Source organism: Pseudophryne corroboree, chromosome 4 (assembly GCF_028390025.1).
Source record: "Pseudophryne corroboree isolate aPseCor3 chromosome 4, aPseCor3.hap2, whole genome shotgun sequence".
Lineage (NCBI taxonomy): Eukaryota > Metazoa > Chordata > Amphibia > Anura > Myobatrachidae > Pseudophryne > Pseudophryne corroboree.
In genome coordinates, this window is record NC_086447.1 from 129,678,923 (window position 1) to 129,751,011 (window position 72,089).

At 48.3% G+C, this 72,089-nt stretch overlaps 1 protein-coding gene across 1 annotated transcript; it reads right to left on the reverse strand.

Moving 5' to 3' along the window:
* Positions 1-6,533: 6,533 nt before the first annotated feature.
* On the reverse strand, positions 6,534-53,820 carry LOC134911167 (homeobox protein Hox-A3-like). Its single transcript, XM_063919501.1, has 4 exons — positions 53,669-53,820; positions 47,684-47,830; positions 10,023-10,301; positions 6,534-6,997 (listed from the first exon to the last, which is right to left on the reverse strand). The coding sequence occupies exons 1-4, from the start codon at positions 53,749-53,751 to the stop codon at positions 6,919-6,921; spliced, it is 588 nt and encodes a 195-aa protein (XP_063775571.1). The 5' UTR covers positions 53,752-53,820; the 3' UTR covers positions 6,534-6,918.
* Positions 53,821-72,089: the final 18,269 nt, after the last annotated feature.

Sequence of the window (72,089 nt, forward strand, 5' to 3'; positions counted from 1 at the left end):
GGGGCCTATTCTTGCATCCTTTCAAAATTCGACTTTTTAAAATTCGACATTTGACAAATTCGACTTTTCTGCAATGGTACAAATGCGGCAATTCAACAAAAGTATATTCAATTGAAGTTTGTAAATTCGACAACAGTGCTTTTAAACAGTAAATTCGTCATTTTCAATCCGCCACACTTTGCAGGCGGAATCTAATAAAAAAAATTTAAAACATGTTTTTTTTGGGGTAATAGCATATCTATTTATATTAGAAGGGATTAGGTACTTGGTTTGTCTTTTTTGGAGGCACAAGTATTATTTATATATTTTTTAAAAGATTATTATTATTATTATTTTTTTTTAAATGGAATGTGAAAAACCCGGAAAAGAAAAATTGCGTGGGGTCCCCCCTCCAAAGCATAACCAGCCTCGGGCTCTTCGAGCCGGTCCTGGTTCTAAAAATCCGGGGGAAAAACGGACAGGGGATCCCCCGTATTTTTTAAACCAGCTCCGGGCTCTGCGCCTGGTGCTGGTGCAAAAAATACGGGGGACAAAAAGAGTAGGGTCCCCCATTATTTTTACACCAGCATCGGGCTCCACTAGCTGGACAGATAATGCCACAGCCGGGGGTCACTTTTATACAGTGCCCTGTGGCCGTGGCATTAAATATCCAACTAGTCACCCCTGGCCGGGGTACCCTGGGGGAGTGGGGACCCCTTCAATCAAGGGGTCCCCCCCCCAGCCACCCAAGGGCCAGGGGTGAAGCCCGAGGCTGTCCCCCCCATCCAAGGGCTGCGGATGGGAGGCTGATAGCCTTGAGAAAATTGAAAGAATATTGTTTTTTCCAGTAGTACTACAAGTCCCAGCAAGCCTCCCCCTCAATCTGGTACTTTGAGAACCACAAGTACCAGCATGCGGGAGAAAAACGGGCCCGCTGGTACCTGTAGTTCTACTGGGGAAAAAATACCCAAATAAAAACAGGACACAGACACCGTGAAAGTATAACTTTATTTAACACCTGCCGACACACACATACTTACCTATGTTGACACGAAGCAGTCGGTCCTCTTCTCCAAGTAGAATCCACGGGTACCTGAAAATAAAAGATAATTATACTCACCTGATCCAGGTTCCAGATTAAATCCACGTACTTGGCAAAACAACAAACCGAACACCCGGACCAGACGGACTGAAAGGGGTCCCATGTTTACACATGGGACCCCTTTCCACGAATGCAGACATCCGAATCTCGCGGGAATCCGACAGCGGGATGATGACGTTCGGGCGCGCTCGGGTTAGCCGAGCAAGGCGGGAAGGTTCGAACCTGCCTCGGACCCATGTAAAATGGGTGAAGTTCGGGGGGTCCGGATTCCGACGAACCGAACCCACTCATCACTAGTATGTACGTGTGTGTCAGGTGCCGTGCGCGTACGTACGTACGTACGTACGTACGTACGTACGTACGTGTGTGTCAGGTGTCGTGCGTGTACGTGTACGTGTGTGTGTGTCAGGTGGCGCGTACCTACATGTGTGTATGTCAGGTGCTGTGCATGTGTGTACGTACACGCGTGTATGTGTCAGGTGCCGCGCGTGTACGTACGTGTGTGTGTGTGTGTGTGTGCCAGGAGCCACGCGTGTACATGCGTGAGGGTGTCAGGAGCCGCGCGTATACGTACATACGTGTAGGTTTCAGGTGCCGCGCGTATACATACGTGTGTGTGTCAGGAGCCGAGCGTGTACGTACATGTGTGTGTGTCAGGAGCAACGCGCGTGTGTGTCAGGAGCCACACGTGTGCATACGTGTGTGTGTCAGGTGCCACACATGTACGTACGTACGTGTGTGTGTGTGTGTGTCAGGTGCCGCGCGTGTACGTGTGTGTGTCAAGTGCCGCGTGTGTACGTACGTATGTGTGTGCCTGGAGCCGCGCGTGTACATACATGTGTGTGTGTGTGTCTCAGGTGCTGTACGTGTATGTGTGTGTCTCAGGTGCTGCACGTGTATATGTGTGTATTTCAGGTGCTGCATTTGTATGCGTCAGCTGCCACGTGGGTGTCAGGTGTTGAGCGTGTATGTGTTTGTGTCAGCTGTCGCATCTGTATGTGTGTGACTGTCAGGTGCTGCGCGTGTATGTGTGTGTCAGGTGCTGTTCATGTATGTGGGAGTGGCAGGTGCTGCATGTGTATATATGTGTGAGTGGCAGGTGCTGCGTGTGTATACAAGTGTGTGTGAGGTGCTGCGAGTGTATGTGTGTGTTAGGTGCTCTGAGTGTATATGATTGTGTGTCAGGTGCTGTGCGTGTGTGCGTTAAATGCCACATGTATATATGTGTGTCAGGTGCTGCGTGTGTGTGTGTGTGTGTGTGTGTCAGGTGCTGCATGTTTGTATGTGTGTGTGTGTGTGTGTGTGTCAGGTGCTGCATGTCTGTATGTGTGTGTGTGTCAGGCGCTGCATGTCTGTGTGTGTGTGTCAGGTGCTGCATGTCTGTATATGTGTGTGGGTGTGTCAGGTGATGCATGTCTGTGTGTGTGGGTGTGTCAGGTGATGCATGTGTGTGTGTGTGTGTGTGGGTGTGTCAGGTGCTGCATGTCTGTGTGTGTGTGTGTGTCTGTCAGGTGCTGCATGTGTGTGTCAGGTGCTGCATGTCTGCGTGTGTGTGTGTGTGTCAGGCGCTGTATGTCTGCGTGTGTGTGTCAGGCGCTGCATATCTGTGTCAGGTGCTGTGTGTGTGTGTGTGTGTGTGTGTGTGTGTGTGTGTGTGTGTGTGCGTGTCTGTCAGGTGCTGCGTGTCTGCGTGTGTGTCAGGTGCTGCGTGTCTGCGTGTGTCAGGCGCTGCGTGTCTGCGTGTGTGTCAGGCGCTGCGTGTCTGCGTGTGTGTCAGGCGCTGCGTGTCTGCGTGTGTGTCAGGCGCTGCGTGTCTGCGTGTGTGTCAGGCGCTGCGTGTCTGCGTGTGTGTCAGGCGCTGCGTGTCTGCGTGTGTGTCAGGCGCTGCGTGTCTGCGTGTGTGTCAGGCGCTGCGTGTCTGCGTGTGTGTCAGGCGCTGCGTGTCTGCGTGTGTGTCAGGCGCTGCGTGTCTGTCAGGCGCTGCGTGTCTGCGTGTGTCAGGCGCTGCGTGTGTGTCAGGCGCTGTGTGTGTGTCAGGCGCTGCGTGTCTGCGTGTGTCAGGCGCTGCGAGTCTGCGTGTGTGTCAGCCGCGGCGTGTGCGGCGCGTCAGGCGCCGCGTGTGAGTCAGGCGCCGCGTGTGCGTCAGGCGCCGCATGTCTATGTGCGTCAGGCGCCGCGTGTGAGTGTGTGCGTGTGTGTCAGGTCCGTGTGAGTGTCAGGTGCTGCGTCTGTGTGTGCGTGTGTCAGGTGCTGCGTGTGTGTCAGGTGCTGCGTGTGAGTGTGTGTGCGCGTGTGTCAGGTCCGTGTGAGTGTCAGGTGCTGTGTGTGTGTGTGTCAGGTGCTGTGTGTGTGTGTCAGGTGCTGTGTGTGTGTGTGTGTGTCAGGTGCTGTGTGTGTGCGTGTGTGTCAGGCGCTGCATATGTCAGGCGTTGCATGTCTGTGTGTCTCAGGCGCTGCGTGTCTGGGGGGGGTGGCCGGACACACAGCAGAGAGGGGGGGGGGTGGCTGGACACACAGCAGAGAGGGGAGGGTGACCGGACACACGGCAGGGAGGGGAGGGGGTAGGGGGTGGCCGAACACAGCGGGAAGAGGGGGGAGTTGCCGAACACACAGCAGGGGAGGGGATGGTGGCCAGACAAACAGCAGGGGAGGGGAGGGGAGGCCGGACACACAGCAGGTGAGGGGGGGGGGGGTGGCTGGACACACAGCAGGTGAGGGGGGGGGGGCTGGACACACAGCAGGGAGGGGGGGTAGGCAGGACACACAGCAGGGGAGGGGAGGGTGGCCGGACAAACAGCAGGGAGGGGGGGGGGGGGGTAGGCCGGACACACAGCAGGGGAGGGGGGGGTGGCTGGACACACAGCAGGTGAGGGGGGGGGGCTGGACACACAGTAGGTGAGGGGGGGGGCTGGACACACAGCAGGTGAGGGGGGGGGCTGGACACACAGCAGGTGAGGGGGGGGGCTGGACACACAGCAGGTGAGGGGGGGGGGCTGGACACACAGCAGGTGAGGGGGGGGGGCTGGACACACAGCAGGTGAGGGGGGGGCTGGACACACAGCAGGTGAGGGGGGGGGGCTGGACACACAGCAGGTGAGGGGGGGGGGCTGGACACGCAGCAGGTGAGGGGGGGGGCTGGACACGCAGCAGGGGAGGGGGGGGGTAGGCCGGACAAACAGCAGGGAGGGGGGGGGGGGTAGGCCGGACACACAGCAGGGAGGGGCTGGACACACAGCAGGGGGGGGTAGGCCGGACACACAGCAGGTGAGGGGGGGGGTGGCTGGACACACAGCAGGGAGGGGGGGGGGTAGGCCGGACACACAGCAGGTGAGGGGGGGGGGCTGGACACACAGCAGGTGAGGGGGGGGGCGGCTGGACACACAGCAGGTGAGGGGGGGGGGTAGGCCGGACACACAGCAGGTGAGGGGGGGGGTGGCTGGACACACAGCAGGGAGGGAAGGGGGTAGGGGGGTGGCCTTATTATAATAACCGTGTGGGGGAGGAGTCTGCGGCGGTGGGTGAATGAGATGTGGGGGCAGGCTGCTAAGGGTGCAGGGGAGGAGGGGAAGGGAGCCGGATGGATCTGAATGTGAGCCGCACGTAAGGGACCATACTGATCCTCCCCACCTCAGCCCGCTGGTGCTGCTGCTGCTGCTGCCTGACTTCTTCCATGCAGCACAGCTGTCTTCTCCGGCTGCCGCTCCCGCACCCGCTTCAGGTGTGGGGGTACCACACCGCTCAGTAGGCAAGCGCTGTCAGTCAGGAGTCAGCGCTGCACCGGATGTCTCTTCTGGATGTCCTCTGACTTTCTCCTGCGGCGCAACTCCAGCTATTCCTCCCGCTGCGGCTCCCACTTCGGGTAAGGGGACCATATTGCTCAGTAGTGAGCACTTTCGGTAAGCCTGCGGCTGCTATGCCGCTACCCCTCTCCTCCACAGTCCTAATGGGTCGCTGCAGTCTGTAAGGGACCGCAGGTGCACACACCCAGGAACCGCTGGCTCTCCTCCCGCCGCCAGCAGCTACTTTTATAACCTCAGCCTGCACGAGACCCCTTCCCTCACTCACTCTCGCTCGCTCTCCTGGCGGCCACTGCGCAGCCGCAACAAATTGAAAAGCCCTATCTCTATAATGGGGCATATTTCTCTTAATTAAAAAAACCCTATAACTTTCTGAAAAACCACAACCCCAAAAGGCACTACACTGGGGCATACTCTATCTAGTAAAACAAACCCCAAGTCTTAATTCGTCCTCTATCCGGAGTTATGCCTTCCCAAAAAATATCTAATTCACTCTATAGGAAAACGGTGTCAAAAAGCCACAAAGGAAGTCACAGAAAAAAACTGACAGTTGGAACTTTAGGTTACTCCCAATTCCTCATTTTTTATTATTTTGCCCTGAAATTTGGCATGCAGCACCGGGTGACGATTCTACACGCCCATGCCAAATTTCAGCTCAGTACGTCCAATCAGTTTTCAGTTTTGAGGTGTAGCCCCTCAAACACCATGCCCCCATCTCAGAAGTTCCCTATGGGAGAATTCCGTTTGTTCGATTCAGCCTTAATATAAGGGCACGACCGTGCCCTTATAATATATATATATATATATAAATATATATTATTGTGTCTTTCATGCATAGGACTTTCATAAGACCACCTAGATTTCTTCACTCAACTGACTCACCCAGGGTTCAGATTCCAGATCACAGGTTCCAGCAATTATGACATATATTGTAGTAATGGGTTGTGTATGGGTTACCGGCGGCCAGTATCCTGGTCATCAGCATCCCGACGCCGTGATCCCGGCTGCCGAATGCCGGTGAGGGGTGGGAGGGGTGGGCTCCCTGCTCTCGCCACGCTGCGGGCTCGCTGGCGAGCTGCACTTGCCACAGGTTCTATTAAGGTTCTATTCCCAATCTATGGGTGTCGTGGACATTTGTCTTATAAATCTATACATCATTTTCAGATTTTTTATGGACTAGTGCGGAGTCACACCCAATTCACCTACTTCTGCTGGGGGAACATGTGTATCTTTCACTGTTGAGGCATATTTGTTATCTGGCAACGAGGGGGCATATGTGTTATCTGGCACCGTGGGGGCATATGTGTTATCTGGCACTGTGGGAGCAATTATGTGTATCTGGAACTGACGGTGGTGATATATGAGGGGGAATAACAGCTCCTGGCACACACTGAAATATGGTATTATTATTATATAGGGGAGAAGGGACCACACAGTTATATATGAGGGGGAATAACAGCTCCTGGCACACACTGATATATGGTAGTGTTATTATTATTATTATATAGGGGAGAGGGGACCGCACAGTTATATATGAGGGGGAATAACAGCAACAGAATAATAAATGATAACATGTGGGGAACACATAGCAAACACATTAATATAAAACACCCCAAACCCAACCCCCCCCCCCCCCCCCCCCCCCCCCCGCCCACAAACATGAAAATTGGGACCTTATAACAGCCCAAAACTATCAAAGTTAAATACACAGTCCAGGGCAAAGACTGCCTATGGCAATTGCCTATATACTTTGTAATCAGGAGATGATGGATTAGGGGGTCATAGTAGGGACCTCTGGGGTAACTGTGCTCGGGGACAGGAGGGACCTGGATAGCTGGGTACATATGGGTACCCTGAATTTGGGGCAAGATGCGTTCCAGGAACTGAAATTGCCGGTCTTGCTAGTCGCACAAGATGCGTTCTTGGTGTTCCTTTGTCTGCATTATGAAGGATTGCTGCAGCTCTCTTTCTGCCTCTATAAAATGGAGTTGGCGGGTATCCTTCTGTTGCTGCATGTTGTTGTCCATGTCGCGTAGTTCTTCAACCAGCACCTTGGTCATTGCCCGTGCAGCAAGCTCCACTTTGGTGACTTTGCGTTTCCTGTTGGGAACTGTATATACTGCAAGGGGAGTAAAAGACAGAAAAAAGGGCATATAAGACAAATCAGTGGTGTGATTGTACGTGTTTGTGGCCTCCTCCCACCTGCACTAGATAGTTACACTCTGCGACAGTAAACTTTATGGCAGGCGGTTATGGTGGCGTATTGCAGGGGTTAAAAAGTGCTGCAGGGGTCTGTTGTGCCACAGAGCTTACAAGTACCTGCCTCCACGCTGTGTGATGCCTCTGCACGGCTCTGAAAAATCACAACACCAGGAAGCTGCCCTGCATAGCCAATCAGCATCAGCAGAGGCAACCCGGGAATGCAGGACATGTCCCTGCACCATTCACACTGTCCAGGATCCCAGGAAGATCCCGGGAACAACCCTGGTATATAGCAGGGTTGAAATGTCGGGGCATGGTTCCCGGGATTTTACCCTGGGCCCCTTTCATACCAGCGCTACACCCAGGTTGTTCCCTGAGTCAACCCGGGAAAATAGGCTGGTGTGAAAGGAGTATTATATATGAGGGGGAATAACAGCTCCTGGCACAAACTGATATATGGTATTATTATTATTATACAGGGGAGAGGGGACCGCACAGTTATATATGAGGGGGAATAACAGCTCCTGGCACACACTGATACAGGCCCGGCGCTACCAGCTCAGCGAAGGGATGCAGTGCAGGGAGGCGCTGGGACGGATAGGCGCTTCCCCTACTCTGCATCCCTTCCCTGCTGCGCCGTCCTGTCCCCCCTGCTGCTGCTGCCACTGCTGTGTCTGTCACTGTATGACAGGCACTGGCAGCGGGCACCTGCAGCATGATACGCCTCCTCCCCTCATCTCATCTGTGTGCGCCGCCGCCGAGTACGGGATAGAAGGGGGCGGAGCTACACGGGACGATAGGGGGCGTGGCTAAACGGGCCTAAGGGGGTGGAGCTACACGGACCTGGCTGCTGTACAGAGGGAGACTGGATTAGGTAAGTGGAGGGTGAGAGAGAAGTGTGTGTGTGTGTGTGTGTATATATGTGTGAATTGTGTGTATGGTGGGTGTGTATGTGTGTGTATATATGTGAAGTGTGTTTGTGTGGAATTGTAAGTGTCTGCTTCACAGCAAAAGTTGGATGGAGACCCAGCGAGGCTGCTTCAGCTTCCTGGGATTCCCAAACGCCACTACTGGGGGGGCATTACGTATAAGGACGCTACTACTACAGGGGGGCATTACGTGTAACAACACTACTACTGGGGGGGCCATTACGTGTAAGGACGCTACTACTACTGGGGCTGGGGGCATTACGTATAAGGACGATACTACTACTGGGGTGCACTACGTATAAGAACGCTACTACTACTGGGGGGCAGAGGCGTCACTAGGGTTGGTGTCACCCGGTATGGTAACTGATGGTGTCACCCCCCCATGGACCATACCGCGCGTGCTCACAAAGTAAGATGCAATCGCATCCAACATATGCAAACGACTCTGCCTGATTTGACAGGTAGGGGAGTTCAGGGGGTGGCGATAAGGCGTTGTGGGGTTATCGAATCCGCATTGCGGGGGAATGGCATCATAAATGGAGATGGGTTTGGGGCGGCCGTGTGATGTCACACGCAGATGCTGCGATTGGAAACATGGCGGCGTGTTACCCTAAATCAGTGATGCAAACACAATTGTATTCTTGACAAGTATATCACTGGCCGCCAATAGCATGCTGGGAGGCTTTGCCCTGTGCTGGGCGTCCTCAAGAATGCAAGAGATAGCAGTTGTAGTTTTGTTATTTTGGCAAAACTGCAACTGAAGCTTAATAAGGCAACTAAGTCAGTATACAAATACACACGGAGAAACATCGGGAGCAAGAAACTCTGATGCTTCTTTGATATATTTTTTGGGGGGCTATCCAATTAGGTGACCTGAAGTACAAAAAGTAAATTTTCTCCCAAAAACACACAGGTTCAGTGAAAACTGTGTGTTTTCAACAGCCCTGTTTTCGGACAATAACTGGGCTGTTTTCCGGGATTTTGCTTCGCCTGCCTTAGGGACATGCTTAAGTGTAGTGTACCACACCATATACCCCTTATACACATTATGCACCACAATAGTAGGACCCCTATACTATCTAGTACTGGTGCTCCTTACACATTATGTCACATGGCATGAGCCAAAATTCACATGGAATGAGACACAATTCACATTATGCCATACAGCAGGGATGGGGAACCTTTAGCCCTCCAGCTGTTGCTGAACTACACATACCAGCATGCCTTTAGCATTTGGAATTTGGCCATGCTAAAACTGTTGCAGGGTATGCTGGGATGTGTAGTTCAACAACAGCTGGAGGGCCAAAGGTTCCCCATCCCTGCCATACAGTATGAGATTAAATTCAAATTTTTACACACGGAATGAACCAAAATTCACACGGAATGAACCAATTCACATTATGCCACACGGAATGAGCCACAATTCATTGACAGGGAGAGTGAAAGCAGGGACATAGGGACAGGGAGAATGACAGAAGGGACATAGGGACAGGGAGAGTGACATCAGAGACATAGGGACAGGGAGAGTGACATCAGAGACATAGGGACAGGGAGAGTGACATCAGAGACATAGGGACAGGGAGAGTGACATCAGAGACATTGGGACAGGGAGAGTGACATCAGAGACATTGGGACAGGGAGAGAGACATCAGAGACATTGGGACAGGGAGAGAGACAGTGACAGGGAGAGTGAAAGCAGGGACATAGGGACAGTGACAGGGAGAGTGAAAGCAGGGACATAGGGACAGGGAGAGTGACAGCAGGGACAGGGAGAATGACAGCAGGGACATAGGGACAGGGAGAATGACAGCAGGGACATAGGGACAGGGAGAATGACAGCAGGGACATAGGGACAGGGAGAATGACAGCAGGGACATAGGGACAGGGAGAATGACAGCAGGGACATAGGGACAGGGAGAATGACAGCAGGGACATAGGGACAGGGAGAGTGACAGAGAGAGGGTCAGCAAGGGCATACAGAAGGGAGAGAGAAAGGCAGCAGTGTAAAATTACCCAATCAGCAGCGGTGGTGTGGAGGATGTGGTGATTGGAGGCGTGGAGGATGAGGAGGTTGTGGTCAGCAGTGGTGCAGAGTTGGCTGTGGTCGGCGGCGGATGAGGAGGCTGTGGCTGTCGGTGCGGAGGCTGTGGGCGACGGTGCGGAGGAGGCTGTGCTGTGGGGGGCGGCAGTGCGGAGCAGGAGGCAGTGGGCGTGGGTGCGAAGAAGACAGCGGGCGGCAGTGGTGGCCTTTGGCGTGTCTCTGGTCCGCCTATGACCGCTACTATATCAAATCTGCAAACATATTTTATTAACTTAGTCAAAAAAAATAACACTGTAATAGTAAACTGTAAATACTAACATTAGATCACAAACACACTTTCTGGCAGCTGAAACAGCTCACAGCCAGCCAGGGAAGTAGAGACAATGAGGTCCGCACAGTCACTTCACTCACTGTAGTATAGCTAGGTCCTCCCTCTCTGGTAACGCTGCACACTGCACAGCACTCGACTCGAGCTCCTCCCAGAATTGCCTGCGGTGCCGACGTATGCGATGACGTCATCGGGAGTGACGTATAGCACCCGGCATCCATAGAGATTGCAGCAGTACAGACCCCGTGGCGTTGTACATAGGCAGGTCAGGCAACTGTCTGATTTACTTTGAACCAGTCTTTTGAAATCGGCGAGGGTGCGGGGCCTTGATGCCGGGAGTGAATGTGGGTGCCGCTGCGGATGTGGATGGGATGGGGGTGCGGGGGTGCAGCTCTTTTTGGTGCATACTTGCCTGCTTTTGAAAAATAGTTTCAGGGAGATTGTGTTAGCAGAATGCGCCGCGTGCCGTTGACGGGTCATGTCATGTGTCACTCCACCTTTACATACTGTATAAACACACTGATGATATAAGTCCAGAGCAATAAAGCTGTCAGAAAACATTGTATAGCAGCCCATACAACGATTTCACATATAGGTATATCCGTCGTATTGTCTGTTAATATGTTGCAGAAAATATAAACTCCTAAGTATCAGAATATTTTTACTACATGAATACGCAAGAGGTGCCATTCATATAAAGCGGCAAGTATCAATCCCGCATTCACATATCGGTGCCCTAATAATTGCTGTTCATACAAATAAGTGTGCGGTATGATGAGATTCAGAGAGGATGCAAAATAAAAATTCTGCTACCCAGAAGGATAACAAGGGTCAATGGTGCCAAGGGCAAATAAAAAACATTTTGCCCCTTAAAAAGGTTTCCTGTGTTGTGTCCCCTCTTGTATTTTCTGTATAACACCCCCATGCCTGCATTTTCTGTATAGTGACCACCTCTGTTCGCATATTCCCTGTAGTGACCCCCTTGTCCCCATGTTCCCTGTAGTGACCCCCTTATCTGCATATTCCGTAGTGACCCCCTTGTCCGCATATTCCCCGTAGTGACCCCTTGTCTGCATATTCCCCGCAGTGACCCCTTTTCTGCACAATCCCCGCAGTGACCCCTTGCCTGCATATTCCCCGCAGTGACCCCTTGCCTGCATATTCCCCGCAGTGACCCCTTGTCTGCATAATCCCCATAGTGACCCCTTTTCTGCATATTCCCCGCAGTGACCCCTTGTCTGCATATTCCCCGTAGTGACCCCTTGTCTGCATAATCCCCGTAGTGACCCCTTTTCTGCATATTCCCCGCAGTGACCCTTTGTCTGCATATTCCCCGTAGTGACCACTTGTCTGCATAATCCCTGCAGTGACCCCTTTTCTGTATACTCCCCGTAGTGACCCCTTGCCTGCATATTCCCCGCAGTGACCCCTTGTCTGCATAATCCCCGTAGTGACCCCTTTTCTGCATAATCCCCGCAGTGACCCCTTTTCTGCATATTCCCCGCAGTGACCCCTTGTCTGCATAATCCCCGTAGTGACCCCTTTTCTGCATATTCCCCGCAGTGACCCTTTGTCTGCAGATTCCCCGTAGTGACCACTTGTCTGCATAATCCCTGCAGTGACCCCTTTTCTGTATACTCCCCGTAGTGACCCCTTGCCTGCATATTCCCCGCAGTGACCCCTTGCCTGCATATTCCCCGCAGTGACCCCTTGCCTGCATATTCCCCGCAGTGACCCCTTGTCTGCATAATCCCCGTAGTGACCCCTTTTCTGCATAATCCCCGCAGTGACCCCTTTTCTGCATATTCCCCGCAGTGACCCTTTGTCTGCATAATCCCCGTAGTGACCCCTTTTCTGCATATTCCCCGCAGTGACCCTTTGTCTGCAGATTCCCCGTAGTGACCACTTGTCTGCATAATCCCTGCAGTGACCCCTTTTCTGTATACTCCCCGTAGTGACCCCTTGCCTGCATATTCCCCGCAGTGACCCCTTGCCTGCATATTCCCCGCAGTGACCCCTTGCCTGCATATTCCCCGCAGTGACCCCTTGTCTGCATAATCCCCGTAGTGGCCCCTTTTCTGCATAATCCCCGCAGTGACCCCTTTTCTGTATACTCCCCACAGTGACCTTTTCTGCATAATCCCCGTAGTGACCCCTAGTCTGCATAATCCCCGTAGTGACCCCTTGTCTGCATAATCCCTGTAGTGACCCCTTGTCTGCATATTCCCCGCAGTGACCCTTTGTCTGCATATTCCCCGCAGTGACCCTTTGTCTGCATAATCCCCGTAGCGACTCCTTGTCTGCATATTCCCCGTTGTGACCCCTTGTCTGCATAATCCCTGTAGTGACCCCTTTTCTGCATATTCCCCCAGTGATCCCTTTTCTGCATATTCCCCGCAGTGACCCCTTTTCTGCATATTCCCCGTAGTGACCTCCCATGTGTAAATATTCCACATAGTGACCAATTCTCGGCATACTCCCTGCAATGACCCCCCCTTGTTTGCACACAGTATGCCCTCTGACTCCCCCTTGTTTGCACACAGTATGCCCTCTGACTCCCCCTTGTTTGCACACAGTATGCCCTCTGACTCCCCCTTGTTTGCACACAGTATGCCCTCTAACTCCCCCTTGTCTGCACACAGTATGCCCTGTAGTGACGGTTGGTTCTAAATCGGAGTGGGAGAAGGGACCTTCTGACGTCACTAGGGGAGGAGACACGTCACCAGGGAGAGGGGCTACGGCCAAACAGGGTACCAGATAAGTACCCTCACGGGCTTGCTTCGCTCGCCACGCTTCGGGCTCGGTGGCCCGCTCCGCTCGCCACCTGATTACTGAAGGTAATAGTTGGTGGCGTGGATAGTTGAGGACCTATCCCGCTGGCCTAGCTCCTCCCCCTTGTGTCGTGCCTCCTACCCCTGACGTAAAAGGTCCCTTAGGCCACTTGAATCTAGCATCAACCCTGTAGTGACACCCCTAGTGTGTACACAGTATGCCCTGTAGTGACCTCCTCTGTCCGCATATTCCCTAAAGTTACCCCCTTATCTGTGTGTTGCCTATAGTTTCCGCCCTTGCTTACATTTTTCCTATAGTGACCCCCTCGTCTTTATTATGTTTACAGAGAACCCCCAACAAACCCCCAGCCCCCCCCCCCTCCCCTCCCTTATGTTTCTTACTGGGCTCCTGATCCCCTATCCAGAACTTCCTGCTAGTGCTCCCAGCTCCCCCAGTAATTACTTACGATAGCAGAAGAGCCTCCTTCCTTCCCTCCGCACAGTCCTGGCTCCTCTCTGACATGCAGCATGATGACTCACCAGCACTTCCTGATGCTGCTGGGGGATGAGTCATCGCTGTAGCTGGGGACGATTCTCTCTGCCTTCCTCCTTGTGTGCCTCCCGAGTCCCGCAGTCTGCAGCGTAAATACAAAGAGCGGCTGCGGGTGGCCCTGAAGCCCAGGCCGCCAGTACAACGAATGCACGGCAGGTCCTGGACGGCCACCGCAGGACACGCCCCCGGCATCTCCGGACCTTTTCAGTGGAGGGCAGAAACGCAGGAGAGGAAAAAAAAGGTTTGCGGGGCAGCGGGAGGCCTGTTCTGGTGACACCCCATTTAAGGGTGACAGGTGGGTGCGGGCCGCACCCCCCGCACCCCCCTCATGACGCCACTGCTGGGGGGGCATTATGTACAAGGACGCTACTATTACCGGAAGGGCATTACGTATAAGGACGCTACTACTACTGGGGGGTATTACGTATAAGGACGCGTCTACTACTGGGGGTGCACTACGTATAAGGACGCTACTACTACTGTGGGTGCATTATGTATAAGAATGCTACTACTACTCGGGGGGCATTATGTATAAGGATGCTACTACTACTGGGGGGGTCATTATGTATAAGGATGCTACTACTACTGGGGTGCATTACATATAAGGACGCTACTACTACGGGTGGGGCATTACGTATAAGGACGCTACTACTACGGGTGGGGCATTACGTATAAGATTAATAAGATTGTGCTACATTGTGGCGTAATTTTAAATGGGGGTACTACTGTGTGGCCATGCCCCTTACTTATGAGACCACACCCCTTTTCCCGGCACGCGCCAAAGGAATATGGGAGGGCGCAAATTTATAGTTTGCAGGGGGGCGCCGAACACCCTAGCACCGGCCCTGCACTGATATATGGTATTATTATTACATAGGGGAGAGGGGACCGCACAGTTATATATGAGGGGGAATAACAGCCCCTGGCACACACTGATATATGGTATTATTATTATATAGGGGAGAGGAGACTGGACAGTTATATATGAGGGGGAATAACAGCTCCTGGCACACACTGATATATGGTATTATTATTATACAGGGGAGAGGGGACTGCACAGTTATATATGAGGGGGAATAACAGCTCCTGGCACACAATGAAATATGGTAGTATTATTATTATATAGGGGAGAGGGGACTGCACAGTTATATATGAGTGGAAATAACAGCCCCTGGCACACACTGATATGTGGTAGTATTATTATTATATAGGGGAGAGGGGACCGCACAGTTATATATGAGGGGGAATAACAGCCCCTGGCACACACTGATATGTGGTAGTATTATTATTATATAGGGGAGAGGAGACCGCACAGTTATATATGAGGGGGAATAACAGCTCCTGGCACACAATGAAATATGGTAGTATTATTATTATATAGGGGAGAGGGGACTGCACAGTTATATATGAGTGGGAATAACAGCCCCTGGCACACACTGATATGTGGTAGTATTATTATTATATAGGGGAGAGGGGACCGCACAGTTATATATGAGGGGGAATTACAGCTCCTGGCACACACTGATATATGGTATTATTATTATATAGGGGAGAGGGGACCGCACAGTTATATATGAGTGGGAATAACAGCCCCTGGCACACACTGATATGTGGTAGACTTAGTATGATTATTATATAGGGGAGAGGGGACCGCACAGTTATATATGAGGGGGAATAACAGCCCCTGGCACACACTGATATGTGGTATTATTATTATATAGGGGAGAGGGGACCGCACAGTTATATATGAGTGGGAATAACAGCTCCTGGCACACACTGAAATATGGTATTATTTTGATATTATTATTATTATTATATAGGGGAGAGGAGACCGCACAGTTATATATGAGGGGGAATAACAGCCCCTGGCACACACTGATATATGGTTTTATTATTATATAGGGGAGAGGGGACTGCACAGTTATATATGAGGGGGAATAACAGCTCCTGGCACAAACTGATATATGGTATTATTATTATTATTATTATATAGGGGAGAGGGGACTGCACAGTTATATATGAGGGGGAATAACAGCCCCTGGCACACACTGATATATGGTATTATTATTATATAGGGGAGAGGAGACTGGACAGTTATATATGAGGGGGAATAACAGCTCCTGGCACACACTGATATATGGTATTATTATGGTATTATTATTATTATTATTATATAGAGGAGAGGGGACTGCACAGTTATATATGAGGGGGAATAACAGCCCCTGGCACACACTGATATATGGTAGTAGTATTATTATTATTATTATTATTATTATTATTATTATATAGGGGAGAGGGGAACACACAGTTATATATGAGGGGGAATAAAACAGCTGTCAGCTCACACTAATATGTGGTATTGTTGTTGTTGTTATTATTATTATATAGAGGAGAGGCACCCTCACTATGTGCCCGTCTGCCCTTGAAGAGCAGGAGGAAAATTGCATAAGACTCTGTTTTTTTTCTTGTGGTCCACACAAGACTAAAGGTCCATACACACGGAGCGATATAACTGAGCGATTTTGACTATATAGTCAAAATCGCTCAGAAAGTTAGTGCATATGTCTCCATGTGTACACAGCCAGCAATAGCGATGCGCGTCCCTGCCAGGTCGCTATCGCTGCTGGAAAAGAAAAAGCATCCCCTTGCTTAAATGAGTTAGCTAAAATCGCCCATAGCCAAAATCGCTGGAAAAGTTAGTCAAAATCTCTGGTAAAGTTAGTCAAAATCTCCTACTGCCAGTTCAAGGGAAATCGCTCAGTCAAAATCTCTCCGTGTGTATGCACCTTTAGACCTTGATTATTCGGCCCAGTTGGGATTTTGAGTTTGACATGCCTGCTCTAGGGTACCATGACTCAAAAACAGTTTGTGAACCACTGGTGTATGATATTGTAATAGTTTTATGCTGTATATTGCGTATGGTATAGTAATCGTTTTTTAGTTATGTGGCCCAATTCTCAATCCTGACCTGGGTCTTATTTTGTCTAAAACTGACTTTGGTCCCATTGGCTTATCTATCTGCCATGGGATCCGGAAACAGCAAGTCCAGAGACAGATAACGTCCATTAATAAAACACCTACAAAAATATTATTAGTGCGGTAAAGGTATATATGTTTTTTTTTTTCAAATAAATGTTATTAGTTTTAGGAACATAAGCAAAAATGAAATACATACGATGCAGGTATAAAGGAATACAACAACTGTACACACTGCCTGCGAACAAAACCGTACAATATCAATATAGACATAACACTGTGTAAATTATTATCCAGCTAGAGGATTAAGCAACAGAAATCAGATCTTAGAGAACAGTAACAAAGAATTAGCATAAAAATGAATATATCAAGGATCAAGTGAATAACACTCAACGGATATTGGCCCTCATTCCGAGTTGTTCGCTCGCAAGCTGCTTTTAGCAGCTTTGCACACGCTAAGCCGCCGCCTACTGGGAGTGAATTTTAGCATAGTAGATTTGCGAACGAAAGATTAGCAGATTTGCGAATAGACAGTTCTTAGCAGTTTCTGAGTAGCTCGAGACTTACTCTGCCACTGCGATCAGTTCAGTCAGTTTCGTTCCTGGTTTGACGTCACAAACACACCCAGCGTTCACCCAGACACTCCCCCGTTTCTTCAGACACTCCCGCGTTTTTCCCAGAAACGGCAGCGTTTTTTCACACACACCCATAAAACGGCCAGTTTCCGCCCAGAAACACCCACTTCCTGTCAATCACACTACGATCACCAGAACGAAGAAAAAACCTTGTAATGCCGTGAGTAATATACCTAACTTAATAGCAAATTTACTTGGCGCAGTCGCACTGCGGACATTGCACATGCGTATTAGCGACTAATCGCTCCGTTGCAAAAAAAAAATAACGAGCAATCAACTTGGAATGACCACCATTAATATACAAAAAAGTCATAGGAAGGGAGACGGAAAATAGGGTGGGGAGGGGATGGGTGTAGCCGGCCAGTCCCTAACCGCCTAGAGTATCCAGGAGATAATATAATGTAGAATGGATACAAGCGTACATTCTTACAGTTATACAGTAGCTAACGGGGGTTCAGCCCCAAAGTGTACTGTCCAGGGAGTCCAGGTTTTGATAAAATGAACTGGGGTGTCTTGTAATATCGCCGTGATGCGTTCCAGCCTGTAGGTATGCCAAATAGCATTTATAGTGGCAGTCAGAGTAGGAGGTGATATCGATTTTCAGCTAGCCACTACTTGCCATTTAGCCGTATTCAGAATGTGTTCGACTAACTTCTGTTGCTCACGAGAGTCCCGAGGGATAGGACGGGAACGTAGAGTATAAAATGTAGAGATGAGCGGGTTCGGATTTACTCGGTTCTTTACGCCAGAATTATCGCCATTTCTTATTTTCTGGATTTTTCTTATTGACTAGCCAAAACACGTTACGTCCAATAGCCAATTAATAGATTTGGGTAAATCCGAGTAAAACCGATCCCGCTCATCTCTAATAAATAGGCGAGTTCGGGATACAGACACCAAGAATATCTAAAATGAGTTTATGAATTTTAAGCCAGTAACGTTGAATATGTGGACAAGACCACCAAATATGCAACAGGGTTCCACGCTGACCACATAGCCTCCAACACCTATCTGAGCAGGAGAGGTAGAATGAGTGGAGTGCATAGGTACTAAGTACCAGCGATAGTATATCTTGTCGGAATTTTCTTTGATCCGAACTGAGATGGAGCTTTTAGAAATTTCAGTCCTAATAACAGACCATTCCTCAGTAGTCACAGTCTCACCCACTTCACTTTTCCATGCAATTTCATGAGGTTCTTTTTGAGGCGTATTATGAGTGAGTAAGATTTGATATATGGTGGATAGCAGGCCTTTAGTCGAGTGGTGAAATTTACATACAGTAGCGATTCAAAACTTGATTTATCTCTCATAGGGGTATGTTTGACAAGAGAGTTATAAAAGTGACGCAACTGCAAGAATTGATAAAATACAGAGTGAGGAAGAGCAAAGCGGGATTGTAAATCAGCAAATTTCGGGAACGAGTGGAAGGGAGCAATATCCAGTGGAAAAAGGATGTTTTTTGCTAGTCCAAGAGTTAAATGTGTGTTGGGTTGTTCCTGGTGGGAAGATAGGGTTATTCCATAAGGGGATGAGAAGGGGATGGAAAGATCGAAGCTGGTATAGCCGAGAATAGAGGTCCCATATAGACAGAGTGAAACGTAGAGTAGGTAATAAAGAGGTGGCAGGTGGACGGTGTCTCGGCGGGCACCATAGAAGACTGTATGAGGAATACAACTGAAGAGTTGCTACTTCCAGATGTGTCCAGACCCTATGGCCAGGAGGAGCATGCCAGAGAACACATGTTGTTAGATGGGTAGTCCTATAATATCTAAGAAAATCATGGACCCCCAGACCTCCCGCAAATCGGTGCTTTTGTAGAAGTCGCATTTTAACCCTGGGTTTCCTTCCTGCCCAAATAAAATTAGAGATGTCAGTTTGGAGATTTTTAAGAATTTTAATGGGGATGTGTATTGGGAGGGTCTGCCATAGGTACAACAGATGGGGTAGCAAGGTCAACTTAACCGCAGTCATGCGGCCGAACCAAGACAGAACATATTTATTCCAATTAGTGAGATCTGCCTTTAGAGAGGAGAACAATCTTGGAAAATTGGCTGCGTATTAGCCCGAGTAAGATTTAGTTAAGTAGATACCCAGATACTTAAGTTTATCAGTTTGCCATTTAAATGGGAAGGAAGACTGCAAGAGTCATAGTTCTGAGGGTGAGACATGGAGAGGCAAAATTTCAGTTTTGTCTGAATTAATTTTATAATTCGAAAGGTGGCTGTAGGTAGTAATTTCCTCTAACAGATCCGGGAGGGAAACACAGGGATCAGTTAGGTTCAGAATAACGTCATCAGCGTAGAGTGCAATTTTGTGATTTTGATTACCCACAGTAATACCCAATATGTTTCGGTTCAGATGGATTTTGGCCGCTAGCGGCTCCATGAGTAGGGCAAAAAGTAGGGGGGAGAGGGGGCATCCCTGTCGGGTGCCATTTCTAATGGGAAAGAAGTCGGAAGATAAGCCGTTGACAAGGACAGAGGCTGAAGGACTCCGACAGAGTGAAGTGACACCCCTATAAAAAGCTCCATGTATTCCCATATTAAGAAAGGTTTGTTGCATAAAAGGCCACACCACTCTATCGAAGGCCTTCTCTGCGTCTAGGGCCACCACCAAGGCCGATAAGGATTTGTCATGCATAAGGTGAATAAGGTCAATAAGTCGCCGGGTATTATCCACGGCCTGTCTATTCGGGACAAAGCCAACTTGATCTGGATGAATTAAGGAAGGTAAGAGAAGAGCGAGTCTATTAGCTAAAATTTTTGCAAAAGGTTTCAGGTCCACATTTAAAAGCAAAATGGGTCTATAATTTTTCATCTCTAGAGAATCTCTATCAGGCTTGGGAATAATGATAATGTTGGCCCTGGTGGTGACCCCATCGAGTGAACCTCCTTCCAGTAATGAATTAAACAGAGAATGAAGCATTGGAAGCAGCGATGTAGTAAATCTCTTGTAATATAAAGCAGTGAAGCCATCAGGGCCTGGAGCCATTGAACGACACAATTGTTTAATGGGTGCATTAAGAGTAGACATGTCTGACTCAGAGAGCTGTGGGAGACAAGTAGCTAGATATTGCTGTATGTTGAAAATGTGTTGAGGATCAGCATTCTCAGCAGACTGAAGATTATATAGAGACAGATAATAGTCCCGAAACTGAGTGGCCATAACCTTCGGATCATATGTAAGGGAGCCATCAGCGCACCTCAGTGTAATGTATATATGGTTTTGAGTGCATTTTGCTTGGAGTTTCCGAGCCAGTAAGGTGTCGGCCTTGTCCGATTTTTAATAAAATCTCTGATACACCCACAACTGCGCCTTGACCACTTTTTTTCGTTAGAACCTGGGTCAGTTGGCCCTTAATTGCTAAGATTTTCGAAAAAAAATTATTTTTAGGGCAGCGCTGGTATAGGCGAGTCAGAGTGGCAAGTTTGGCTTCCTATTTGCTAATACGCTGTGCCTCTATTTTTTTCTGGGCTGAGGAAAGGCTAATAATAAAGCCACGAACAGTGGCCTTATGTGCTTCACAGTGTAAAGATGGGGAGATGTCTGGAGTAGCATTATCAGTGTAATAATTTGTCAGGCGCGCTAGTGATATCAGCAATATTTGTTTTTTTGAGGAGGAGGGATTCGTTTAGACGCCAGGAGCGGGTGGGAGGAGTTGAATATGGCGCAGACAATTCAAACATTACAGCTAAGTGGTCTGACCAAGAAATGGGGAGTGTCTGAGCACTGAGGAGTTTTTGGGTCATATCCCGGTCAATGAAGAAATAATCAATACGAGTATAAAGATCAAACGGCGGGGAGTAATGGGTAAATCCTCTTGCTGACGGGTATAGGGTTCTCCAGCCATCATATAAATTGTGAGGTGATAAATGTGACTGTAAGAGTTTGGCTAATTTAGTTTGGGAGGATAAAGCATTGCCCGGACGAGATCTGTCCATTAAGGGATCCATAGTAATATTACAGTCGCCACCTACAATAGTCATCCCAGTAGGAATTCGGGAGTGGCGATCAAAGAAGGTAGTAAGGAAGGACCCCTGCTGCATATGAGGTGCATATATTGAGGCTAGGATAAGAGGGTTTGATTATATGAACACTAAAGAATTACATAACGGCCTTGATCATCTGCTAGAGAATCATGAACGGATATAGGAAGATCGCGGCATATCATCATGGCCGTGCCTCTACATTTGGCGGGCATAGTGGAGTAGTAAACGTGGATATTGTTTACAGGATAGTGAGGGATGAGGGGATTTAAAATGGGTTTCCTGAAGCAGAATGATGTCAGACTTCTGATGGTTAAAGAATTGAATGGCCATAGCACACTTAGTGGGAGAGTTGAGGCTGTTAGCATTAATCGACAAGACTTTCAGAGTCATGGCGGGAATATATGTGGGTAATGTACAATAAAGGTCAGCAAGGAACCGGATCGCCTAGGGAGGGGAAAACCGGGAGCAAAAGAGACAAGATTAGAGAAGGGAGGGGTAACTGTAGAAACATACAGAAAGAAGCGATCCTTTCCTAAAACAGGGCTGGGTCTCAAGTGGAAAGGATAAGCACCGTCCAGGCGCACCCTTCGATGGGGAACGTGGCATTGGTGAAGAGGGATACAAATTAAAAGGAGAGTCTTGAAAAAATTAAATATGATAGAAAAAGGAAAGAAGAAGTGCGACCAAGTGACAGGGGGAATAAGGAGACTGGAGATTAAATACAGCACAGAAATTGGAAACTATATCAGTCTAAGTAGAAGTATACAACAGAGATGTGAGTGACATCATAAACAAGCAAATATAAACAGGATCGTAACTACAATAAACAAAGAGGAATACAGTAGGACTATCACATGAGTGCCTATAAATGGCACCCAATAAAACGAGGTAAGCCCTTTACTAGGGCGCCAATGAACATGTGTATAGGGAAACATATGGAACAAAACAGATCATAATGGTGCTAATGTAGGGTTCCTTAGAGAAGTCTGTAATGTCTGAAAAATACAATTAACTATGATCAGAGAAAAAACAAAAAAACAAAACTTATCAACAGCGGCAGTCAGATGGCACAGCTGCATCAGAAAAGTGATCAAGGTGTGTCGCTGAGTACGGAGGTCTGACTAATAAACAAGATCATACAATACTGAAAAATGGAATTGAAAATCAGTGAGAGTCAAACGATGCAGAATAATAAACTGAAACGATATAACATTATAGTTTAGTGGACGATGTCACAAATCACAATGGGAGTCTCTTAGGAGGTAGACCATTCTGGATCTGGGGCGGTAAGACCGCATGTAGAGGGTGACAATTGGTTCCAGACCATTTCTGGGAGGTCATCAATTATTACAAAAGTCTTGAGCATATCGTAACCTTGAGCGAGGGTTTTGATGGTATACATAGTTCCATGTTTAGAAACCTGTAGTTGAAAGGGGAAGCCCCATTTGTATTTGGAGTGATTGCGGAGAGCCTTAGTAATATTGTTGAGATCTCAACATTTTTTGAGCGTAGAAGGTGCAAGATCTTTAAAAATCTGTAGCTGGGAGCCAGAATAAAATATCGAAGGAGTCCCTCTAACAGTAGACATAATTTGTTCTTTAGTTTTGTAATAATGAAAACGTAAGATGTTGTCACGGGGCGGTTGATTTGGAGGTGGCTTAGGTCGTAGAGCTCTATGAGCATGATGCAGGTGTAGCAGGGCCTCTGAAGTACCAGGAATCAATTGCAGAAAAAGGTTCTCAAGGTAGTCAGGGAGAGACTCGGAGAATATTATTTCTGCAATTGTGGTTATCAATATCCTCTAGGTGGTCCTTATATGACTCTAGATCCGCCCAAATGTCGGAAAGTTCCTGTTCAACTACAGTTTGGAAATGACAGACCTCGTCAACTTTATGTTCCAAAGAATCAGTACTCAAGCCCAGATCAGCCAGTTCAAATCTAAATTCTGTTAACATCGCCCTCACTTCAGATTGTATAGTGTTTGTTACAATAGCCACTATATCACGAGAATTGAGAGGAGCGTCCAAAGAAGAGGTTTCCTCAATATCAGATGTGTGGTCTGCTGATGGGGAGTTCTGAGTCGTAGAACCGGCTTTTTCCCAGGCACGCAAGATGCCCAGGTTTAGGTGCCGGGAGGTTTTTGCGATTTCTTTGCGACATTGTAAAAACAAAAAGAAAAAAAGAAAAATGTAAAAATAAAGTAAAAATCCCAGGTAATAGAGATAAGTGAAGGGAACCAATATAAAGTCACAGGGTAGCACCAAACGGTTACATAGGAGCTGGCGTTGAGCCCCTGGTCACTTTGCGGTCGCTATATTTAGAGATCCAAAAACATCACGTGCTTCACTGAGCGTCTAAGGAAGCGTAAAAGTGGGGAAGGGATAATTCCCAGTGAACTGGTGGGAATAAGGGTAGCAGAGATTTGTAACAGAGGACAATATCCACGGTCAGAGAGGAAAGTTATGCAAGTCTCCAGTGTACTCAACTGTAGATCCAGAGAATAACATGCAGGACGCCCACAGTAAGAATAAAAATGGCGTCAGCAGGCTGAGTAATGGCTCAATACCTCAGTATAGAAAAAGCAGCAAGCAGTAGGAGAGCTCCACAGAGTGAGAAGGAGTGGGCAGGTGCCAGGGTCCAGGTACTGTGCTGCAGCTCCCGGAGTAGACTCCAGCTATGTGGGTTAGGCAAGGCTAATCCCCCTGCAGAGGAGGAAACAGCACTGCCCACGGCCGTGATTTGTGCCCTGAGGGCCGAGTGAGGAGATGGCCAGCTCGCTCCAGGGACTTCCGGACGGCGATACAGCGGGGCTCAAGTTAACAGCGGGGGTCCTGGCGTTCTGTACAGCAGGCTGCGTCGCGGTGAGTGGCAGTCAGGAGGAGCCGCAAGTGCCCACACCCTCACCTCTGGAGGATCAGGTAAGCTGAGCAGGATGGGTCCAGGCGGTCAGAGCTGGGGGAGGCCGTAACCTGCAGACCGACCTAACGTCGCTCCTGGCTCAGCGATCTCCACCACCCACGGTCACAACAATTCCAGAGTCAAGGGACAGAGCCTGGAGCACTCGGAGCTGTGAACAGGCAGGGGAAAAGGGGGTAAATCAGTATTACAGCGAGGAGCTCCTGAGTTCCGTGTCCTCCTGTGATTGCCGCCAAGTCACGCCCTAAAGGTATATATGTTAATGAGACAATGTAAAAGCAAACTAGGGCAGAGGTCTATGCTCTATAGTTTATATGTGATCACTTATGAAGAGATCAAATAATGGAATATCTAAAAACAAAAACAAAAATCCTCCTGGAGATTATGCAAGAACAAAAAAATTACAGAGTTTATTGACTGGAAAAAGACAAAAACAGAGAATACAAAATGTTTTTCCATAGTGTTGCAATCGAAGTGACATTTTTAGCTATGCAAATAAATCAAACCTTTTTTAGAATTGTAATTACAGTGTGAGGGCAGCGCACACCAGTTGCTTCATCCCTGCTCTGTATTGATGGTAGTATTACTGAATGTTGCAAGAGGCGATTGAGGTGGACTTTGACAGTCGGCCAAGCATAAAGCTTAGTCATTTGAATCAACTCCCAGCCTTAATATTGAAGTACACTGAGCTGATGCCAGATGGCTTAACTAATTGAAACACTGCTACTTGTGAGAGTATCCTAGTGGTGCTCCAGGAAATGCTTTTTTTTGCAAAGTAAGATACCCAATTTATTTATTTATTTATTTATTTATTACCAGTTATTTATATAGCGCACACATATTCCGCAGCGCTTTACAGAGAATATTTGGCCATTCACATCAGTCCCTGCCCCACTGGAGCTTACAATCTATATTCCCTACCACATGTACCCGCACACACATTCATACGAGGGTTAATTTTTTTGTTGGGATCCAATTGACCTACTAGTATATTTTTGGATTGTGGGAGGAAACCGGAGTACCCGGAGGAAACCCACGCAAGTACGGGGAGAATATACAAACTCCACACAGTTAGGGCCATGGTGGGAATTGAACCCATGACCTCAGTGCTGTGAGGCAGTAATGCTAACCATTACACCATCCGTACTGCCCAATTTAATTGGATACGGGCTGCAAACGCCCCATGAAACCTTTGTGGCTTAATTGTAAAAACACGTTAATGAATTACTCTCATTAACCAGCAACCTGCTCACAAACACTTCGTACCTCCTGTATATTGGGGAGAAAGTGACAATCACCAGGCGGTGGGACAATTTCCTCAAATCGGGACCGTCTTCCAGAAATACAGACGGGTGGGAGGTATGCGATGCGCACAAGAACACACATATTCTTTCTTACAGATCACATACATACTTTCAGGGACTGCACATCAGGACTGTCACGATCCGGGTACTGAGACATTGGGGCAGATGTATTAACCTGGAGAAGGCATAAGGAAGTGATAAACCAGTGATATGTGCAAGGTGATAAACCCACCAGCCAATCAGATCCTAACTGTTAATTTACATATTGGAGCTGATTGGCTAGTGTGTTTATCACCTTGCACATATCACTGGTTTATCACTTCCTTATGCCTTCTCCATGTTAATAGAGATGAGCGGGTTCGGTTCCTCGGAATCCGAACCCCCCCGAACTTCAGCCTTTTTACACGGGTCCGAGGCAGACTCGGATCTTCCCGCCTTGCTCGGCTAACCCGAGCGCGCCCGAACGTCATCATCCCGCTGTCGGATTCTCGCGAGGCTCGTATTCTATCGCGAGACTCGGATTCTATATAAGGAGCCGCGCGTCGCCGCCATTTTCACACGTGCATTGAGATTGATAGGGAGAGGACGTGGCTGGCGTCCTCTCCGTTAGAATAGATAGAGACACTTGAGTTGATTACTTAGTAATTTTGGGGAGCATTAGGAGTACTCAGAGTGCAGAGTTTTGCTGATAGTTACTAGTGACTGACCACCACCAGTTTTATTTATTATTTAATATAATCCGTTCTCTGCCTGAAAAAAAACGATACACAGTCACATACCATATCTGTGCTCAGCCTCAGTGTGCTGCATGATAATATCATCTATATGTATATCTGACTGTGCTGAGTGCTCACTGCTCACACAACTGAATTGTGGGGGAGACTGGGGTGCAGTTATAGCAGGAGTACAGTGCACACTTTTGCTGCCAGTGTGACTGACCAGTGACCACCAGTATATTGTCTGCCTGAAAAAGTTAAACACTCCTGTGGTGTTTTTTTTTTTTATTCTATAAACGCATTCTGCTGACAGTGTCCAGCAGGTCCGTCATTCATTATATTATATAAATATTTACCTGCAGTAGTGTTATATTTTTTTTGTTCATCTCTATCATCTTTATCATCTCTATATTAGCAGACGCAGTACGGTAGTCCACGGCTGTGGCTACCTCTGTATCGTCAGTGCTCGTCCATAATTGTATACCTGTGGTGGGGTTTTTTTTTCTATCTTCTTCATACTAGTAGTTTAGGAGTCTGCTGACAGTGTCCAGCAGGTCCGTCATTATATTATATATACCTGCAGTAGTGATATATATTTTTTATATCATTATCATCTCTATACTAGCAGACGCAGTACGGTAGTCCACGGCTGTAGCTACCTCTGTGTCGTCAGTGCTCGTCCATAATTGTATACCTACCTGTGGTGGGGTTTTTTTTTCTATCTTCTTCATACTAGTAGTTTAGGAGTCTGCTGACAGTGTCCAGCAGGTCCGTCATTATATTATATATACCTGCAGTAGTGATATATATATATTTTTTATATCATTATCATCTCTATACTAGCAGACGCAGTACGGTAGTCCACGGCTGTAGCTACCTCTGTGTCGTCAGTGCTCGTCCATAATTGTATACCTACCTGTGGTGGTTTTTTTTTTTTTCTATCTTCTTCATACTAGTAGTTTAGGAGTCTGCTGACAGTGTCCAGCAGGTCCGTCATTATATTATAAATACCTGCAGTAGTGATATATATATATTTTTTATATCATTATCATCTCTATACTAGCAGACGCAGTACGGTAGTCCACGGCTGTAGCTACCTCTGTGTCGTCAGTGCTCGTCCATAATTGTATACCTACCTGTGGTGGGGTTTTTTTTTCTATCTTCTTCATACTAGTAGTTTAGGAGTCTGCTGACAGTGTCCAGCAGGTCCGTCATTATATTATATATACCTGCAGTAGTGATATATATATATTTTTTATATCATTATCATCTCTATACTAGCAGACGCAGTACGGTAGTCCACGGCTGTAGCTACCTCTGTGTCGTCAGTCACTCGTCATCCATAAGTATACTAGTATCCATCCATCTCCATTGTTTACCTGAGGTGCCTTTTAGTTGTGCCTATTAAAATATGGAGAACAAAAATGTTGAGGTTCCAAAAATAGGGAAAGATCAAGATCCACTTCCACCTCGTGTTGAAGCTGCTGCCACTAGTCATGGCCGAGACGATGAAATTCCATCAACGTCGTCTGCCAAGGCCGATGCCCAATGTCATAGTACAGAGCATGTAAAATCCAAAACACAAAATATCAGTAAAAAAAGGACTCAAAAATCTAAAATAAAATCGTCGGAGGAGAAGCGTAAACTTGCCAATATGCCATTTACCACACGGAGTGGCAAGGAACGGCTGAGGCCCTGGCCTATGTTCATGGCTAGTGGTTCAGCTTCACATGAGGATGGAAGCACTCAGCCTCTCGCTAGAAAAATGAAAAGACTTAAGCTGGCAAAAGCACAGCAAAGAACTGTGCGTTCTTCGAAATCACAAATCCACAAGGAGAGTCCAATTGTGTCGGTTGCGATGCCTGACCTTCCCAACACTGGACGTGAAGAGCATGCGCCTTCCACCATTTGCACGCCCCCTGCAAGTGCTGGAAGGAGCACCCGCAGTCCAGTTCCTGATAGTCAGATTGAAGATGTCAGTGTTGAAGTACACCAGGATGAGGAGGATATGGGTGTTGCTGGCGCTGGTGAGAAAATTGTCAAGTCAAGCGGAACGCGACCTGTCAACATCTCCTCCTTCACATTCTCCCGCAACTGGGGGTGCGAGGAAAAGGCTCAGAATTCCGAGCCCACCCGCTGGCGGTGATGCAGGGCAGTCTGGAGCGACTACTGATGCTGACATCTGGTCCGGACTGAAGGACCTGCCAACGATTACGGACATGTCGTCTACTGTCACTGCATATGATTCTCTCACCATTGAAAGAATGGTGGAGGATTATATGAGTGACCGCATCCAAGTAGGCACGTCAGACAGTCCGTACGTATACTGGCAGGAAAAAGAGGCAATTTGGAGGCCCTTGCACAAACTGGCTTTATTCTACCTAAGTTGCCCTCCCACAAGTGTGTACTCCGAAAGAGTGTTTAGTGCCGCCGCTCACCTTGTCAGCAATCGGCGTACGAGGTTACTTCCAGAAAATGTGGAGAAGATGATGTTCATTAAAATGAATTATAATCAATTCCTCCATGGAGACATTCACCAGCAGCAATTGCCTCCACAAAGTACACAGGGAGCTGTGATGGTGGATTCCAGTGGGGACGAATTGATAATCTGTGAGGAGGGGGATGTACACGGTGATGAATCGGAGGATGATGATGAGGTGGACATCTTGCCTCTGTAGAGCCAGTTTGTGCAAGGAGAGATTAATTGCTTCTTTTTTGGTGGGGGTCCAAACCAACCCGTCATTTCAGTCACAGTCGTGTGGCAGACCCTGTCACTGAAATGATGGGTTGGTTAAAGTGTGCATGTCCTGTTTATACAACATAAGGGTGGGTGGGAGGGCCCAAGGACAGTTCCATCTTGACCTCTTTTTTCTTTCATTTTTCTTTGCGTCATGTGCTGTTTGGGGAGTGTTTTTTGGAAGGGCCATCCTGCGTGACACTGCAGTGCCACTCCTAGATGGGCCAGGTGTTTGTGTCGGCCACTAGGGTCGCTTATCTTAGTCACACAGCTACCTCATTGCGCCTCTTTTTTTTCTTCTTTGCGTCATGTGCTGTTTGGGGAGTATTTTTTGGAAGGGCCATCCTGCGTGACACTGCAGTGCCACTCCTAGATGGGCCAGGTGTTTGTGTCGGCCACTAGGGTCACTTATCTTAGTCACACAGCTACCTCATTGCGCCTCTTTTTTTTCTTCTTTGCGTCATGTGCTGTTTGGGGAGTATTTTTTGGAAGGGCCATCCTGCGTGACACTGCAGTGCCACTCCTAGATGGGCCAGGTGTTTGTGTCGGCCACTAGGGTCACTTATCTTAGTCACACAGCTACCTCATTGCGCCTCTTTTTTTTCTTCTTTGCGTCATGTGCTGTTTGGGGAGTATTTTTTGGAAGGGCCATCCGGCCTGACACTGCAGTGCCACTCCTAGATGGGCCAGGTGTTTGTGTCGGCCACTAGGGTCGCTTAGCTTACTCACACAGCTACCTCATTGCGCCTCTTTTTTTCTTTGCGTCATGTGCTGTTTGGGGAGTGTTTTTTGGAAGGGCCATCCTGCGTGACACTGCAGTGCCACTCCTAGATAGGCCAGGTGTTTGTGTCGGCCACTTGGGTCGCTGAGCTTAGTCATCCAGCGACCTCGGTGCAAATTTTAGGACTAAAAATAATATTGTGAGGTGTGAGGTGTTCAGAATAGACTGAAAATTAGTGGAAATTATGGTTATTGAGGTTAATAATACTTTGGGATCAAAATGACCCCCAAATTCTATGATTTAAGCTGTTTTTTAGGGTTTTTTGAAAAAAACACCCGAATCCAAAACACACCCGAATCCGACAAAAAAAATTCGGTGAGGTTTTGCCAAAACGCGTTCGAACCCAAAACACGGCCACGGAATCGAACCCAAAACCAAAACACAAAACCCGAAAAATTTCCGGTGCACATCTCTACATGTTAATACATCTGCCCCATTGTTTTCTACCTGTCAGATGTCTCCTGAGGCTGGCTCAGCGAGCCAGGGCCGGGCTTTAACTATGGTTATGGTTACTGCCTTCAGCGCTGGTATCAGCGGCCTCCTCAGTAAAGGTACTCACGGTGGTGCGGCGCTCTCAGCCCTGTCGCGGCCGTCATTGCCGCGCCTGTGGTCCTCTGTGGAATGCGCGTCCTTGGTGTGTCCTGGCCGCCACTTCCATCCCTGTGGCCGCGGTGCGATTCTGGGCGCGTGAAGTCCGGCTGCTGCGGCCTCCGCCGTCATTGTTGTTTGTATCCATGCTTCACAGTACTTAGTTCCCCTTATAGTTCTGTTAATGGGCGCAACCATCTTGGTCTTTAACACATGTTATCCATTCACCTATCCTCAGTGCTACTGGAGCAGTGTCATCATTGTTAGACCAATCCCTGTTCTGCAGCAGGTATAAATATCCTGTCCCAGCTCCCAGAAGATTGTCAATGCTTCAGTTGTCTCCTGTGATTCCAGTGTGCAGTTCTCTATGGACTCTCTCTGCATTAGCCTGACTCCCTGGTGGATTTCCTCTCCGGTGATATTCCAGCTCCCTGTGTTCCTGCCCTGTGGTGCATCCTGTCACTATTGTTCCTGCACCCAGTGCTAACAGCGTTTCATGTTCCGGCTTCCCAGTAGCCACTTCCCAATGTTCTACAGTTTTCCAGCGAACCCCAGTTTTAATTACAGTTTTCCAGCGAACCCCAGCTCCATTTACAGTTTTCCAGCGAACCCCAGCTTCGTTTACAGTTTTCCAGCGAACCCCAGCTTCATCTACTGTTTTCCAGCGAACCCTAGCTTCATTTACAGTTTTTCCAGCGAACCCCAGCTTCATTTACAGATTTCCAGCGAACCCCAGCTTCATCTACAGTTTCCCTGCGAACCCCAGCTTCATTTACAGATTTCCAGCGAACCCCAGCTTTATCTACAGTTTCCCTGCGAACCCCTGCTTCATTTACAGATTTCCAGCGAACCCCAGCTTTATCTACAGTTTCCCAGCGAACCCCAGCTTCGTTTACAGTTTTCCAGCGAACCCCAGCTTCATATACAGTTTTCCAGCGAACCCCAGCTTCGTTCACAGTTTTCCAGCGAACCCCAGCTTCATCTACAATTTTCCAGCAAACCCCAGCTTCGTCTACTGTTTTCCAGCGAACCCCAGCTTCATTTACAGTTTTCCAGCGAACCCCAGCTTCATTTAGAGATTTCCAGCGAACCCCAGCTTCATCTACAGTTTCCCTGCGAACCCCAGCTTCATTTACAGACTTCCAGCGAACCCCAGCTTCATCTACAGTTTCCCTGCGAACCCCAGCTTCATTTATAATTTATCCACGAACTCTATTATTATTTACAGCTTCACCTACTTTACCCAGCATCACATTAATACCTCATGTGGGTCCCCAGGCTTTATACAGAACTTTCCTTCACATTCTGGATTACTGGTCCCAACCAGTTGTGCTTCAAGTAACCACTTGTGACGTTTGATGTTCTTTTGCACCTTATATGACTTTTTATTTAATAAAATCTCTGAAAGATACCTTCAGTTGTCATGGTCACTCCTTCGGGCATTCATTGCTACTGTCTTATTGCATGTCTAGGAGTCTACTCACACCACCAAAATTCCGGTATCCGTCAGCCCCTACAACTGAGGCTTCCAGATACCTTCACCAGCCCTCTGTTGTGACAAGGACTAATGCCAGGGGAGACACAATATTTTTCCTTTCACTAAAAACAGAGATTTTGAGCCCTATGTAGAATTGGGCACATTTGTACCCCAAAAGCAAGCAGGAAAAGATGCACACCTAAAATAAATAAATATATATGCTTATGTGCATATGTTCAGTTGGACTCATCTAAAGATGCATCCGCACCCCCCTGCAAACTGTAGATTTATGCACTACCTCCCATACTTTATAAAGGGGCAGTGGTCTCACAAAGAAGGGGTGTGGTCAGGGGTGTATCTACCCATTGGCCAGGATGGCACTCGCCAGGGGCGCCATGCAAGGAGGGGGCGCCGCCTGGTGGTGCTACCCACAGCCAAAGGGTAGAAAAGTAGTTCTGTCAGACTGTACCTGGTGAGAGTCTGTTACTGATGGAGCTGCACCGGTGTCCGGCAGTACCGCACTTGTAATCAGACTCAAAATAAACTACAGCTCCCAGCAGCCCTTGTTGCTGGGAGCTCCCGACAGCAAGGAAGCCGCACCGGCAGTAACAGACTCTCACCAGGTACACTGCAATTGTTATATAGATCTATTTGTTGTTGTAGATAATAAAAAAGTGTCAGTATTTGGGAGAAGGGACTGTAGTACCTGGGAAACTACACGATTTTCATGCATGTTAGATGTTAGTAAGTAGTAAGTAAGCGAAAACTTTAACTTGTTGAGTGTAATAAAGAAAATAAAAATCTTACCTATTTCAAGGCCATGTTCAAGGAAATGTATATCAGTTAATTGTATAATTGATCATTTTATCTTGGAAGTGATGGCACCCTGATGTTTTTTCTAACAGGAAGCACTTCTACCATCCAACTAATGGTGTTTGGTTAATGGCTGGGTCCATTTGAGGCTCATCTCAATAGCATTTCATTTGAGATGCAGTCAAGATGCCAGTGTTTGGCATCCCGGCGGTCAGAAAACTGACACCAGCATCCCGAAACTACTCGGAATGCTGATGCTGGCATCCCAACATAGATAGCGATGCAGAATGCCAAAATTCGAATCGAGTTGGTGACAAAGTCTCCACTGGCAATCCGCATGGGAGGGTTAGGGTTAGCCTGCGAGGGAGGGAGGGTTCGGTGGCAGGGAGGGAGATTAGGAAGGGTGAGTTAGGGTTAGGCACCACTGAAGAGGCGGGGGGGGGGGCAGGTTAGGGTCAGGCTGTGGGAAAGGTGGGTTAGGGGTAGGGGGGAAGGATGGTGTAACGTGAATACGAGACACTACTGTGCGGTGTAATGTGAATTGGGGTACTATTGTTCTACGCCCTTCCCCCACAAGACCATGTCCTTTTCCAATACTCACACTTTATTTCAAAAGGGTGTGTAGGGGGTGGGGGGTGCCAGCCCCTTACTTTGCCAGGGCTGCTCGGACCCCTAGATACACCCCTGGGTGTGGTTACACAATAGTAACCCCAATTCAAATTACGCCATACAGTAGCACAATCTTATTCCTATTACACCGCATGTACTGCCCCTGATTCATATTGCACCACATAGTAGTGCCCTTTATTCATGTTATACTACACAGTGGTAGCGCTTATACACGTTATGAATTACTGGGTAAGGCCATGGAGGAGGGGGAACTAGATGGGAGATCGGGTGTGATAAACAATTGAATTGCCCACTGTGAACAATTGTACTACATATATGTATTGTTCACATTGTAGTGGTACCAGCTCCCTCCAAGGAAGAAGAAAACAAGACCTGCACATTCTGCACCTGCACCTAACTCCAACTGGGAAAATAGATGTCCCGGTTTTCCAGCTCACCCAGAGCCAGCAGGAAGTCAGAAGCAGGAGAGGGGTTTAAAACTCTGATACACTCACTGCACGTTGCACTGATGCCTGTTAGAGGCCAGCAAGTCGGTTGTAGTTTTGTAGTGGCAGGGACTGTGGACATTGGCTGTGCCAGGAGTGCATGGTGGATGGCGCTGCAGGTCGTTGCAGCAGAATGACTGTTGAGCACAGGGAGTGTTAAGACATTTACTTTAATTTGTTCATTTTGAGTTATGTCCCTGTGGGACCAGGCCCAAATCTGTGTATGTTATGTCCAGTGTCTGATGCCAGTAAAGACACTGGGGTAAATTTACTAAGGTGGGCGTTTTTTTAGAACTGGTGATGTGGCCCGTAGCAACCCATCCGATTCTATCTATTATCTTCTAGAAGCAGTTAGATACATGTTAAGTAGAATCTGATGGCTTTCTATGAGTAACATCACCAGTTCTAAAAAAACTCCCACCTTAGTAAATTTACCCCACTGTGTTTCACCGGAAAACCTGCCTACCGAGTCCTTATTTCCAGTACCTGTTTTACAGTATAGTAAGCAAGGATATGTTTAGTAACAGTAATTCCAGTTGAACGATAAAACAGTCTCCCTCCAATTCAAACAGTAGCAAATTTGCACATCTTTATGCTATAAAGATAACAGCTTAGATATAAATAAAGTACTTGAAAGATGGGCACTTTACTGTTAGTTTATTCCAATAACACTGCAAGTGTCTGGCTAATCTGTGCAGGCTTTTTATAAATGAAAAAAAAAAACACTTTACCTAACCGGTAGAACTGATGCATTTCGTTCCTGACTGGAAATGTTTCAAATGTAATGCCACTAGGTTTCCACAGGCTATTTAAACCACATTTAGACAATAATTTTTCCTAGGATATCCACAATCCCAATGTCATTTAATCACCAGCTGACTTCACCTGCAGACTGTTACAGAGTTGGGAATGTAGAAGGAACTGTCAGGAAGCTAGAAGGACAGCTATGAAAGTTCAGTGTCACAGAGGTTGGTCAACAATGTCATAGGCAGTTGACTGGTCAAGGTGGATAAAAATGGAAACTGTTAGATTTAGTGGTCAGGGGGCGGCATGCAATTGTTGCGACCGCCAGCAGCTGTTCAAATGTTTCTGCCAACGGGAGCAATATCAGCATTTCAGCTCACTACCCCTGGGGGTGGTGAGCTGAAATGTGCGAAAAGTTACCCATTTGGGTGCCCAAATGGGACTTTTCGCGATCGCGACCATGACTTTAGTCGGGTTTAGCTGCTTTACACAGCTAAACCCGACTGCTATGGGCACAATAGGAGCGATGATGGGTCCAATTGAATATCGCCCTGCGATCTCCCATCACTTTAGACAGGAGATCGGGCATAATATATCAATTGAATATCGCCCAGTAGGTCATTAGTGACCATTGAAAGGACAGTTTCCATGGAATGAAGGGGGAAAAAGCAGTTCATTAGGTGCTAAAGGAAAGTGTATGTGTGATGTACAAGGCCGTAGGGAGGGATCCGCCAGCAGGGCTGTCGCGCAGGTACCTGGGGATGGGACCAATGTCACCTGGCTAACAGGGCACCTGGAGAGCCACCCTGTAGCAAGACAGTGCAGCTTCAGTGTTGCTCACGTGGTACAAAGGATGACCTGGGCATGCACGTTGCAGTGTGTAGAGGCCTGCCCCTTTGTGATGTCACGTGTTGGGTGAGGGCAGCACAAGACACTGCGGAGTACTGCTCTGGCACTAGAGATGAGAGAGGTGAAAGAAGTAAGCGAGGTGGGAGGAAGTATTAAGGGCTCAGAGGATAAGCTTTGAAGGAAGACTGGAGAAAGACTGAGTGAATAAAGTTAGAGAGTAAGTGGGATTTTCTGCAGTGCCATTTATATGCTAGTTCACTAAGGGGGTCATTCTGAGTTGATCGCTAGTTCACTAAGGGGGTCATTCTGAGTTGATCGCTCGCTAACTACTTTAGCAGCCATGCAAACGCTATGCCGCCGCCCACTGGGGAGTGTATTTTAGCTTAGCAGAAGTGCGAACGCATGTGCAGCCGAGCTCTACAAAAACAGTTTGTGCAGTTTCAGAGTAGCTCTGAACCTACTCAGCGCTTGCGATCACTTCAGCCTGTGTCCAGATTTGACGTCATACACCCGCCCAGCGAACGCCCAGCCACGCCTGCGTTTTTTCAGCCAACCCTGCGTTTTTTCAGACACGCCTGCGTTTTTGCAAACACTCCCTGAAAACGGTCAGTTGACACCCAGAAACGCCCCTTTCCTGTCAATCTTCTTGCAGCTGCCAGTGCGAAGGAAAACTTTGCTAGAACCTGAGCACAACACAAAGAGCTTTGTACCCGTACGTCACGTGTGCGCATTGCGGGGTATACGCATGCGCAGAAATTCCGTTTTTTCACCTGAATGCTGCGCTGAGAAAATCGGCAGCGAGCGATCAACTCGGAGTGACCCCCTAAGTGTCACGATTATGGATGTTAGTGTTTAACACAACTCAATGTGGTAATGTGTAAATTGCATTGTGTGTTTTATCTTTATGTAAGGTTTATGGTATTTTAGTCTTCTTTCATTTTACCCTTCCTGGTACTGGTTTCACCAAAGCAACTGAGAGTGCACTTTAAGGTATAAAAAAGTATTTGCTGCTCAGCCATTATATCAGGTGCCAGCCGGTGTCCTGCCATGTTCCTGTGCACCGTAGCTGAGCTGAGTCACTTACTGCTGGAGATGTGGCTAGTTCCCCTTGTATTATGGAATTTCTACACCCACACTGGAACACTACATTCATTTGTTTCATCATAACTGCTAACAGCAATGGCTTCAAGGCCTTAGCGGAGGGTCCCAAGGAATTCCCAAGGGCTTCCTCAAACATGGTAAGATTTCCCCGCAAGCACAGAGACCACTGAAATTAGCAGAGCTGATGCAACACTAAGCTGCCCCTATAACCTGAATAGTATATCTTATATCACTGTATGGATCCAGCAACAATACACAATACACTTTACAAGTAGAATGCTAAAGCTCTATCCTGTGATAGCTTTTTTCTTGGGTAGTGGAGTGGACGCTACACCTACCTAACCTGACATAGGATGCTACACCTAACTAACCTGACATAGGATGCTACACCTACCTAACCTGACATAGGATGCTACACCTACCTAACCTGACATAGGACGCTACACCTACCTAACCTGACATAGTATGCTATACCTACCTAACCTGACATAGGATGCTACACCTACCTAACCTGACATAGTATGCTATACCTACCTAACCTGACATAGGACGCTACACCTACCTAACCTGACATAGTATGCTATACCTACCTAACCTGACATAGGATGCTATACCTACCTAACCTGACATAGGATGCTATACCTACCTAACCTGACATAGGATGCTACACCTACCTAACCTGACATAGTATGCTATACCTACCTAACCTGACATAGTATGCTATACCTACCTAACCTGACATAGGACGCTACACCTACCTAACCTGACATAGTATGCTATACCTACCTAACCTGACATAGTATGCTATACCTACCTAACCTGACATAGGACGCTACACCTAACTAACCTGACATAGGATGCTACACCTACCTAACCTGACATAGGATGCTACACCTACCTAACCTGACATAGGATGCTATACCTACCTAACCTGACATAGGATGCTACACCTAACTAACCTGACATAGTATGCTATACCTACCTAACCTGACATAGTATGCTATACCTACCTAACCTGACATAGTATGCTATACCTACCTAACCTGACATAGTATGCTATACCTACCTAACCTGACATAGTATGCTATACCTACCTAACCTGACATAGGACGCTACACCTACCTAACCTGACATAGTATGCTATACCTACCTAACCTGACATAGGATGCTACACCTACCTAACCTGACATAGTATGCTATACCTACCTAACCTGACATAGGACGCTACACCTACCTAACCTGACATAGTATGCTATACCTACCTAACCTGACATAGGAAGCTATACCTACCTAACCTGACATAGGATGCTACACCTACCTAACCTGACATAGTATGCTATACCTACCTAACCTGACATAGTATGCTATACCTACCTAACCTGACATAGGACGCTACACCTACCTAACCTGACATAGTACGCTATACCTACCTAACCTGACATAGGACGCTACACCTACCTAACCTGACATAGGACGCTACACCTAACTAACCTGACATAGGATGCTACACCTACCTAACCTGACATAGGACGCTACACCTAACTAACCTGACATAGGATGCTACACCTACCTAACCTGACATAGGATGCTACACCTACCTAACCTGACATAGGATGCTATACCTACCTAACCTGACATAGGATGCTACACCTAACTAACCTGACATAGTATGCTATACCTACCTAACCTGACATAGTATGCTATACCTACCTAACCTGACATAGGACGCTACACCTACCTAACCTGACATAGTATGCTATACCTACCTAACCTGACATAGGATGCTACACCTACCTAACCTGACATAGTATGCTATACCTACCTAACCTGACATAGGACGCTACACCTACCTAACCTGACATAGTATGCTATACCTACCTAACCTGACATAGGATGCTATACCTACCTAACCTGACATAGGATGCTATACCTACCTAACCTGACATAGGACGCTACACCTACCTAACCTGACATAGGACGCTACACCTACCTAACCTGACATAGGATGCTACACCTAACTAACCTGACATAGGATGCTATACCTACCTAACCTGACATAGGATGCTACACCTAACTAACCTGACATAGGATGCTACACCTAACTAACCTACCTAACCTGACATAGGATGCTACACCTAACTAACCTGACATAGGATGCTACACCTAACTAACCTGACATAGGATGCTACACCTAACTAACCTACCTAACCTGACATAGGATGCTACACCTAACTAACCTGACCACTGGACACAATCACAATACATTACATTACACTCTATCCAGACATAGAAAACTATTACTAATAAAGAAGACCTGAGAACTGGAAATTGTGATAACAGAATTCTATTTATATAAACATAGGATACTACATGTATACAACATGATCTGACATCTCAACACATTAGAAATAGAATACAACTCTGTTACACTCTATACCGACCTAGGACATTACATCTTCTCAACATGGTACAACCTATGGACAGCTATTATACATTTCTACATTTATTTACAAGATAGAAATAGTTACTAGTAGTGCATACAATAATAAAATCAAGACGAGGAACCTGTAAAAATTAGAAATAAGGGACATTGTCAGAAATGTAATAGGTCTCTAAGTTTTGTCATCTTGTTAGGAGCTCCAATCAGCAGCTGCTTGTTATCAGGGTGCCATCGCCATCTCTTTCATCACTGCTTAAAGATGCCTAGCAACCGGGATGCTTCTAACAGGGACACTAGTGGTCACATGACCACAATATTCTAAACTGCTCAGGGGACTTTCTACTTATGAGTATCTTGATTGGTCCCAGGAGGTTTAAATGGCAGGGATTGCAGAACCTCCCTGCCAGTGATAGTATTCCTGCTGCCATACTTCTGCACTATGTAGGTTATATTGTATTTGCCATTTCCTACTAATTCAGACCTTTGGCTTGTCTTACTGAATTCTCTTTGTCTGCCACATGCCCTGAGCTTTGGCTTGTCTCACCCAGTTTTCTCTTATGTCCTAGAGGATGCTGGGATTCACATTAGTACCATGGGGTATAGACGGGTCCACCAGGAGCCATTGGCACTTTAAGAGTTTGAGAGTGTGGGCTGGCTCCTCCCTCTATGCCCCTCCCACCAGACTCAGTTTAGAAAATGTGCCCAGAGGATCCGGTCACAGCTAGGGGAGCTCTCCTGAGTTTTTCTAGTAAAAGTTATTTTAGAGGTTTTTTTTTTACAGGAGGCTGTTGGCAACAGCCTGCCTGCAGCGTGGGACTAAGGGAGGGAGCAGTGTCTACCCTGCGGGGTCTGAGCCACTGACTCCGCTGACTGGACACAGAGGGGTCGGATCGGTCTCCACCACAGGGGAACCGCTCGCCCCAGCAGCATGCCGCCAACCCCTTACAGAGCTGAAGAAGTGGTGAGTTAGTTGCCGACCCCCCCCTAGCAAGCGGGGAGCCGGTGTGAAGATGGCGGCAACAGGGTATGCAGTGCAGTACTAACTGCGCTCCGGGGCTAAGCAGTACAATGTGCGGCTCTGTGAGGGGCACCCTGAGCCAGCACCTACACCCTACACTGACCTTCCAGCCTGTCAGGGTCCCTGGATCGCTGCCAGCATAATTCCTCAGGCGAGTATAATCTTATGAAGAGCGGGAAAACAGCGCCATTTTGGGGGCGGAGCTTCTCAGAGCGGAGCCAGCGCCATTTTCCTGCCTGCACAATGCTGTCAGTGAAGAGCAAGTCCCTCCAGAACAACTCCGGCTATCTCTCACGGTACCAGGGGTTTGTAGAAGGGGTGGAGGCTGTGTAAAGACTGTGTAACCTATTAAGGTGCACAATCAGCGCTGGTTGGGGGGTCTCCCTTTACCTAAAAAGCGCTGTGTGTGTATGTTGGCTCCAATCTCTGTGTCTCTCTTGCCATTCTTGGGGGTGAAACTCTGTCCTCGTGTGTGTGTGTGTGTGTGTGTGTGTGTGTGTGTGTGTGTGTGTGTGTGTGTGTGTGTGTGTGGAGTGTCTGTGATCTCCATTAAGCTATGTCCAGGGACTCTGTGTCATATGCTGCAGAGGATATGTCCTCTCAGGATGATCTCATTCCATGTAATCAGGATTGCGCTGTTTTAGCACAGATACCAGCAAGGGAGCCTGAGTGGTTATTCTCTATCAAATCTATGATTTCTCAGATTTCTACTAGGGTTGCACAGAATGAGTCTGCAGCTCAGGCTTTACAGAACTCTATGGCAGTCTGGCCCAGTTCTGTTACCCCAGGGCTGTATATTCCCAAAAACGTGCTCTTGCACAGATTATGCAAGACGACACAGATACCGATTCTGACACTGCGGACGGTGATAAGGAGGTGTTGAGGGGGGCAGCATCTCTTGCAAAAGGGGTGCAGTTGATGATAGAGGCCATTAGGGGTGTGTTGAATATTACCGATGCAACACCTGAGCAGGTTGAGGAGGCTTACTTCACTGAAAATAAGAAAGCCTCGCTAACCTTCCCTGCGTCAAAAGAATTAAATGATATTTTTGAAAAAACTTGGGAAAACCCTGAGAAAAAAATCCAGATTCCTAAAAGGGTCCAGGTGGCATTTCCTTTCCCTGTGGAGGATAGGAAAAAATGGGAAAACCCGCCCATTGTTGACGCGTCGGTATCCAGACTCTCAAAAAATGTGGTTTTACCTATTCCAGGATCCACCGCCTTGAAAGAGCCGGCTGATCGTAAAATTGATAATACGCTCAAATCCATGTGCACGGCTTCAGGGGCTATACTACGTCCCACTATTGCCAGTGCTTGGATTGACAAAGCTATAGTAAAGTGTCAGGCACGTTTCTTGAAGATTTGGATACTATGGATAAATCTGATGTTGAATTGTTTTGCGTAACATTCAGGATTCGGCAGAATTTCTGGTAGAATCCATGAAAGACCTGGGTTCCATGGCTGCAGGAATTTCTTCCATGTCTGTCTCAGCTCGTCGAGGACTGTGGCTGCGACAGTGGTCTGCCGACGCTGAATCCAGGAGAAGTGTGGAGACCCTACCCTACACAGGTCAGGCTCTTTTTGGGGAAGTGTTGGATGCGTGGATCTCCACGGCTACAGCGGGTAAGTCACCTTTTCTTCCCTCAGCTGCACCAGCTACAAGGAAACCCTTTTTTTTCAACTGCATCACAGCCCTTTCGGGCTGCCAAGCCCCGAAAGGCCAGAACGTCCAACACCTTCTTTAGGGGAGGTCGGCCCAAATCCAAGAAACCTGTTACTGCGGGTTCCCAGGAACAGAAACCTGCTTCAGGTACGCCGAAGTCCTCCGCATGACGGTGGACTAAACTCCCCGAAGGTGGGGATGGTGGTAGCCATCTGGGTGTTGTTCGGCCTGGATCCCTGGGTACCAGATATTGTGTCCCAGGGGTACAGGCTGGAATTTCAAGATCTCCCTCCTCACCGATTCTTCAAATCAGGCTTACAAGCTTTGCTGGCAGACAGGACTGTCCTACAGGAAGCCGTCCAGAAGTTGGCGGAGGCACAGGTTATTGTACCAGTTCCACCCCATTTGCAAAACAAGGGTTACTATTCGAACCTTTTTGTGGTACCGAAACCGGATGGTTCGGTCAGGCCCATTTTGAACTTAAAGTCACTAAACTCCTTTCTGAGGGAATTCAAGTTCAAAATGGAGTCTCTGAGGGCGGTGATATTAGGTCTGAAGGAAGGGGAATTCCTGGTATCCCTGGATATCAAGGATGCGTATCTCCACATTCAGATTTGGCCGCCGCATCAGGCTTTTCTCCGATTCGCCCTGTTAGACAATCATTTTCAGTTCCAGGCCCTGCCATTCGGCCTCTCCACAGCACCGAGGGTATTCACCAAGGTGATGGCGGAGATGATGGTTCTCCTCTGCAGACAGGGGGTGAACATAATTCCGTATCTGGACGATCTGCTGATAAAGGCATCGTCCAAGGAGAAGCTGTTGCAGTCTATTGTTCTCACTACCCACCTGCTCAGGAAACACGGTTGAATCCTGAATCTTCCAAAATCACATTTGGAGCCGACCAGGAGGTTGACCTTTCTGGGAATGATCCTCGACACGGAAGTGCAGAGGATGTTTCTTCCGGAGGAGAAAGTGTTGGTGATACAAACAATGGTCCGGGATGTCCTGAAACCAGCCCGGGTGTCGGTTCATCAGTGCATTCGTCTTCTCTGGAAGATGGTGGCCTTTTACAAGGCTCTGCAGTACGGGAGGTTTCATGCTCGGCCCTTCCAACTGGATCTCCTGGACAAGTGGTCGGGATCTCATCTACACATGCACCAGAGAATACGTCTGTCGCCAAAGGCCAGGATTTGACTCCTCTGGTGGCCGCAATTACCTCACCTTCTGGATGGCCGCAGGTGCGTGATTCAAGACTGGATCCTTCTAACCATGGATGCAAGTCTCCAGGGCTTGGGCGCTGTCACTCAAGGTGAGACCTTCCAAGGAAGGTGGTCAAGTCTGGAAGCCGGCCTACCAATAAACATTCTGGAACTAAGAGCAGTCTACAACAGTCTTCTCCAAGCGGCCCATCTCCTGCGAGATCGGACCATTCAAGTGCAGTCGGACAATGTAACGACAGTAGCTTACATAAACCGACAGGGCGGAACAAAGAGCAGAGCTGTAATGTCAGAGGAAACAAGAATCATCCTCTTGGCAGAAAAACACGCGTTGGCATTGTCAGCGATCTTCATTCTGGGAGTAGACAACTGGGAAGCGGACTTCCTCAGCAGACACTATCTCCATTCAGGGGAGTGTGGACTCCATCCGGAGTGTTCACGGAGGTAACAGACCTTTGGGGAGTATCTCAAATAGACATGATGGCCTCTCGTCTCAACAAGAAGCATCGGTGGTATTGTTCCAGGTCGAGGGACTCGCAAGCCGTGGCGGTGGACGCCCTAGTGACTCCGTGGGTGTTCCAGTCGGTGTACGTGTTTCCTCCACTTCCACTCATTCCAAGAGTTCTAAAACGCATAAGGAGAACAAAAGTTCAGGCTATCCTCATTGCCCCGGACTGGCCAAGAAGGGCTTGGTACGCAGATCTTCTGGATCTACTGCTAGAAGAGCCGAAGCCTCTCCCTCTTCGGGAGGACCTGCTGCAGCAGGGGGTCATTTGCTTACCAAGACTTACTGCGGCTACGTTTGACGACATGGAGGTTGAACGCCAGATATTAGCTCGGAAGGGCATTCCGAAAAAGGTTATTCCTACCCTCATACAGGCTAGGAAAGGAGTAACGTCTAAACATTACCATCGTATTTGGAAAAAATACGTATCAAGAAGTTTCCTACGGTTAAGTTTCAACTGGAACGGTTTCTCCTCTTCCTGTAAGCAGGTGTGGATATGGGCCTGAGGTTGGGATCTGTAAAGGTCCAGATTTCGGCCCTATCCATTTTCTTCCAGAAACAGTTGGCTTCCCTCCCTGAGGTTCAGACTTTTCTGAAAGGGGTTCTGCACATCCAGCATCCCTTTGTGCCGCATACGGCGCCTTGGGATCTTAACGTGGTGTTACAGTTCCTCCAGTTGGATTGGTTCGAGCCTCTACCGGAGATTGAGGTCAAGTTTCTCACGTGGAAGTCTGTCACTTTGTTGGCCTTAGCTTCTGCTAGACGTGTGTCGGAGTTGGGGGCTTTATCTTGTAAGAGCCCCTACTTGATCTTCCATAAAGATAGAGCTGAGCTCCAGACACGTCAGCAGTTCCTTCCAAAGGTTGTGTCGGCATTTCATATCAACCAACCTATCGTGGTGCCAGTTGCTACTGACTTCTCAATTTCATCAAAGTCCTTGGAGGTTGTATGGGCTTTGAAAATCTATGTGAAGAGGACTGCTCGTCACAGAAAATCGGACTCTCTGTTTGTCCTGTATGATCTCAAGAAACTTGGGTGTCCTTCTTCTAAGCAGACGATCTCTCGCTGGATCAGGTTCACTATCCAGCATGTGTATTCTACGGCAGGATTGCCGTGTCCTACGTCTGTTAAGGCCCAGTCTGCTCGTAAGGTGGATTCTTCCTGGGTGGTGTCTCGGCTTTACAGCTTTGCTGAGCGGCTACTTGGTCAGGGTCGAACACGTTCGCTAAGTTCTACAAGTTCGATACTTTGGCCTCTGAGGACCTAAGTTTGGTCAGTCAGTTCTGCAGGAACCTCCGCGCTCTCCCTCCCATTCTGGTAGCTTTGGTACATCCCCATGGTACTAATGTGAACCCCAGCATCCTCTAGGACGTAACAGAAAATAGGATTTTAATTACGTACCGGTAAATCCTTTTCTCGTAGTCCGTAGAGGATGCTGGGCGCCCGCCCAGCGCTTCGTGATCCTGCAGTGGTTACTTAGTTCAGTACTGCTTAGTTCTTGGTTAAGTACTGTTTTGTTACTTGGTAAGTAATATTGCTCAGCCGTTGCTGATGTTTCAAGCTAGTTAGCTTGGTTTGCCTTGTGTGTGAGCTGGTGTGACTCTCGCCACTATCTGTGTAAAATCCTTCTCTCGAAGGTGTCCGTCTCCTCGGGCACAATTTCTAGACTGAGTCTGGTAGGAGGGGCATAGAGGGAGAAGCCAGCCCACACTATCAAACTCTTAAAGTGCCAGTGGCTCCTAGTAGACCCGTCTATACCCCCATGGTATTAATGTGGACCCCAGCATCCTCTACGGACTAGGAGAAAAGGATTTACCGGTAGGTAATTAAGATCCTATTTTTTATTCTATCTTGCAGAATTGCACATGAAGCGGTATCACACTACAAAGTACAATGGGGCTTATTCAGACCTGATTGCTGCTGTGCATTTTCGCACAGCAGCGATCAGGTCTGAACTGCCATGCACCGGCACCGCAGTGCGCCGGCGCATGCCAGACAGCCGACGACTCTGCCCTGTGATCACCTCTGCTTGATTGACAGGCAGGGGGGTGCATTTAGTGGGTGCGGTCTGGGCAACGCAGGCGTGCCCGGACCATTGGGGACGCGGGCTGTGGCGGCTGCGTGGCGTCACAAGCAGCCGCTACAACCCGGAAGCGACGAGTAGCTCCCTGCCAGCGCGCAGGAGCTGTGCAGGTAGGGAGCTACTCTTCCAGTACAAAAGCATCGCCGCTGTCGGGCCTGACAACAGGGGCGGACTAGCCCTGTGCTGGGCGTCCCCCCGCATGTCTGAGTAACTGATCATAGATGTGCTTCATTTCGCACATCTACGATCAGGTCTGAATTAGGCCCAGTGTCTTGCTCCAGACATTGCAACTGTTGCAGATGTGTTGCTATTTGGAATTAAGAGGCCCATGTCTTGTAAATGTTATAACTAAAGCTGGGTACACACTGGAGCGCTGGACATTTGTTCCGACATCGGAACGAATGCCCTTGAGCCCAGATTCTATGTACACTCTGGGATGACTTAGATGAAGGACAGAACAATAATTTTCCATCCTTCATTTACACAAGCAAGGTCGCTAGCAATATTGCTATGATTGTGTCATGAAACAGCACAGAGACCTCAGCTGCGGTTGTCTCCCCTGTTCGGTCTCCTCTCCTGGCCTGTGCCGTTGGAAGCGGTCAGCTCAGATCCTTTCTGCAACTCTGGCCAGTAAGCTACCACCAGTCCCTATAAGAGGATCTTAGCAGCAGTCTGCAAACTGCCAGCAAGTCACTACTCCTGTATGTAGCTTGTATCTGTGCTCCATAGAGTTCTCTCTGTATCACACTAGCCAACTTTCTGATTGCCGCCTCCAGTAGAGGGCAGCCAGGACGGCACAAGAGGGGACGCAGCTAATTATGACAGCTTAACTGTCGAAGGAAAACCATTGGCCAGTATGATTATACGCATACAGATACTTGCATTAGAATAAGGTACCGCAATCACCTTCAATAACACAGAAGTCCCATCCATATACACACACGGGATACAGTTAGCATCCCAGCAGTCGGGATGGGGGTGATCCGACGCCGGAACACCAAACGCCGACTTCCCGAAGGTAAGTATCAGGACCACCGTTAGGGTTAGAACCCGGGGGGCATTAGCCGTAGCCCCCCCCCCCTCAAAAAAAAAATCTTAGTCCTAGCCACCACCCCTCTTATCTTAGCCGTAGCTGCCAGCCCCACTATATTCGTTATAATTACCTTGTCGGCATTCTAATTGTCGGGATGGCAGTGCCGGAAGCCCGACCACCGGCATCCTGTATAACACCCGCACACACAGCTGGTTTCATTGCTGGAGGTATATGGGGATAATTCCAAGTTGATCGCAGCAGGAAATTTTTTAGCAGTTGGCCAAAACCATGTGCAGTGCAGGGGAGAGGGGGGGGGGGCAGATTTAACATGTGCAGAGAGAGTTAGATTTGGGTGTGGTGTGTTCAATCTGCAATCTAAATTGCAGTGTAAAAATAAAGCAGCCAGTATTTACCCTGCACAGAAACAAAATAACCCACCCAAATCTAACTCTCTCTGCAAATGTTATATCTGCCCCCCTGCAGTGCACATGGTTTTGCCCAATTGCAAAAAAATTTCCTGCTGCGATCAACTTGAAATTACCCCCTATATACACATATGGTATGTTTAAACATATCTATTGTAATGAAAACAAAAGATGCTATACACAAGTATTGTTCTATCACAAGTATTTAATAAAATATATTTACATTTAATCCACAGCACAAATATTAAATTAAATTTAAATACATATACAGAATGTGTATTTTTATATGCTTAGTACAAACCACCACATTTCCTTATAATAGAGATCAGGGCCGGTGCAAGGGTGTTCGGCGCCCCCCTGCAAACTATAAATTTGCGCCCTCCCTACCATACTCAATAAAGGGACAGTGCATGCCAAAGTCGCATGCCGCAAATGGGTGGGGCAATGCCACACAATAGTACCAATTGCAAAATTGCTAATGATAAAATCGCATGCTGGGTGCTGCCCAGCACAGGGCTGATTTGTGGATGCCCCCTGCCTCTGCAGCCAAGCAGCAAAGGCAGACGCAGAGCTGCCCCGAACACGCCTCCGTTTCCCACGCCCGATCAAACGCGCGCCACCTCCCCTTCAACGCCACGTTGCTGCCCCGTACCACCCCGCAAATGCCTCTGCCTGTCAATCAGGCAGAGGCATTTGCATAACTGAGATGCGATCGCATCTCCCCACCCGCGCAGAGTGGGTATTGTGTGTGTGCACTGCGGGGGAAAGAGGGGAGATGCTATCGCATCTCAATAGTGACTGCTACTGAATACCCCTTCAGTTGTCTTGCCTTGTCCCCCCGGCTTAACTTAACTTACCTTTTTGCCAAACGCGGACCCGCTTTGCCTCCGATGTGTGCGGCATCACTGGTATGTGTGCTGGAGCTCCCTTTCTGCTGGGTAGGGGCTTGGAGCCTCTTCTCGCAATATGGATGGACCGCTCTAATAGTTGTGCCAGTAGGCTGCCTGTAATGCAAGAATGCTGTGATGGGTAACATGCTTAGGGGGATAGGGCTACAGATGACAAGTGGCCCCACAGAAAATCTTCCCGCTATAGGTGACCTGCCAGTGCTCGAAGTGGCTGCTGTATACCGCCCCACTTTGAGCAATACATACATATCTATCTATCTATCTATCTATATAGATTTTGGTGGATGGACCGGCACTCCCTCTATGTGACGCAAGGGTGCCCAGGTGCCCTCTGATAAAATGTGGTAAAGCAGTTGGCAACGAAATACACGAAGCAGACAGCGGCACTTAGGGTCTTGTGAAAAAATTCAAGTGTATTGAATCACTCCATAAGCTCCAACGTTTCGGGACGCGCAAGTCCCGTTGTCAAGGTGAGTAACAAAAAATAAAGCAAGAAAACATACCTTTATACCAAAAGAGAAGGAGGGAGGGAAGAGCCCCAGGTGCTGGTGCGATCGGCGCCGCCCGGCGAGTTCCAGCGTCTGCCGCTGACGTCATCAAGCGGCGTCTGCCGGAGTCATGGAAACCCGGTGACGCTGACGCTCCGAATGACGCGTCAATGTAAACAAAGAGACGTGTGCATAGCTGACAGTTGGTGCGGCAGAGACCGTCGCGCCCTGCTGAAGTGGATAGGTGCACAATGTATGTGGGATGTGACACAGCACAATATATGGTGCTGTGTGGCATGCTGGCGTGAAAAGAAAAATAAACATAGGGGAATGAAAGCCGTGGGGGTGCATGTAAAAGGCTATAAGGTTGCATGGACACTGAGAGAGACCCGAAGGTCAGGAAAAACATGCAACAGTGTGTGGTGCACAAGTGGCCATACATTAAACATGCAGGATTAGGTGGCATATGTCTACTGTGCCCAAATGATGGGAACCGTAAGGTGAGTGCGGTCAGCATGCAGTAGGGAAAAGACGGTCATGTGTAGTAGTGCTGAAAGGGTAGTGAGAAGATTAAGAGAAGTGGCAAAACGTCCCTGATGTTATCCAAGAAGGGTGCATAGACAGGGGTTAGTGACACTAGTACAACATAATCATGGCTGATGATAGCGATAAGTCCACTAGGTGGATTGTGAGGGTCCAAACAGGTCTCGCTGCTCTGCGGGTTACCGCTGAGTCCACTATATGGGTTATAGGGGTCCAAAAGGTTGCGTTGTACTAAGGAAAGGTTGGTGTCAGTGTGGACTTGACACGATCCTCATTAAGCTCTTTACTTGTGCAAGAAGAGATTCCACGGCATCTGCTCGTTTAGTCCTCTCGGGCTAAGTGTGTCGAGCTTGTAGATCCACTTCGCCTCAATGCAGAGCAATTTCCTTTCCCTGTCTCCTCAAAGATTTGGGTACATGATCGATCAAGATGTGTCTGAAGTCGTTGATGGAGTGTTTCTTCTCCGCGTAGTGTCTTGCTACTGGCTCGTCCGATGGCTTCCCTGACAACGCCTGTTTTATGGCTGACCTGTGGAGGGCCATCCTTTCCCTGGCTGTACGGATAGATTTCCCAACGTAATATAAATTACAGGGGCATATTATCAAGTATATGATGTACGAGGAAGTGCAGGTCAACGTGTGGTGGATCTTCACTTTGGACTCGTTATGGGGATGTTTGAATGTAGTGCCCGTTAGCATGTGCCCACAAGTGGTGCATTTCGGGCATTTGTAACACCCGGTCGCTCTGGTCAAGAACCCTTTGGGGCGATCGGACCAGGATTTAAAGCCTGTAACGTCCGTGTGTACCACTATGTCTTTGATGTTACGGCCTCTGGTGAAGCAGGTCATGGGGCGTCGATCTTTGAACGTTGGTAGAGACTTGTCGGTTGCGACTATGGGCCATAAAGCTCTTGAGGCCCAGGGAATAACCGGACTAGTAGTGTTGTATCTGGTCACAAACGGGATGATATTCTTATCTTGAGGTTTAACCTCGGTCCCCATGAGGCTACTCCTAGGGAGTTGCAGTATTTCGCTCTTGTGTTGCAAAAGTGTTTTGCGATCATACCCTCGTTGCAGAAACTTGTCTACAAGCTTATCCAATTCGCCTTCCAGAGTGGACCTGTCACTGGTGATCCTGGCGACTCGGATCATTTATTGTGCTGTGTCACATCCCACATACATTGTGCACCTATCCACTTCAGCAGGGCGCGACGGTCTCTGCCGCACCAACTGTCAGCTATGCACACGTCTCTTTGTTTACATTGACGCGTCATTCGGAGCGTCATTCGGAGCGTCAGCGTCACCGGGTTTCCATGACTCCGGCAGACGCCGCTTGATGACGTCAGCGGCAGACGCCGGAACTCGCCGGGCGGCGCCGATCGCACCAGCACCTGGGGCTCTTCCCTCCCTCCTTCTCTTTTGGTATAAAGGTATGTTTTCTTGCTTTATTTTTTGTTACTCACCTTGACAACAGGACTTGCGCGTCCCGAAACGTTGGAGCTTATAGAGTGATTTAATACACTTGAATTTTTTCACAAGACCCTAAGTGCCGCTGTCTGCTTCGTGTATTTCGTTGCCAACTGCCCTATCTATATATATATATATATATATATATATATACACACACACACACACACATACACACACAGTATATACATACAAACACACATATAGTCATGCGATGGTTCCCTAGAATGGGGCTGCCATATCCTTGTAGAAGAAACCAGGCAGCGCTCAGCGGACTTGATGAAAGAAATTTTTAGTGTATTATGATACAAAAGAAGGCATTGTGTGCCGACAATTCAACACCGAGGAGGCCGTTTTTTCTTAAGGAGACATTCCAGTCCCATCCCAGGGAACCATTGCATGACTAGATTATCCATAAGGAGGGCACCGTGGCATTCATTTCCAACAACAGTGGGTGCCCACTCACAATTATCTGTCAATATATATATATATATATATATATATATATAATGGAAATCCACTCCCACATATATAGAGATAGATTGGTATATAGACAGATACAGATGGAAGATAGATAGATAGATAGATAGATAGATAGATAGATAGATAGATAGATAGATAGATAGATAGATAGATAGATAGATAGATAGATAGATAGATAGATTAAAATTGGACACACACACACACACAGAACCGATACCGGTTACTGGAACAGCATGTGTATGTCTGTGTATGTACAGTGTTTCAGGTGGAAAAGAAATTAAAATTTATAGCAAAACACAACAATATAACCTGGATAAATGTGCTTGTCACCCGACAGTTAAATTATCAATTGCTGCTCCCACTTTATAGCCTGAAGTTACGCTATATAGATTTCACCAGTATGTATAGATAAGAGAGCGCATACATTTTAAACACATTTGTTACACAATAAAAATGTTTTTCCCTTATAAAAGATACATTTTACCCATTGGTCATTCACATGTATACATATTAGTACTGGATAGAAACACTTCAGGTCTTTGGTATCTGATATATTGCTTCAATGTAGTTGATAAGTTCATTTATATATAAGCACATCAGTCCGTAGCTGTTTAGCTCTTACCATCCACCGCTCTTTTACCTGTATTGTTCTCAATCTCCCTATACCTTCACTCAGCCTAGGTGGCCGGTATCGGTAATGTCCAGCTGTTAGAAGCCCTGGATCTCTATCCGTGCAGGGGCTGAAGGTATGGGCAAACCGCCTGTATGGAAATCATGGTGGCTGGGTCCGGAGGTAAATGCTGTGTATAGCGGCAGTCAGTGCCGTAACTAGGCATTTTAGCGCTGTGTGCAAGAACTGACATTGGCGCCCCCCCCCCGTACAAGATAGGCGCAGTGCGCGCCGTAGGCGCGCGAAAAATATATAGGGGCGTGGCTTCACGGGAAGGGGCGTGGCAACAAAATAATAGCAATTCATACTACGGTGCACAGTAGTCTCCATTATTCAAATTACGCTGCACAGTAGCGCCACTACACCAGGTAGAGCCCCTTTTATACATTACAGCAGACAGCATCCCCCTTTTTATACATTGCGGCAGCCAGTCCCCCTTTTCACACATTGCGGCAGCCAGTCCCCCTTTTTACACATTGCGGCAGCCAGGACCCCTTTTTACACATTACGGCAGCCAGTCCCCCTTTTTACACATTGCGGCAGCCAGGACCACTTTTTACACATTGCGGCAGAGGGGACCCCTTTTTACACATTGCGGCAGATGGGACCCCTTTTTACGCATTGCGGCAGATGGGACCCCTTTTTACGCATTGCGGCAGCCGGGACCCCTTTTTACGCATTGCGGCAGCCAATCCCCCTTTTTACACATTGCGGCAGACGGGACCCCTTTTTACACATTGCGGCAGATGGGACCCCTTTTTACACATTGCAGCAGATGGGACCCCTTTTTACACATTGCGGCAGATGGGACCCCTTTTTACACATTGCAGCAGATGGGACCCCTTTTTACACATTGCAGCAGATGGGACCCCTTTTTACACATTGCAGCAGATGGGACCCCTTTTTACACATTGCAGGAGAGAGAGAGAGAGAGAGAGAGAGACATACTTACCTTCTCCCCGCTGACAGGCTCCTCGTGCATCTCCCTCTCGGTGCAGTGTGAAGTCAGTTGAGAAGGAGGAGGAGGGAGGGGGAGCAGAGAGCCGCAGCAGCGCTATTTGATTGGTAGTAAGCGCTGCTGCAGCATCCCCCTCTCCTTCTGTATTGGCTGCCCGGCGCTGCTGTGGATGCTGGGATGCATCCACAGCAGCGCCAGGCAGCCAATACAGAAGGAGAGGGGGATGCTGCAGCAGCGCTTACTACCAATCAAATAGCGCTGCTGCGGCTCTCTGCTCCCCCTCCCTCCTCCTCCGCTGCCCGGCGCTCCTGTCTTCTCTCCTCCAGCGCGGCGCATGGCGCAGTTCAGAGGCGGCATGTAATGAGTCAATTTGACTCATTACATGCCGCTGGCCGTGCGCCCCCAGGGCAACTGCGCTGTGTGCCAAGCCCCCTTGGCACACACGTAGTTACGGCCCTGGCGGCAGTGAGGTCCCTGCATCCGGTGTTTACTGTGCAATGGCAAAGCCTGAGAAATGTATTCACCGGGTACCCGCTTCGGCAATGAGCCGCTTAGCTTCTCTCGTCCGCTGCCACAGTAGGGATTGCGGTATCAGGTAGAGAGCGGAGGCCTACTGTAGCACCGTGCAGCTTAGCTTCACCTCTCCACTGCCAGAATGGTCTGTGCTGTTTGCAGATGGAAAGCGGAGACCGGCTGTAGCGACGTACCGTATGATCTCTCCTTATTACAGTTGAAGCTGAATTAGCCGCCTACAGGAGGGGAGCATAGGAAACAACAACGGAGCAAGCAGGTGTTTTCCAAGTCACAGTACAGAAAGTCCTTAACGTGTTTCTCCGTTATATCTTTCTAACGGTTTCATCAGAAGGTATGTCCTTGTGCTCACAAGTCCTTGTATTTAACCAGGGTATCCTCAGCTACGAACTGATATGCTTATATATAAATGAACTTATCAACTACATTGGAGCAATATATCAGATACTAATGAACTTAAGTGTTTCTATAGCCTCCAGTACTAATATGTATACATGTGAATGACCAATGGGTAAAATGTATCTTTTATAAGGGAAAACATTTTTTATTGTGTAATAAATGTATTTCAAATTGATGCACTCTCTTATCTAGATAGATATATAGATAGGTGAGACAGACAGACAGACAGACAGACAGACAGACAGACAGACAGACAGACAGACAGACAGATAGACAGATAGACAGACAGATAGATAGATAGATAGATAGATAGATAGATAGATAGATAGATAGATAGATAGATAGATAGATAGATAGATAGATAATCACACAATCACACATAGAAAGAAAACTCACCTAATTCCTCTGTAGGGTCCCGGGCTGTCTCTCTGATGATCAGGGCCCTGGCAGGTGAGATGACTCAGTGGAGATAAGGGCATCTAGTGGCTCCTGGCAGTACTGCAGTCAGCAGTAACTGCTGCTCTCTCTCTCCCGCACCCAGCTTTTATTCTGTGTCCGTCCCTCCGCCCCCCCTCCTTCCTCCCTCCAGCGGCACAGGAGATCACATCAGCGGCGGGGCAGGGCTAGAAGATGCCGGCGCTGCTGCTTGTATGGTCAGGTGTGAGAGGCGTTGTGGAAGCCGGCAGCAGTAGCGCACAGCAGAAGGAATGCAGAGCAGGGAGAGCGCCTTTCCAGCATTGGCGCCTACCTGCTTTGCATCCCTTTGCTGAGCGGGTTCCGCCGGCTCTGATAGAGATGACACGTTAAATAATGCCCCAACCTGGGGGGTCATTCCGAGTTGTTCGCTCGGTAATTTTCTTCGCATCGCAGCGATTTTCTGCTAACTGTGCATGCGCAATGTTCGCACTGCGACTGCGCCAAGTAAATTTGCTATGCAGTTAGATATTTTACTCACGGCATTACAAGGTTTTTACTTCGTTCTGGTGATAGTAATGTGATTGACAGGAAGTGGGTGTTTCTGGGCGGAAACTGGCCGTTTTATGGGAGTGTGCGAAAAAACGCTACCGTTTCTGGGAAAAACGCGGGAGTGGCTGGAGAAACGGAGGAGTGTCTGGCCGAACGCTGGGTGTGTTTGTGACGTCAAACCAGGAACGACAAGCACTGAACTGATCGCACTGGAAGAGTAAGTCTCGAGCTACTCAGAAACTGCACAGAGAAGTCTTCGCAATATTGCAAATCTTTCGTTCGCAATTTTGAGAAGCTAAGATTCACACCCAGTAGGCGGCGGCTTAGCGTGTGCAAAGCTGCTAAAAGCAGCTTGCGAGCGAACAACTCGGAATGACCCTCCTTATCAATAGTACCCACCCCGCATATTATACTGTAACTAACATCCCCACCCTGTATTATAAAACACACACTCCCATATAGAACCCCACTAATCATACTAACATGTGATCTGCTCTCTCAGGGGCAGGGGTGTAGCGAGGGTGGCTCTGGTGGAGCACGAGCTCCGGGCGCTTGAAAAGTTAGAGGGCGCGCCATCGCCTGACCCACCTCCCCTCCCGTCACCTGCTATACCGCGGTCCACTGTACAGGCAGCCGCAGCGCAGGAGGAGGAGAAGCAGAGGAGTGCACACTGACTCAGACTCGGAGACTAGGTAGGGAACAGTGCAAGCCAGACGCGATAGCAGGAGACACTGACACCTCTGACACAGGGCCGGCTCCGGGGTTTGTGGCGCCCCGGGCGGCTTTAGGGGGCGTAGCTTTGTACAGGGGGCGTGGTCGTTTACGCCCCCTGTACAGCTGAATTGATGTGCGGTGCGCGATGACGTCATCGCGCACCGCACAGCCAAGGTCCTCTCCACGAAGGGAAACTAGACGCGTAGCGTCTAGTTCCCTTCGTGGAGAGGACCTTGGCTGTGCGGTGCGCGATGACGTCATCGCGCACCGCACAGTAAAGGACCTCTCCAGCAAGGGAAACTAGACGCGTACGCGTCTAGTTTCCCTTCCCAGCGGTGGCGGCCGGGGGCAGCGGGCAGCGGGGGCACACACCAGCAGCGGATCTTGCCCTGGTGCGGCGCCCTCCGGAGGGCGCCCTGCGCCCTCCGGAAGGCGGCGCCCCGGGCAAAAGTACTGCTTGCCCGTGGCAAGATCCGCTACTGCTCTGACACCATCTTTATATGTCTTACTGTCTGCTTGTAGCTGTACAGCAGGGTTACTTCTGTCCTTCAACATCACTCTCTACCCCCGCTGATGCAGAACCTCTTTCTGTCCCAGCTGCTGCAGCACCTCTTTCTGCTGCGGAGTACACTGGGCTCCACAAGTCTGGACAATGGGGTGTAGAGTAGGATCTTGATCCGAGGCACCAACAGACTCAAAGCTTTGACTGTTCCCAGAATGCACAGCACCGCCGCCTCTATAACCCTGCCTCCCTGCACAGGAGATCAGTTTTGTCAGTTGGTGCTGCAGTAAGCAGGCACTTAACAGAGGGGCTGGTCCAAGTAGCCCTAAGAAAAGCTTTTTATGAGGTAAAAAGTGAAGACTTCAAGGGCAGCAGCGGTGGTAAATGTCTTCTGACATTCTCTGCTGCAGCTCCAGCTTTCCCCAGCGGCGCTGTACACTCCCGAGCCCTGGTTGCTGGGTACCTACAGCGGAGGCTCCGGTTTACTTCACGTTAGACACACACGGCTGGGGCTCTCCAGGACCGCGTGGCCGCGCTTCGGGAGGTGGTAAGTGGGTCCCGCTCGCGGGACTCGGTCTTTATTGCGATCCGGCGCGGTCAGTGGGAGGCGGGCCGCGCACGCTGGCGGTTGGCGGTGGACACTGTGGCAGTACAGGCGATCCCACTAGATCACCAGGGCATGGGCGCAGGTCGGGTTTTCTCTCTAAACCACTTCTTATATCGCCCACAGTACCCGGTGGTTTTGCCAGCAAGGGGAATAAGGCTTAGACCTGAAGCCCCTCCCCCAGCCCCAGGGCACCATTTCTAGCAAGTGTTCCCGCCCTGGAGCTGCATATCTGTCTTTTCCTCACTCCCTGTCAGTGTCTGCTGCGCCATTATCCCTCAGCTCACTGTTCCTGGGACTGCTTGGGCAAATCCTCCTATGTAAAGCCGCCTGGTTGTCAGCGCTGTGCCTTTACATGACACTTAAGTATTTTACTTGCCTTTTTAGACAGTGATAGTTAAGAAAGAGTGCACTTAGTCAGGGTTTTATAGTACAATTACCCTGTGATATACATCCAGTTCTTACTCTGTTATATCTATTGTTATATAGCTGTGTAAGCTAGTCCAGTGCAGTATTATTGTCTGTAATAACCTCTGCATTGTACAAACTGTGACCTTCTGTGTGTGCATTTGATAGCTGAGTGTCGTCCAACGCGTGTCTTTCACTCAACTTGCTATGCCTATATTCTATAACCTGAGGGGCTTGGTGCGTCAGGTGTTATCTAATATAGGATTTTCACAAAGATATACTGTATTACGTATTTTTCTCTGTGATTTGGTCCACGCTTCTGCATACGCTAGTTCATAAACTAACACCCCCTATGGGACCCCCAATGCCTGTACAACTGTATGTGGGCCCGCAGCTAACCCGCCGTGGGCGGACGATTTCTCTGCTCAATTAAAGAAGTTGAACCAGTCCTTGATTACTAAAAAGTCTGACCAACGCTCGCCTAAGTCCAAGAGGTCCTCTAAGCGAGCGCTTATCTCCTCACAATCCACTGCTGTCACTGACACCTCGTCTGATGAAGACGGCACTTACACTGACCCCACAGGTTCTGACTCAGATACGGCTGGTGGGGAGGGTAGTTCACATGTGGATGTTCCTGACCTTTTGGAGGCTATTAAGTTAATTCTGCAGATTACGGATGATCCCGACCCATCCGTGCCTCCTAAGAAACCAGATAGGTTCAAGCGTCAGAAGGTGGTTAAACAGGTTTTACCTCACTCTGATCACCTAGTGGATATACGTCAGGAATCCTGGGAAAACCCGAGTACGAAGTTTGTGCCTCAAAAGAAGATGCTGGCTCGCTATCCCCTCGCGCCAGAGCTGTCTAAGAATTGGGAAACACCTCCTCCAGTGGACTCACATGTGGCTAGGATGGTGGTTTCCTCAGCTCTACCTGTCACTACCGTCACGTGTCTGAAAGAGCCTACGGATAAACGTGTGGAGGGTTGTCTAAAAGCGATTTACACCCTCACGGGTGCTGCACAAACGCCTACTATTGCAGCTTCATGGGCTGCTGAGGCTATTGAAGCATGGGCCTTGGAGTTATAAGCTGAAATCTCCTCTGACCATGCCAGACAATGCTTGTCATATATTGTCACAGCTTCTCGATATATTAAAGAGGTGGCTTCTGATGCCGGTATCCTGGCAGCCAAGGCCTCTACTACATCAGTCCTGGCTCGCCGGATAGTGTGGCTGAGATCCTGGTCTGTGGATCTGGACTCTAGAAAAACCCTGGAGGTACTCCCTTTCAAGGGAGATATTCTGTTTGGGGAGGACTTAAATAAGATAGTGGCTGACTTGGCTACTGCCAAAACTGCCTGTCTACCTAATACCGCTCCTTCTGTGTCGAAGGCTAAAGGTACGTCCTTTCGCCCCTTTCGTCCTTCAGGTAAAGCAAAAGGTCAGGCGTACCATAAGAGGCCCGCACTTCTAAACCTGTTAAGCCGAAGCCCAAAAGAGCCTGGGCTGCCTGTCAGCCAGCTGCCAAGACCGATAAGCCTGCTGCATGACGGGGCGGGCCTCCCTCTGGGGATCCCAGGGTGGGGGGGCCGGCTTCTAGGGTATACCCAGGAATGGTTGAAGACCACTTCAGATGCCTGGGTACGGGAAATCGTCACTCGAGGTTACGCCATTGCCTTCAAAAACCGGCCCCCTCATCGATTTTGCCAGACAGACGTCCCTTTGGACCGGACAAAGGCAAAAACTCTACACTCGGTGGTACAGACCCTCCTGAATACAGGAGTCGTAGTACAGGTGCCTCTTGCTCAGAGGGGCCGGGGGTACTATTCTCCGCTGTTTCTAGTCCCGAAACCGAATGGGTCCTCCCGGCCCATTCTCAACCTCAAGGCATTGAACAGGTTTGTGAAGATTTCCAAGTTCCGTATGGAAACCCTTCGCTCTATAGTTCTGGCCTTGGAACCTGGGGACTACATGGTCTCCTTGGACATACAAGATGCTTACCTGCATATAGCTATAGCAGTGTCACATCAACAATACCTGAGGTTTGCTATTGGCAACATCCATTACCAGTTTCGGGCGTTACCTTTTGGTTTAACAACGGCTCCGCGAGTCTTCACCAAAGTTATGGCGGTGATCACAGTGGTACTCCGCCGTCAAGGGGTCAGGATACTGCCGTATCTGGATGACTTGTTAATCCTGGCAAATTCCCCAGATCTTCTTCTGTGTCATCTGGATATGACGGTCCGGTTTCTACAAGCCCACGGGTGGCTCATCAACTGGAAGAAATCCTCCCTGGTCCCTGCTCAGAGCATGGTGCACCTGGGAGCGCTGTTGGACACTCACAACCAGAGGTTGTTCTTGTCTCAGGAGAAAGTCCTGAAGCTTCAGGACAGGATTCATTGCTTCCTTTCTCGTCCGCAAGTGTCGATACATTCGGCGATGCAGGTGCTGGGCCTCATGGTGTCAGCATTCGACATGGTGGAGTATGCTCAATTCCATTCTAGCCCCCTCCAGAAGCTGATTCTAGCCTAGTGGGATGGCCTGCATCACCGGATCAGGTCTCAAATGATCTCATTGACTTCGGAAGTCCGTCTGTCGCTGCTCTGGCGGCTCCAGGACCAACAATTGTGCAGGGGCCGTCCCTTTTGGATATCCAACTGGGTCCTGTTGACGACAGATGCCAGTCTAAGAGGTTGGGGCGCGGTGCTGTAGCAGCACTCCTTACAGGGTCGGTGGACCAAGGAGGAATCTCTCCTCTCGATCAACATTCTGGAGTTGCGGGCGGTCTTCAATGCGTTGAACCTGGCCCAGCATTTAATTCAGAACCGTCCTGTTCAAGTACAGTCGGACAACGCCACCACAGTGGCTTACATAAATCATCAAGGCGGCACTCGAAGCCGTTTGGCAATGAAGGAAGCCTCACGGATTCTACAGTGGGCAGAATGCCATCAACCGGCAATATTGGCAATATTCATTCCGGGAGTCCTGAATTAGGAAGCGGACTTTCTCAGTCATCAGGACGTGCATGCCGGCGAGTGGGGCCTCCATCCAGAAGTGTTTCAACTCCTCGTGGAAAGGTGGGGGTCTTCCAGATGTGGATCTGATGGCGTCTCGACACAATCACAAGGTTCCTGTCTTCGGAGCAAGGACAAGGCATCCTCAAGCAGCATTCGTGGATGCGCTGGCGGTGCCGTGGAGGTTTCGGCTGCCATACGTGTTCCCTCCGGTGTCACTCCTGCCCAGGGTAATTCGGAAGTTCAAGCAAGAAAAAGGAAATCTGCTTCTCATAGCTCCGGCGTGGCCCAGACGGCACTGGTTCTCAGACCTGCAAGGCCTATCGTCAGATCGTCCACTTCTACTTCCACAACGCCCAGACCTCCTCGTTCAGGGCCCTTGTGTCTACCAGGACCTAGCCCGGCTATCTTTGTCGGCGTGGCTCTTGAAGCTTCCGTCTTGAGGGCTAAGGGTTTTTCTGAAGAGGTCATTAAAACTATGTTGCGGGCCCGGAAACCGGCTTCTGCTTGGATTTACCATCGGGTCTGGCATTCCTACTTTGTTTGGTGCGCATCTAACAATTATGACGCTTCCAAGTTTAGTACAGCCAAACTTTTGGCTTTTCTGCAGCAGGGCCTAGATTTAGGCCTGCGTCTGGCCTCCCTCAAGGTTCATATTTCTGCCTTGTCGGTGTGGTTTCAGAGAAAAATTGCGACTTTACCTGATGTTTATATTTTCACTCAGGGTGTGTTGCGTATCCAACCTCCCTATGTCCCGCCTGTGGCTCCTTGGGACTTGTCGGTGGTTTTGGAGGCGTTGCAGGAGCCTCCATTTGAACCTCTTGGTTCAGCTGACCTTAAGTGGCTTTCCCTTGAGGTGGTGTTCTTGCTGGCTATTGCCTCTGCTAGAAGAGTGTCGGATCTGGGTGCCTTGTCTTGTAGTTCCCCATATCTGATTTTTCACCGTGACCGGGCGGTTCTTAGGACTCGTCCCAGATATTTACCTAAGGTGGTTTCTTCGTTCCACCTTAATCAGGAGATTGTGGTTCCAGCCTTTGTCTCTCCTGATTTTTCTCCCAAAGAGGATGTGGTACGGGCTCTCCGTATCTATGTGAAGAGAACTGCTTCTATTCGAAAATCTGATTCTCTCTTTGTTTTGTTTGGATTTCACAAACGTGGCTGGCATGCTCACAAGCAGACCCTGGCCAGATGGATTAGAATGGTGATTGCACATGCTTATGTGAAGGCTGGTCTGTCAGCTCCTGCTCACATTACGGCCCATTCTACTCGGTCTGTTGGACCTTCTTGGGCGGCCCACCGTGGTGAAACCCTTGATCAATTGTGCAAGGCGGCTACATGGTCCTCCGGGAACACGTTCATAAGGTTCTATGCCTTCGATACTGCCGCTTCCCAGGATGCTTCCTATGGACGCCGGGTTTTTGTGCCCGCTACAGTGCGTCCCCTCCCATAAGGAACTGCTTTAGGACATCCCCATTGTCCAGACTTGTGGAGCCCAGTGTACCCCGCAGCAGAAAACGAGTTTTATGGTAAGAACTTACCTTTGTTAAAACTCTTTCTGCGAGGTACACTGGGCTCCACAAGGCGCCCACCCTGACGCACTTAGCTTCTTTGGGTTGATATGGCATTAGCCGCTGACGCTTCTCTTGTTGTGAGAGTGTGGTGTATGTGGCTACTAACCGTTGTCGTCTTTTTTCCTCCTACTGCATTGGGCTGGTTAACTAAAACTGAGCTCCTGTGCTGGGAGGTGGGGTGATATAGGAGGCGGTGTTGTGCATTCTGGGAACAGTCAAAGCTTTGAGTCTGTTGGTGCCTTAGATCAAGATCCTACTCTACACCCCATTGTCCAGACTTGTGGAGCCCAGTGTACCTCGCAGAAAGAGTTTTAACAAAGGTAAGTTCTTACCATAAAACTCGTTTTCTGTACCCGCTGCTGCAGCACCTCTCTCTGCCCTGGCTGCTGCATCACCTCTCTCTGCCCTGGCTGTTGCAACACCACTCTTTACATTGATGCTGCAGCACCTCTCACTGAACCAGCTGCTGCTGCTTTAGCACCTCTCTCTGCATTAGAAGCTGCAGAGTAACATGTATAAGAGACTCTACTGTGTGGCGGAACGTGTATAAGGGGCTTGCACTTTGCAGCTCTGCTCTGCAAAGCATCTATCAGTGCAGGGGGAGGGCACGCCCACCAAAATGATGAAACCGATGGTAGCAGCACTATACCACGCCCTCCACCGAGGGCACACCCACTCCACCTGAGGCCACACCCCGTTTGACCACATCCGCGCCTCCAGCGCAGCAGGTCCCGAATCAGCGTCATTAAAAGTTCGGTGATTTGCAATTGGTAAGTGTGTATACTTACCTGAATCGGCGGTGTCCATCAACATGTCTGTCTGGTGTTTACCCATCCTTACTATCCTGCACATATAGGAATGAGGAAAGTGGCTGTGAAACTTAATGGGAATCAAGTTTTGTGGCAGAACTGCCTAATTATCATTAGCACAATATAGTTATTGGGGATGGGGTTTCTGTCTGTCTATAAAATAAATAGATACTATATATATATATATATATATACATATAGGCCCTCATTCCGAGTCGTTCGCTCGTTCTTTTTTTTCGCATCGCAGTGAAAATCAGCTTAGAGCGCATGCGCAATGTTCGCACTGCGACTGCGCTAAGTAATTCTGCTATGAAGAAAGGATTTTTACTCACGGCTTTTTGTTCGCACCGGCGAACGTAGTGTGATTGACAGGAAATGGGTGTTACTGGGCGGAAACACGGCGTTTTATGGGCGTGTGGCTGAAAACGCTACCGTTTCCGGAAAAAACGCAGGAGTGGCCGGAGAAACGGGGGAGTGTCTGGGCGAACGCTGGGAGTGTTTGTGACGTCAAACCAGGAACGACAAGCACTGAACTGATCGCACAGGCAGAGTAAGTCTGGAGCTACTCTAAAACTGCTAAGTTTTTTTTGTTCGCAATATTGCGTAAACTTCGTTCGCACTTTTAAGATGCTAAGATACACTCCCAGTAGGCGTAGACTAAGCGTGTGTAACTCTGCTAAATTCGCCTTGCGACCGATCAACTCGGAATGAGGGCCATAGGACAAGGATGCGGCACTCTAGGCTTAAGAAATCCACAGCAAAACTTCGCAAATTGGAAGTTTTGCTGTGGATTTCTTAAGCCTAGAGTGCCGCATCCTTGTCCTATGTATTTACCTTTCCATGAAGGCACCGGCTGCAGCTAAGTGTTTGCTTTAGGAGTGCCAAACTCCATCCATTCTATATATATATATATATATATATATATATATATATATACAGTAGTCGAAGTGGAAATTTTGAAGTGGGGGTATGCAAAAGTTAAGGATGCAATTATGCACGCGCCAAAAGGGGGCGTGGGCACTCAAAACGGGCTTGGCCAGTGTAGTAGAACCCCTTATACTATCTAGTACTGGTGCCCCTTTCACCGTATAGCACACGGTACGATCTGAAATTCACATTATAGCACACGGTACGAGCTGAAATTCACATTATAGCACACGGTACAAGCTGAAATTCACATTATAGCACATGGTACGAGCCGAAATTCACAATATAGCACGCGGTACGAGCTGAAATTCACATTATAGCACACGGTACGAGCCGAAATTCACAATATAGCACGCGGTACGAGCTGAAATTCACATTATAGCACACGATACGAGCCGAAATTCACAATATAGCACGCTGAATGAGCTGAAATTCACATTATAGCACACTGAATGAGCTGAAATTCACATTATAGCACACTGAATGAGCCGAAATTCACATTATAGCACACGGAATGAGCCGAAATTCACATTACAGCACACGGTATGAGCCGAAATTCACATTATACCACACGGTACAAGCCGAAATTCACAATATAGCACACAGTACATATATATATACATACACTGTATACAGTGTCACATGGGCAGGTTACTAACAGGGTGGGGATCTATAACCAATAGGAGGTGGCGAAAATGCCAATGGGTATCTATTGTCCCTGGGGGATCTGTTAAGACTCGCAAGTGGGAGGTACAATTACAATGGGGGCCTATGAAGATTGAGGGGTGCGAGATACCCCCAGGAAAAAAAATCAATAAAATCTTTAAATGATTTGTTAAAAAATACATTCTAAATTTAATTAAGAAATGAAAAAGAATTAAAAATAACATTTTTCAAGCAGTTTTGTAGAAAACAATTAGTCAGTTAAGTGCTTAAGGAATAATTGCAGATGGAATAAAAATGGTAAAGGGAGTACAGTGTACTTAATGGCAGGCAGATCTAGCAGTAGAGACTTTCAATATTCCACAACCAAATACAACATGAGATGAATATTTCATGGAACAAGTACTGTATAAGAAAAAGGTATAAGGTTTCCCCTTAGTGGACAATGGGCCTAATTTAGAGTTGATCGCAGCAGCAAATTTGTTAGCAGTTGGGCAAAACCATGGGGGTCATTCCGAGTTGATCGCTCGCTAGCAGTTTTTAGCAGCCGTGCAAACGCTAAGCCACGGCCGCCGCCCTCTGGGAGTGTATTTTAGCTTAGCAGAAGTGCGAACGAAAGGATCGCAGAGCGGCTACAAAAATAATTTGTGCAGTTTCAGAGTAACTCCAGACCTACTCCTAGCTTGCACTCACTTCAGACTGTTCAGTTCCGGATTTGACGTCACAACCACGCCCTGCGTTTTTTCAAACACTCCCTGAAAACGGTCAGTTGACACCCAGAAACGCCCACTTCATGTCAATCACTCTGCGGCCAGCAGTGCGACTGAAAAGCTTCGCTAGACCTTGTGTAAAACTGCATTGGCCGTTGTGAAAGTACGTCGCGCGTGCGCATTGCACCGCATATGCATGCGCAGAAGTGCCGGTTTTTGCTTCATCGCTGCGCAGCGAACATTTTCAGCTAGCGATCAACTCGGAATGACCCCCAATGTGCAGTGCAGGGGGGGCAGATGTAACATGTGCAGAGAGAGTTAGATTTGGGTGGGGTGTGTTCAAACTGAAATCTAAATTGCAGTGTAATAATAAAGCAGCCAGTATTTACCCTGCACAGAAACAAAATAGCCCGCCCAAATCTAACTCTCTCTGCAAATGTTATATCTGCTCCACCCGCAGTGCACATGGTTTTGCACAACTGCTAACAAATTTGCTGCTGCAATCAACTCTGAATTACCCCCAATATTGGGGGTCATTCCAAGTTGATCGCTAGCTATTGTCGAAGTCAAAAATATTACATCAAGAGAACATACAAACTACACACATATAAGTCGCTATACTTGCAAATACGCGCAGCGAGCACAGCCATATATGGTAACACACGCATTTACACGGACATGCCACAGAGATGGATTCGACACTTATTTCATGCAGTACATAATTATAATAATATCAAGCGCCAGACATCATGATGATTTAAAATTATCTAATGAATTAATGTCATGAATGTGTATTATTTGAACGAAGCAAGATAGACATGTCATGTTTACTATTAAAACAACCAGCTTAATGTGTAGATTAATTTGATACTTGTTATGAAGTTGTAGGACATTGCAGCGAATAGTTATGATTACATGTATAAAAGCTAAAATCACTTTGTTAGAACAATGAATGTTACAGTGGACAGGGAACTCAGGCCAGCCCTTTGGATGTCTTCAAGGCTGAATCTGATTACCATATACAAAGGAACTGGTGACTCATCATGAGTCCCCTCCCCCAGAAACTAGATGAGACATAAGCTGACCACACAGGAGGTCAGTTACTTGCTTTTTGGTCTCAGAGGATGATGGAGGAGTTGCTGGCAGTTCAGTTCCTGTATTTATTTACAAAGAGAGGGAGACATAAGCTGCATTGGAGGGAATGGTAATTGTATCGCTGGCATGTAACTGAAACTGTATGTAATTGTATGTTCTAACTGCTTACTGTGTGAGTGTAACCATGTAACTATAGGTATACTGTACTTTGTAATATATATTGAATCCATATCCTTTTTAATAACAAATATAGACATCATGAGGAGCTTTGGAACTCAGATAATGTGTGGGTGTATTGTTTTCTCTTATGGGATGCAGTGTTTTGCGATGTTTAGCGCACATTCATGGTATATGGTAATAAGAGGTGCAGGCATTTACAATATATATTAGAGCGGGCATTTTAAATATTTTGTGAGAAATCAATTTGGCATTCTTACTATGTTCACTTAAAAAAATGGCAAAACTGCGCATGCGTATGCACTGCAATGCACATGCGCATCGTACGGGTACAAAGAGCATCGTTGCTGTGCAATGGTTCTAGTGAAGAATCCATTCGCACAGCCAATCGCAAGGAGATTGACAGGAAGAGGGCATTTATGGGTGTCAACTGACCGTTTTCTGGGAGTGTTTGGAAAAACACAGGCGTGTCCAGGCGTTTGCAGGGCAGGGGGTTTATTTACTAATATTCGTGTTTTTGCCATTTTGAAGGGTGTTTGATCTCGAATGGTATCGGGTGCATTTTACTGCAACTTTTTGAATCCTGATACGGTCATTCACTAAGCTGCCGAGTTTTGCACATTCGTTTTTTCCGATGTCGATGTGATTCGTAATATCAGGCAGTGTTTTACAGGAGTGATGAGTAAAACACTGCTTGACAAAACACAAGGAATCCCGGCCAGATCTGTGAGATCCGTGCAGGGCTTCATTGTGTACCTTAAAAAGTTCATTAAAGTCTTAAAAAAGTTAAAAAAAAATTGCGTGGGGTCCCCCCTCCTAAGCATAACCAGCCTCGGGCTCTTTGAGCCGGTCCTGGTTGAAAAAATATGGGGAAAAAAATGACAGGGGTTCCCCCATATTTAATCAACCAGCACCGGGCTCTGCGCCTGGTCCTGGTTCCAAAAATACGGGGGGACAAAAAGCGTAGGGGTCCCCCGTATTTTTTAAACCAGCATCGGGCTCCACTAGCTGGGGAGATAATGCCACAGCCGGGGGACACTTTGATATCGGTCCCTGCGGCCGTGCCATTAAAACCCCAACTAGTCACCCCTGGCCAGGGGGACCCTGGAGGAGTGGGGACCCCTTCAATCAAGGAGTCCCCCCCCCTCCAGCCACCCAAGGGCCAGGGGTGAAGCCCGAGGCTGTCCCCCCCATCCAAGGGCGGCGGATGGGGGGCTGATAGCCTTGTTTACAAAATGTGAATATTGTTTTTAGTAGCAGTACTACAAGTCCCAGCAAGCCTCCCCCGCAAGCTGGTACTTGGAGAACCACAAATACCAGCATGCGGTGGAAAACCGGGCCCGCTGGTACCTGTAGTACTACTACTAAAAAAATACCCCAATAAAAACAGGACACACACACCGTGACAGTACAACTTTATTACATACATGCACACCAACATACACACATACTTACCTATGATTCCACGAGGCTCGGTCCTCTTCTCCATGTAGAATCCTAGGGGTACCTGTGAAAAAAATTATACTCACATAATCCAGTGTACCTTCTGTTCTTTGTATAATCCACGTACTTGGCAAAATAATAAAACGGAAACCCGACCATGCACTGAAAGGGGCCCCATGTTTACACATGGGACCCCTTTTCCCGACTGCCAGGACCCCCCCTGACTCGTGTCAAAGAGGGTCCCTTCAGCCAATCAGGGAGCGCCACGTCATGGCACTCTCCTGATTGGCTGTGTGCTCCTGTAGTGTCTGTCAGGCAGCACACGGCACAGATACAATGTAGCGCCTATGCGCTCCATTGTAGCCAATGGTGGGAACTTTGCGGTCAGCGGTTGACCGCAACCTCACCACTGACCGCAAAGTTCCCACCATTGGCTACAATGGAGCGCATAGGCGCTACATTGTATCTGTGCCGTGTGCTGCCTGACAGACACTACAGGAGCACACAGCCAATCAGGAGAGTGCCACGACGTGGCGCTCCCTGATTGGCTGAAGGGACCCTCTTTGACACGAGTCAGGGGGGGTCCTGGCAGTCGGGGAAAGGGGTCCCATGTGTAAACATGGGGCCCCTTTCAGTGCGTGGTCGGGTTTCCATTTTATTATTTTGCCAAGTACGTGGATTATACAAAGAACAGAAGGTAGACTGGATTATGTGAGTATAATTTTTTTCACAGGTACCCCTAGGATTCTACATGGAGAAGAGGACCGAGCCTCGTGGGAACATAGGTAAGTATGTGTGTATGTTGGTGTGCATGTATGTAATAAAGTTGTACTGTCACGGTGTGTGTGTCCTGTTTTTATTGGGGTATTTTTTTAGTAGTAGTACTACAGGTACCAGCGGGCCCGGTTTTCCACCGCATGCTGGTACTTGTGGTTCTCCAAGTACCAGCTTGCGGTGGAAAACCGGGCCCGCTGGTACCTGTAGTACTACTACTAAAAACAATATTCACATTTTGTAAACAAGGCCATCAGCCCCCCATCCGCTGCCCTTGGATGGGGGGACAGCCTCGGGCTTTACCCCTGGCCCTTGGGTGGCTGGAGGAGGTGACCCCTTGATTGAAGGGGTCCCCACTCCTCCAGGGTACCCCGGCCAGGGGTGACTAGTTGGGGTTTTAATGGCACGGCCGCAGGGACCGATATCAAAGTGTCCCCCGGCTGTGGCAATATCTCCCCAGCTAGTGGAGCCCGATGCTGGTTTCAAAAATACGGGGGACCCCTACGCTTTTTGTCCCCCGTATTTTTGGAACCAGGACCAGGCGCAGAGCCCGGTGCTGGTTGATTAAATATGGGGGACCCCCTGTCATTTCCCCCCCCATATTTTTTCAACCAGGACCGGCTCAAAGAGCCCGAGGCTGGTTATGTTACGCAATTTTTTTTCCAGATTTTACACTAAACAGACCCTTTCTCATAGATAACCATGCACAGATCTCACTGATCCGTGCATGGTTATCCAAACTCGACTGGAAAAAGCAGGTCTATTTTATTGCTGCTTTTTTTAACGAATCGAAAAAAAACAGACCTTCACTTGAGCACTCAGAAACTAACACCCAAATACGAATGAATAGTGAATGCCCGTATTCTATGAAATAACAGCCGCGTTTGACCGATGGTCTATTTATTCGTATTTGTGAACGTTGTCATTCAAACCATTACGAATAGTCCAAACACTGCCGAGATTGGTGCTTAGTGAATTCCCGGATTGGGACTTAGAAAAAAAAACACAAATCGGCCAAACTCGGATTTTTAGTAAATACTGGCCCAAGTGTCTGACGTCAATTCCGGGACCTTCGTCACTGGATTCATCTAACACAGGATAAGTAACTGCAGGGCTAGTCTTGTTTTGCACAAAATGTTTTTGCATAGCAGGAATGCAAAGGCGTTCGCACACTTGCAAAGCAAAAATATACTCCCCCGTGGGCGGCGACTATGCGTTTGGACGCCTGCTAAAAGTACGTAGCAAGCGATCAACTTGGAATGAGGGCCCTTGTTCACTCTGGATCATGCATAAAAGAGAAAAGAACAACAATGGGGGTTGCTGGTTTTACAACAGACAACTAAACAGTAACACATGACTGAATCAACAAATATACAGAGATTAGAGATGTGTGCCAAACCATTTTTGCTGGATTTGGATTTGGCTATGCTTCGTGGTCTAGCTTTGGATTTGCCAAACCGCTGTGACTGGTTTTGGATTTCGATTTTCTTTTTTAATGTTTACATATGTCTGACACAGCAGTGAATACCGAGCTACTGGGATGCCGGCACTGACGCGCTTTGATGACGTCATCGGCAGGGGTGTATCTAGGGGTCAGAGCGCCCCTGGCAAAGTAAGGGGCTGGCGCCCTTCCCCCCCCCATACACACATTTGGAATAAGGTGTGAGTATTGGAAATGGGGCATGGTCTTGTGGGGGAAGGACATGGACACAATAGTACTTCCAATTCAAATTATGCCACACAGTAGTGTCCCTCATTCACATTACACCGCACAGTAGTGTCTCGTATTCACGTTACACCATCCCTCCTCCCTAACCCACCTTTCCCACAGTCTGACCGTAACCTACCCCCCCCCCCCCCCAAAAGCTTCTTCAGTGGTGCCTAACTCTAACCCACCCTTCCTAATCTCCCTCCCTGCAGCCTAACCCTAGCCCTCGCAGCCTAACCCTAACCCTCCCACGTGCCTTGCCAGTACAGACTTTGGCATCAACTCAATACGGATTTTGCCATTCTGCATCGCTATCTATGTTGGGATGCCAGCATCAGCATTCCGAGCAGTTTCGGGATGCTGGCGTCAGCTTTCCGATCGCCAGGATGCCAAATGCCAGCATCTTGACTGCATCCTGAATGAAATGCTAATGAGCTGCAGTGAGATGCGCCTCAAATGGACCCAGCCATTAACCAAACACCATTAGTTGGATGGTAGAAGTACTTCCTGTTAGAAAAAACATCAGGGTGCCATCACTTCCAAGATAAAATGATCAATTATACAATTAACTGATATACGTTTCCTTGAACATGGCCTTGAAATAGGTAAGATATGCATTTTCTTTATTACACTCAACAAGTTAAAGTTTTCGCTTACTTACTACTTACTTACATCTAACATGCATGAAAATCGTGTAGATTTCCAGGTACTACAGTCCCTTCTCCCAAACATTGACACTTTTTTATTATCTTCAACAACAAATAGATCTATAGCACTGTGCTATATAACAATTGCTGTGTACCTGGTGAGAGTCTGTTACTGCCGGTGCGGCGCCGGTGTCCGTCAGCACCGCACTGCACTGCACTAGTGATCAGACTAGTGTCCGGCAGCACCGCACTTGTAATCAGACTCAAAATAAACTACAGTTCCCAGCAGCCCTTGCTGCCAGGAGCTCCCAGCAACAAGGACTGCTGGGAGCTGTAGTTTATTTTGAGTCTGATTACAAGTGCGGTGCTGCCGGACACCAGCACCGCTCCAGCAGTAACAGACTCTCACCAGGTACAGTCTGACAGTACTGCTTTTCTATCCTTTGGCCGCGGGTGGCACAGCCAGGCGGCGCCCCCTCCTTGCCTGGCGCCCCTGGCGAGTGCCATCCTGGCCAATAGGTAGATACACCCCTGGTCATCGGGCCTCTGACAGGTGCAGTGGTGATGGTGCACAAGATAAACGGTATGTTCTTTTCTGTATTTGGTTGTCTTGATAAAGGGGACCCCACCCCGAAACGTTGATTGAACCAGTTGCTTTCTGCATCTTATTTGTCCCCGAATGCCAGATACACATTGCGGTTTTTGTAAGGGAGAATCGGGGCACCTGGCTACGCAGCTGATATACACAGGTGTGGCGGGCACCTACCAGAGAATATACCTGTTATCCATCCACATGTTGGATTTAGATTTAGTCAAGGCGCCGTGATTATTTATTGAAGGACCATCCACTATTCACACAGGAGTTTTTTGCTTTCTTCACTTGGTGCAGTTCTACAAAATGTCCATGAATCCAGCCATGGAGGACGCTTGTGGTTTTCTTAGCAATTTACTAACGTAGGGTGATATGTTAAGCCTGTCAGGAATCGACTCACCACGGTGACATCTGTCCGCCGCTGCGGACTCCGTCCCGGGTCCCTGCGTTCATCTGTCATCCGCGTCTCTGCCATCAGACGCCATCCTGGGCCTTGGAGCGCTCCTGTGATAGCGGGCGTGTAGCACGCCGCGTTCCCGCTAGGCCGCGGCATGGGCGCCGCCATGACAGCCTCCAGCAGTCAGCATACGGCGGCCAATCCGGTGCTTGGCCGCACCCACTTTTCCTCACTCCACCAATGACTGTGTAACAAGGGGTATATATGAAGCTGCAGGATCAGTCTGCAGGCATCCTGAACTTTGTGTCACTCCTGCGACTCATGTGTAAGGATCTGGTTCCTGTTTCCTCCGTGTACCTGGATACCTACCTGCTGTTCCGTGTTCCTGGCTATCTACCTAAGACTCTATACTCCTGGTTACTTCTCACAGCTCCGTGGAACTACAAGCGCCAGCAATACCTGCTTCCATCTACAGACTTCACACTCACCACCATCTCTGTGTGCTTCAGCCTAGCAGTAGAGACTGACTCCAGGTGTGTTCCATCTCTCCACCTGTGATACAGCTTGCTTGCTGCCAGTGCCTCATCACCTGCACTGTGGATATAGTCAGACTCCTGCCTCTGCTACCAGGTTTGCCATACAACACCATCTCTGCTGGTTCCATGTTTTAATCTGCTCTGGTTCCCATACCAGAATATTCTCTGCCAAGTTATCACTCATCTGTTATCATCACTACCGGTTATCATTTCATCAGTCACCATTCATTCTGTTACCATAGACTTTCAGCTGCCACGCTGTACAATTGACATTTGCATTTCCTACTGTTATTTTCTGCTGCCGTTTTGTGAACCATCTGTCTAATAAATATCATTGCGCTCATGCGCAGAAACATAATCCAGCCTCCTCGTTTTCTCCCATTCACCTCCACTGACCCACTAGCGCCCCCTCCGGGGACACAGACAAAACCAAGTCTGACAGTAAGTTCAGGATCGATGGACTCGGATGGTGGACGGAGTGTGGGGTCAGAGGCCTTGCAAAATCTGGTCTCCCGTTTGGATGGTCAAGAGGCTGCGCAGCAGCAGATGTTCCAGTTCCTGCA

Bases quoted from the DNA above. Each gene is read 5' to 3' on its own strand.
- LOC134911167 (XM_063919501.1), bottom strand. From the start codon at position 53,751: ATGCCCTTATCTCCACTGAGTCATCTCACCTGCCAGGGCCCTGATCAT. The intron at 47,831-53,668 runs GTGAGTTTTCTT...CTTGCATTACAG, and splicing joins GGACCCTACAGAGGAATTAG to GCAGCCTACTGGCACAACTA. The intron at 10,302-47,683 runs GTAAGTTAAGTT...ATATGTTTGCAG, and splicing joins GGTCCGCGTTTGGCAAAAAG to ATTTGATATAGTAGCGGTCA.